Source organism: Oryx dammah, unplaced genomic scaffold (genome assembly GCF_014754425.2).
Source record: "Oryx dammah isolate SB20612 unplaced genomic scaffold, SCBI_Odam_1.1 HiC_scaffold_24, whole genome shotgun sequence".
In the NCBI taxonomy this organism is placed as follows: Eukaryota; Metazoa; Chordata; class Mammalia; order Artiodactyla; family Bovidae; genus Oryx; species Oryx dammah.
Window position 1 is genome coordinate 73,074,542 of NW_024070208.1, and position 72,089 is coordinate 73,146,630.

The window sequence follows — 72,089 nt, forward strand, 5'->3', positions numbered from 1 at the left end:
CCTGGGATGTGGTTGTTGAGTGCTGTTGACTGCTGAGTTCCCCTCATCGGCACATACAGGACACGCAGCTCTCTGTGCACAACAGACACCCCAGGAGGATGTGGTTACTGATGGATTCATTCCTTAGCTCAGCACACCAGACACATCCCCCTCAAAACTACCTTTTTTTTTTTTAACTGATTAGTTCACTTATTACTGGTTAAATATAAAAGCTTTTCAGAAGAGAAAATGTTCTTCTATTACCTGAGCCCCACTTTAATTTCTAACTATCAAAACATTGTGTCCCTTTCTTCAATCAAGCAAATATGTGTAACTTCTAGCTCTTGCCTGAATTCTAATTCCAATCAAAATCCCTGTATTTTCTCATATCTCCAAAAACATTCCTTTTCCTGAAGACAAAAAACTAGGTTGAAATGACATTATTTTTTACACTGAGCTAAGAAGAAATCAGGGTAAAGAAAGAAAGCACAGTTTTTCATCATCATCACCGTCATTACTGTTATTATCATTGCAGGTAGTTTGGGAGAAATTGCTTAGAGGAGAACAAAGGAAAGAGTAGAACTGGGAGTGGAAAATATTCTCTTTCTCACTCTATTTTATAACAAAGACCAGTGGAGGAAAAACTAGTCAATCATTAGTGTGGAAGAAGAGCTAATAAAATAAATGGAGTTTTTTATGAAAGAAATAAATTTAATAGCTGATATTATGTGCTAGGACTCAGGCACTGTGTTAAACAAAAACTCAGATGTATCAAGTAAGTTTTAAAATTTATTTTTACATTATCTATTTGTTCTTATAAAATGTCAGTAAATGGGTAGATACAGTAATCAATAAATACAATAAACAAAAGACAAATGACAGGAAAAGCAGATGAAATTTCTAGAACCTCTTCCATACCTAGTAATACTATTTATAATATTAATATGAAATATTAATAATGTTTTATTAATGAAACTTCAGAAATGAACCTAGAGGACTAGATGCAGGGAGGCAGAATATTCACCATAGTCCTATGTCCCTAACACTCTGTGTGTCTCCTTTTTAAAGTGACTCATGTAATTGGTGCTTTAGGGAATGAGCCCCCAAAGGAGCCCCAAAGAGTGAAAGAAAATGGGTGTCTTTTCCCTCTGAGGCCTTCCTCCAAAAGCAGACTTAGAAACAACCAGAGAACTGAGATGTTCTCCATTTTCTTCTGGGTTAAAGACAATGACATCCAGTCCCATCACTTCATGGCAAATAGATGGGGAAATAATGGAAACAGTGAAAGACTTTATTTGCTTGGGCTCCAAAATCACTGTGGACAGTGACTGCAGCCATGAAATTAAAAGACCCTTACTCCTTGGAAGAAAAGCAATGACAAACCTAGACGACAGCATATTAAAAAGCAGAGACTTTTTCCAGTAGTCATGTACAGATGTGAGAGCTGAACAAAGAAAAAGGTTGAGTACTGAAGAATTGATGCCTTTGAATTGAGGTGCTGGAGAAGACTCTCGAGAGTCCCTTGGACTGCAAGGAGATCCAACCAGTGCATCCTAAAGGAAATCCATCCTGAATATTCATTGGAAGGACTGATGCTGAAGCTGAAGCTCCAATACTTTGGCCCCCTGATGCGAAGAGCTGACTCCTGGAATTCTCAAGGAGGAAGAAAGGACAAACTTTTTTCCTTCTCTACATTCTTCAGGATAATTTAACAACAATGTATTATGTATTATGCCTGAGGACAGTCTCTGGATTAAACCTTCTGGCTAATTCTGTTATCTTAAAATGTAAATTATGGGAGTAGGTCTGGTGAGGTCTTTACAACCTCCAGACATTCTTTGGAGTCACTGGAGAGTATATAACTCCATTGCTAACATTTACAAGCGGGTACTCTTTCTACCCCCTTCTGATGCCTATGTCAGAAGCTTTCTCTATCTCCTTTATACTTTAATAAAACTTTATTACACACACACACAAAAAAAAAAAAGAAAGAAAGCAAGAGGAGAAGGGGACAACAGAGGATGAGATGGTTGGATATCATCACCAACTCCATGGACATGAGTTTGAGCAGGCTCCGGGAGTTGGTGATGGACAGGGAAGGCTGGCGTGCTGCAGTCCAGGGGGTCACAGAGTCAGACAGGACTTAGTGGCTGAAGGACAACAAAGACAATGACAGAACAGAAGACGCTGGGCAGGGAAGGCTCGGCGGAGAGTTTTCCCCTCCTGCTTTCTGAGAGCAGCAGGGCTTTCCCAAAGAAGATGCACACCGGGAGGTGAGCTCCGGGAAAGTGAAGAAGCTTTCCCCTCTCATGTCTGCGGAGAAGTTGCAGATGCCAGGTTTCCACTGGCCAGCAGCAGAGCAGGTGCCTGGGAAAGAGGGCACCTCGGTCAGGAGAGGCACTGGGTACTCCTGCCCACCCCTGGCATTGGCACAGCTCGTTAGCACATCCTGAGCACTGCAGATGTGGGGCTGGGACCTGCACTGAGGGGCAGTGCCCTGCGAAGTGTCTCTGCGGTATCTCAGACTTCACAGCTTCTGCACCTGCACACAGGAGGAACACAAGAGGGTCCATAAGGCGACTTTGATTTGCGGGAAAAAGAATGCTGATGGGTTGGCAGCAGCCAGAAAGAAGAGAGGAGACTAGGAGGGAGAAATGGAAGAAAAAGAAATGTGGTGTGAAACAGGGGAAAGCACAAGAGAGGGTTGTATATGGGGAGTAAAAGAAAAAGAGGAGAAAGGAAAAAAGAAGCTGATCTGCGGTTTAGAGGAGATGGGAGACTACAGAGGATGATGGAGAATTAGGCGTCTGTTCCTTTGCCCTGTACCTTCATGCTCTCAAAACACTTCTCTGCATCTTTATTCACCAAGGTAAACGGGAAACACTGAAATGTAGCAGAATGATAGCTCTAGAACAGGTTTTTTTCCTTAAAAGTCACTATCTTTTCCTCTGTAGACAATCAGAATCCTGGAAACGAAGGTAAATAAAAGCCAAGAGGCTGTCAAGACCTCCAAAATGGCCCATGAACATTCTCAGAGCTTTAATACTAGGGAGGGCTGACTGCTGTACTGTGTGTTGAGTGGATATGAAGGTAGAACAGACTGGTCCCAACTCACTGGAGACAACTGTCGCTCACCAGTGGAAGCCTACCAGCTCTTTCCCCCTGCAAATGACAACGCGCAACCATCCTGTGGTCCTACTAAACCAAGCCACAGGAATCTCAGCGCCTCCCAACCTGCTGAGTACTTTGTAACTACAGTGATGCAGATGCCGTTGCTATTTGCAGCACCCTGCTAATGAATTATATTTAACTACATTAAAAGATAATGATCTGGAAAGGCTACAATTATTACATTTAAAATATGAATTGCACCCAACAGATATTACATGCGGGCTTTGCACTCTCTCTTGCATTCAGTGCCTAACAAATATTCTTTTACCCTCTGAAAGACAATGGGCAAACAGACTGATCAAATAGCTCACTCCAAGCAATTAAAACTTTCCATTACCATGTGGAAGGATGTATGACTTGTTTCCAGAACACTTGACTCTAATAAGGATGTATTAACAACTGCCAACTAGAGTTCAGAAATTAAATAAGATGGCAGTAAAGGGATTAGGAAGTAATGAAAAAAATGTTTTTCCAATAAGGTAGAAAAAAGCTTGATTTATCCTGGAAAAGCAAGTTTTACATATATATATATATATATATATGTATATATATATATATATAAATAAATTTGTTGTTTAGTCACTAAGTGCTGTCCAACTCTTTTGTGACTCCATGGTCTGTAGCCCACCAGGCTTCTCTGTCCATGGGATTTCCCAGACAAGAACACTGGAGTGGGTTGCCATTTCCTTCTCCAGAGGATCTTCCCAACTCAAGGGTTGAACATGGCTCTCCTGAATCTCCTTCATGGGCAGGCAAATTCTTTACCACTGAGCCACCTGGGAAGCCCTGGGAAACCCCATATATATAAATATATATAAGCATGTGTGTATGCTCATATACATATGTGTGCTTGTGCAATATTCCCCATCTCATCTTAGCAAAGGTAGGTTTACCATTAGAGTAACTGTCTTAGCTCAGGCTGCCATACAATACCATAAACTAGGAGGCTCAAACAACAGAAGCTTATTTCTCACAGTCTTAGAGGCTGGCCAATTTGGTTCCTATGGAGAGCCCTCATCCTGGCTTGCAGCTGGGGACCTTCTTGCCGGGCCATGGGGTGGAGAGTGGGAAGGGGGAGAGAGAGAGAGAGAGACCTCCTCCTCTTCTTGTAAGGCCACCAGACCTGTTGGATCAGGGCTCTGCCCTTATGACTTCATTTAAGTTTGTTGTCGTTCAGTTGTTCAGTCACGTCCGACTCTTTTTGCGACACTGTGAACTGTAGCTCACCAGGCTTCTCTGTCCATGGGATGCTCCAGGCAAGAACACTGGAGTGGATTGTCATTTCCGCCTCCAGGGGATCTTTCCAGTCTGAGGATCGAAGCTGAGTCTCCTGCGTCTCCTGCACTGCCAGCACTGAGCCACCTGAGACTTAATCACCTCCTGAAGCTGCTAAGTCACTTCAGTCATGTCCGGCTTTGTGCAGCCCCACAGATGGCAGCCCACCAGGCTCCGCCATCCCCTGGGATTCTCCAGGCAAGAACACTGGAGTGGGTTGCCATGTCCTTCTCCAATGCAGGAAAGTGAAAAGTCAAAGTGAAGTCACTCAGTGGTGTCCGACTCTTCGCGACCCCATGGACTGCAGCCTACCAGGCTCCTCTGTCCATGGGATTTTCCAGGCAAGAGTACTGGAGTGAGGTGCCATTGCCTTCTCTCACCTCCTGAAGACCCCATCTAAAAATACAGTCACACTAGGGGCTAGGGCTTCAGCATATGAATTGGAGGGGTTACAGTTCAGCCCATAATAATAAGGAAGCTTAAATTCCAGGGCTTTTTTTCTCGCATACTTCCGTTTTAAGTCTCTGACTTACATTTGTGTTTGTAGCTTTATATTTTTTTTTCTTAAAAATCATTCCTCAAGTTGTATAAGCATCAGGCCCTACAAATCCCAGAGGTTTCCTGTATCTCAAGTCACAAAGTATTTAAGTGAGTTGCAGATACATATAAGAAATAAATAAACCATGTAGTGGGGCTATGTTGTCAAACACAATATTCAATATATACCAAGATACTGAGTGGGATTTTCCTGGTATCCTAGAGTTGTTATTAAGGCCCAAAGCTAAGAACAAACTGGACTAAATACGTTATGCGCTAAGCAAGATGGTAGCAAATATGCTCAGTGGGGTCCAGCTCCCAGGCGGGAAGTGAAGCACCAGTTTAGCCTCAGCTTCCTCTCCCAACACCCGCCCCCCTCCCTAGGCAACTAAGAGCACAGGCAGAAAGGGAAAGGAGTGAGTGACCTGTAAGCTCTTCCCTCCCATGAGGAGAAAGGGGAGTTTCCTCTCCCTGGAACCAAGAGGTACATATTTCATTTCCCAGCTGGATTTTGGGATGCTTAATTTTATGTGTCAACATGGCTAGACTGGGGTGGCCAGTTATTTGGTCAAACACCAGTTTAGATGCTGCTGTGAAGGTATTTTGAAGGTGTGATTAACACTTAAATCAGTAGACTCTACGTGGGGCCAGTTACCCTCTATCGCATGGATGTACCTCATCTAATCAGTTGAAGACCTTAAGAGAAAAGGCTGAAACCTCCTGAAGAGGAAGGAATTCTGCCTCCAGACTGCCTTTGGCCTCAAGACTTCAATATCAACTCTTCCCTGGCTCTCCAGCCTGTCCACATCCCCTATAGATTTTAGACCTCCCAGCCCCACAATCATATAAGCCAGTTCCTTAAAATCCACCTCCTTCCTGTGTGTGTCTCTCTCTGAAGATGTGCATATAAGCATCCTATCCGTCCATCCTCTGGATGAACCCTGACTAATAACAGAGTTTGTTCAGCCAAGTGCTGGTCTGACATCTGAGTGGGAAAAAGAATTAGAGGGAGATGGAGGGGCGGCTATGGTGAACACGTAGGAAATGGTTATTGGGGTGCCTTCTGCACTCCCACCTCCGTGCGGCAAGAATATGTTATGTGTGTCCCTTTGGTCAAGCAAGTATTCTGGAAAATACTGAGGCTTCCGCCATCTTACCAAGCCCACATGCGTGTGCTAAATCACTTCAGTCATGGCCTACTCTTTGAGACCCTACGGACTGTAGCCCCACCAGGCTCCTCTGTCGATGGAACTCTCCAGGCAAGAATACTGAAGTGGGTTGCCACGCCCTCCTCCAGAGGACTGAACCCATGGGACCGAACCTGTCTCTGATGTCTTCTGCATTAGCAGGCAGGTTCTTTACTACTAGCGCCCCCTGGGAAGCCCACAGAACCCTTTAAAGGACCCACAGTATGCCTCAGAACAGAGGCAGCACTCAGATCAGTTGGATGGGGAGTGAGGCTTAATGAATTGGGGAAGTAAGAGCACCCAGTCAAGGAGAGGACCACCATCACTTCCAGTTGATTAAAGGACCATCAACCCTTTCCCCATCCTCTTTCCTACCATACACCCTGGAGGAGCTAGGGAGAAGCTGTGTGGACCAGCATGACGTACCACTCACACACAAGCTGGTTTCCAGCAGCAGTTCTCAGCCTGGGCTGCACGGTTACATCACCTGCGAGGTTTGAAAAAAATACTGCTGCTTGAATCTGACCCCAGAATCACTCAGGGTGGGGGAGGTTTAACAGCTCCCAGTTGCAACCAGGGATGAGAACTATCTTGTTAGTGCCACTGACAGATTACCCCAGCTAAGATGAAGGGAGAAAAACAGCTCTAAGGTTGGACACCTGAGAGTGATTAAGACTGCATCTTAAATCCCAGAATTAGACTGTTCTAGTCACCTCTAGTGGGCAGAGGTCTACAGAATCGGGCTAAGATATTAGGACTCGTGACCCAGGGTGTCCTAACCACCTCTAGTGGGTGGAAGGTTATGGAACATAATAAATACATGATCCCCAGATTGATTACTCAATGCAATAGTAGCTTTGCGCTTAAATCATCGGTAAGTTAAACTGAGAAGGCAAGTTGCAGATGCTGACCCCAGTGAATTGAGACCCCTCCAAACAAGTTCCAAAGGCATCACTTAATAGAGCTGCCCAGGCCTCAGGCTATGTGGTTTATTCTGTGTGTGTGTGTGTGTGTGTGTGCATGCGTGCGTGCTGACACTCAGTCATGTCTGACTTGTTGCAATCCCATGGACTGTACCACACCTGGACCCCACCAGGCTCCTCTGTCCATGGCATTCTCCAGGCAAAAATCCTAGAGTGGGTTGCCATTTCTTCCTCTTAGTCTATGTGATCTTCTACAAATCAAATAGCCTGATAGTTTGGTTCCTACTATGGGAGCAGGATTTTAAATGCAAAGTTACCTAGGTGTTACTCAAGCCAGAAATGTATGTCTTCTCCAAAGCCAGTGCCTCCAGCTGTTCCCTGCTCTTCCTTAGATATCAGACAGCTGGCGGCCTAGGAAGCAAAGCCAAATTCTGGCTCCTGCCCCATCTCTCCTGTCTCTCTCTGCCTCTCGACTCTGTTCCTCTCATCTCCAGGCCAGGCAGTGAGACGATGGCCCCCACCTGCCTATTTTTCTTGTCTGCTGCTCACGCAAATACAAAGCATGGGATGGGGGTCCTTTGCTATTTTTCCTGCTGACCATCCCACCTGCAGATAGAGAGACTGAGAAGGGTATGAGGGAGGGAGTAGGGGGTGGCTGGCTTCATATCATCTTCTCTCATTCCTTCTCCCTTCTTCCTGCTTTCTAAACACTTCCCTCCAATTCTTTTGTGATTGTTTCTGGCCTTACTGTAGTGACAGTGAGGGTAGCGATGGCTGGAGGGGAGTCAGCAAGCCGCTCCTTAGCTACCAAAATCAATTCGGAATCTAATCACCTGCCACCAAAAGGCCTTCAAGCAAAAGTCTGCAAGTAGGTGTGTGCTTGTGTGTCCCCATACGCATATTTGAACTGTTGCACCTTTACGGAAAAGGAGTCCTTCAGGGCAAAAGCTGTGTAAGAGTCTATATTTCAAATGGGAAAATATTTAATACCTCATACATTATGATGTGATCACTTAAATGGAGCATCATGACTTTTTAAAATAATGTTTCTAATTATTATTATTGCAAAGCAAACTAATATTTGGCAACATTTTATTATTTACTCATCATCAAGTGCTGGGAACTATAAAGTAGTTCACGCACAGTAGCAGATTTCTTTTTCACACACACACACACACACACACACACACACACACACACACACACACAATCCCTTGAGGTAAGAGATAATCTTCCCATTTTCCAGGTAAGAAACTGAGACCCAGAAGAGATGAGGAAGTTGCTGTAATGATGAGACATAGCAGAAAAGAGAGAACACAAATGAAAACCTGTCTGATTCCAGGAACCATAGCTTTAACCAATGCCCTCATACAAAATAAATACTAAGCAAACATCTTCAGACGAATTTTGGAGAAAGCAGCTAGCTGCAGGAACATCAAAGTTACCCTAGCTAACGTATTCTCGGATTAGCATAGGTCCACAGGGACAGAGGAGCCTGGTGGGCTACAGACCATAGCATCTGAGAGTCAGATACGACTGAAGTGAGTCAGCACACCTGCACAGCTGCCTATGGTAATCTCACAGAAATATTCAGAACAAGACTCACAGAATTTGTGTCTACCTAAGAATTTAGAGGGGGGCTTCCCAGGCGGCTCAGTGGTAAAGAATCCACCTGCGAATGCAGGAGACTCGGGTTTGATCCCTGGGTCAGGAAGATCCCTTGGAGGAGGAAATGGCAACCCACTCCAGTACTGTTGCCTGGAAAATCCCATGGACAGAGGAGCCTGGCGAGCTTGTCCATGGGGTCGCAAAGAGTCGGACATGACTGAGCAACTGAGCAGACATTCACACAGGAATTTAGAGAATTTCATCAACCCTTCAATCCTTGGGTAGAGCCACACACGTGTGCATTGTAGACGTGCAATCTGCTCTTCTAAAAACCACCAGAGGACATTCTCTAACTTCTTTCAGGGACCAATTCCAGTACTTAACAGCACTCCTAACGGAGCAGTTTTACATCTAAACCTATTTCTTTACATATTCAACGTGCACTAAGAAAAGCTGATCCCGTTTTTTTCTTTTTTCTCATAATTACTTTTCGTTGGTTTGAAGGCAGCCACAAAATTTCTCTTCATTCACGAATAATCTTAGTTCTTTCAGTTTTGTTTTTTAAACCCTAACATTTGCAAGCTTGGATTAACGTGTGTGCCTCTGTTCCCTGAGTCTCCTCCAGGATTTTCACATCGCTTGCAAAGCCGTGGAAGCCAGAGCCAGATGGGGTGGTCTGGGCTCCAGGGTGGGCGTGGGGCGAGGCTCCCTACTCAGGTAGATCTTATTAGGTTCCCTCATTTACCCAGAGCCTTTCACGGCTGAGTCACAATGCCTGGGACACTCAAAATGCCACCTAGAACTACGGCAAGCTCCTTTCTCCCCAATGTCCTCATCAAATTACAGTCTCAAGGCTGTGCTGTGCGTAGTCACTCAGTCGTGTCTGACTCTTTTGCGACCCCATGGACTGTAGCCTGCCCAGCTCTCTCTCTGTCCATGGGATTCTCTGGGCAAGGATACTGGAGTGGGTTGCCATGCCTTCCTCCTCCAGGGGATCTTCCCAACCTAGGGATCGAACCCAGGTCTCCCACATTGCACACAGCTTCTTTACCCTATGAGCCACCAGGAAAGCCCCACAGCCTCAAGGGACCTGCTGTCATACACTGCAAGGGATACTGATGGTTAAGACTAGTGTCAAACCATTTAGCTTTAGGGCAAATAAATATAGCAGTTCCAACTCTCGTTAGAGGGATCACACAACGAATGTTCCAAGTATGTCTGATGAATGAAATAACAAATAAGCCCATTTAGCTTGATGAAGACTAACTTGCTTGCACCTCATTTTGGACTAACTCCGCCATGTGACTCTATCCTGCTGAGGTGGGCAGGAACCTGGAAGAATCTCATAGGAATGAGAGGATAGGGTGTGGTGAGTCTGCAATTCGAGGGTTTTATGTGAAATATATTTTGATTGGGAAAAGCCTTCCCCCCAGAGCAGTCTTAAAAACCAAAATAATTTCTCTGGTATTCCTGAAATAATTAAATAATAGGCATTAGAATTGGAGAGTATAGAAGACTTACTTAAGAAACAGCCTAAACCAGCCCCACAAACTGTAATAAGCTGTCATCTCCTCCTCCAGGATGCTCTTAGCAGCAGAGTGCATAAGAATAAGGGCTCTGGAGTCCAATTCTCCAGGTTTAAATTCCAGGTCCATCACTCACTGACAGTTCTTGCCTGGAGAATCCCATGGACAGAGGAACGGTGTGGGCTACAGTCCATGAGGTTGCAAAGAGTAGAACACAACTGAGCATGCACACGCAGGATTAGCCTCTATTTAAAAAATTATCCTATAACAACTTACTCCTAAATAAGCATTCAACTCTTTATTTACTGGTCACAGACACTAACTGAGCACCAATAATAAAAACTATGTTAAAATCTATGTGCAATACAGAGATGAATAGGCATTGCAGCCATGAAATTAAAAGACACTTACTCTTTGGAAGAAAAGTTATGACCAACCTAGACAGCATATTCAAAAGCAGAGACATTACTTTGCCAACAAAGGTCCGTCTAGTCAAGGCTATGGTTTTTCCAGTGGTCATGTATGGATGTGAGAGTTGGACTGTGAAGAAGGCTGAGCACCGAAGAATTTATGCTTTTGAACTGTGGTGTTGGAGAAGGCTCTTGAGAGTCCCTTGGACTGCAAGGAGGTCAAATCAGTCCCTTCTAAAGGAGATCAGCCCTGGGTGTTCTTTGGAAGGAATGATGCTAAAGCTGAAGCTCCAGTACTTTGGCCACCTCATGCGAAGAGTTGACTCATTGAAAAAGACTCTGATGCTGGGAGGGATTGGGGGCAGGAAGAGAAGGGGATGACAGAGGATGAGATGGCTGGATGGCATCACTGACTCGATGGACATGAGTTTGAGTGAACTCCGGGAGTTGGTGATGGACAGGGAGGCCTGGTGTGCTGCAGTTCATGGGGTTGCAAAGAATCGGACTGAACTGAGCGACTGAACTGAACCGAACTGAACTGCCCTTCAATAGATTCACAAAATCTTATAAAATAATTGTAATCCAGGGTTACTGACAAGCACCATGCAAAAGGGGCATTGGGAAAGGGAGATATTGTGTGCTCAGGGGAAGATGGAAGGATCCCTCTCCAAGATGGAGGAGATTTCCCGTGATTTCCAATGGGGAGGGTGTTGTGAGTAAGTGCTTGGTTCTGTCTGGCCAAACCTGAGTGTATGTGGTACAGAGTAGGCAGTACAGAGGCAGGAGACAAGGCTGGAAAGGAAAGTCAGATATCATCATGGAGCACCTGATATATTGTGCTGAGGGCAGAAGGGAGCCATTGAAGGTTCTTAGCAGGGGAGCATCCTGGTCAAGCCATAGGATGATAAGCTGCCCTGCAGCTGGAGGATAATTCAGAGAAGAGGACCACATGACTCCAGGGGAAAGAGTTAGGAGTCAACCTGCAGTATTTCAGGGAAAAAAACTGATAGTAATGGACTGGACCAGAGTGACCAGGTAGGGAACAGAAAGGAAAAGGCCCAGGTGGACACTGTCTGATCACGCCCTCACCACCCTGACATCTCACACTGCAGCCACCAACACTGAAATTTCTGCAAGTCATTTTCTCTCCTCACTGGTGACTTTCAAACACCAGCCAGCCTGTGCTCTTTCTGGTTCCTGGAATTTCCATGCCAGTCCTTCAGCCACTGCTGTCTGGCCTCCTTATCCACAGGGCAAGACCTTCACGCTCCCGCAGGAATCTGACACCCACTGCTTCTCAGTGAATGCTTTTAAGTGACATTGAACTATCTGTTCCAGTGCATCCATAAAGCATTTCTGTTTGACCTACAGAGACGTCACATTCCGGGTCAGCAGAATGCTCTCCTGGGCTGTTAATGCATGACTAACTACCTTAATCATGAAAAGAAGCTCCCCGTCAGTGGTATTTTGCAGGTACAGGTGCAGAGATCTCAGCAACGGCAGAGTGCACTCAGGCACCATGGCAACCAGTGCGTCAGCCCGGGTACCCTCTGCAGTGTGGAAACAGTCAGCTCTCCATTCATTTTAGCTGACAACAAAACCGAGAGGCATCCCGCCCTCCCCTGTCCTCTCATGAGACGTTTGGCAGGTCCCAGGTAGCGAGGATGCTGGTCTCTATCCCTGGGGAAATTTGGGGTTGGGGCTGCAGCCCAAATTGACCTGAATGCTTTCTGGTCCCTCTGCAGAGGCTGTCTTCTACTGGCGCTCTTGGCGGGGACTGGTGGCGCATGCCTGCCGGCTATGGTTGGCTCACATATGTTGCTTTAACTTGATATAAAATCAGTTGCCAGAGACTTTGCCCCACCTCTGCAGTCCCACAATCTGGGGGGCTTATGAAGTAATGTGCATTTTGGGGTTACCGTTGTAACTCCTGTGCAATTAATGTCTAAGGTACCCAATGTTATTTGTAAGTAATGTCTAAGGTACCCAATGTATTATTGCTTTCAGGGGTGTTCTTTAAGAAATGGAAACTCAGCTAAAACTATCTTAAGCAAAACTGAGAATGTAAAGGCTTATATAGAAAAAAAATTTTTTTTTAATAATAAAGGCTTATATAACTGGGCAATCCAAGACAGAGTTGACTTCAGGATTCAAATAATATGGTTCTGTTCTCTCTCTTCTCTGTCTCTCTTCAATACTCGACCTAAGTCCTTCCTGTTCCTTATGGTCTGTACAAAAGCAGGGCCTGCCCACAGGCAGTTCTAGGCTGACAGCCACCACATTGCAAAGTCATAACAAAAGCAGAGCATCTTTCTGCCAGGGTGGGCAGAGAACATCCCAGGGAAGTGTTCTGATTGGACTGTCCTGGGTCACATGCCCACATCCAATGGGACTATGAGTGTCCAAGCAAATCAGGTGCCTATCACTCTGACAGAGGAGTGGGTTCTATGATTACCAGACCCAGAAAGACAAGGAGAGCTGTTACAAGAAAGAAGGAAAAGAAGGTAGCCATGCTGAAATAGGCCAAGCTAAAAATTTGGGGGTGGGGGGAATCTCTCAACTGGCTTCACCAGATTTCCTGCTTTCGAGTACAATAGCTGTTAACAGTGCAGGGATGCCCAAGTCCAGAGGGCACCGTTAACTCCACATCCCATGGAAGGTCTGCCGGGGATGCCTGTCACGAGAATACTGTGGGAATTCTGCCCAGAGTTGTGCAACCTCAGGCTCTGTCACTCCTTGAGGAAGAAGAAGGGAAGTGTCAAAGGTCAGGGGCTGAAATCAGACAGCCAGAGACCAATGCCTCAGCACTCCTGGAGATCTGAGAAGAAGCCAAAGGTCTGGGAAATGGGAAGCCGTCGGGGCATATAGAGCCGATCCAAGCGGGAAAGTAGGAAGAGCCACGGAAGCCCCACCAGAAAGGTGGCCTGGAGGGGGATGGATGCTCTTGGCTCTCTGGCCTCCACTCCATGTGTCCACAGGCACGAGCATCTCTGAGTGCATGAGAGGTAACTCCAGCTGGAGGAACTGAGTCAATGAGAGCTTGAGTCAGGAGCAGGAGAAGAGGAGGGGTGGGTGCTCTCACCCTTGTAAGCCTGGCTCCCCAGCAAACGCACTGTCTGGCTTCCAGCTACCTGAGCTGCCAGGTGGAGCAGCCCAGTGGTGAGTGCAGTATTTGCTAGACAGGCTGATTTTCAGCTGGATAGAATACCTGGGCCCCACCAGTGACTGGCTCATTCCCTGGTGGCTTAGATGGTAAAGAATCTGCCTGCGATGCGGGAGACACAGGTGTGATCCCTGGGTTGGAAAGATCCCCTGGAGAAGGAAATGGCAACCCACTCTAGTATTCTTGCCTGGAGAATCCCATGGATAGAAGAGCCTGGTAGACTATAGCCTATGGGGTCACAAAGAGTTGGACATGACTGAGTGAGTTTCATTATCACCAGTAACTGACATCAACAGTGTCCACTCCAATTGGTTATCACCTGTCCCAGCTGGTCATCAACTATGCTTCACTACCTCCCTGGGTGTGGGTGTCTATGCCAGAGTCATGCCTTCCCCACCTCTTACTTTTCTGGACCCTGTGCTCCATCTCCCAAATACAATGACATCTCTGACAAAGGAATCGTGTTGCTCACAGCTTTCAAAGGAAAGCACTCTGAGCCCTTCTAAAGAGTTCAGTTCAGTTCACTCAGTCGTGCCTGACTCTTTGCGACCCCATGAACTGCAGCACGCCAGGCCTCCCTGTTCATCACCAGCTCCCAGAGTTTACCCAAACTCATGTCCATTGAGTCAGTGATGCCATCTGCACATCTCATCCTCTGTCGTCCCCTTCTTTTCCAATGAGTCAGTTCTTCCCATCAGGTGGCCAAAGTATTGGAGTTTCAGCTTCAACATCAGTCCTTCCAATGAACACCCAGGACTGATTCCTTTAGGATGGACTGGTTGGATCTCCTTGTAGTCCAAGGGACTCTCAAGAGTCTTCTCCAACACCACAGTTCAAAAGCATCAGTTCTTTAGTGCTTAGCCTTCTTTTTGGCCCAACTCTCACATCTATACATGACTGCTGGAAAAGCCATAGCTTTAACTATAAACGTCTCTGCTTTTTAATATGCTATCTAGGTTGGTCATAACTTTTATTCCAAGGAGCAAGTGTCTTTTAATTTCATGGCTGCAGTCACCATCTGCAGTGATTTTTGGAGCCCTAAAAAATTGTGTCTGTCACTGTTTCCACTATTTCCCCATCTATCTGCCATGAAGTGATGAGACCAGATGCCATGATCTTCGTTTTCTGAATGTTGAACTTTAAGCCAACTTTTTCACTCTCCTCTTTCACTTTCATCTATGTCCTTTATTATACCGTAAGACTCGTTGGTGACCCTGAGAGGGGAAGCATAGTTACCAACTGGGAAAAGCTTCCTCCTAAGACTGGGGCTTGTCTGTTAGTCACCATCTATGGGCCTCCCCTCACCACCAAACAGACAGATCTTCCTCTTCAGCCTTGGCCCTTGAGGGGAAGCAGGAGTGACCTGCAACCCTGGGAGGGAAGAAGGGTCCATAAAGGGAAGCCTTGGGGAAGTTATTCTATACATGGAGCTCAGGCAAGAAAAGTAAACAAAAACTGACACTTCCTTTTACGGCAGTAGCCGATTCTGTCTGGGAGGAAACCTTGGATGAAACTGGGATCAGAAACTGTCTGGGCTCTATTCCTTTTCCCGGTTTCTAAGCATTTGAAGGGCTTCTGTGTCTAACTATTCTTTGATTTCTTAACTCATCTGGAAAACCCACAATGTTCTTTTACTAACCTCGGGTGGTGTTAACAGGTGTTGCGTGGATGTGTGTTGGGAGCAGAGAGGTCGGAGGAGCGACCCACCTGCCATGAAGCCCCAGAGGCCATTCACCACCTCTCTTCTGGTTTGATGTCCCTGAGAAGCGAGTCTGGTGCCTCTAAGCATCCCTACCTTGAACCATGCCTTCGGTTGTTCCAAACCATTTGGAGGAAACCCCAATGGTATGTAATTTCAGCTCCTTCTGTGAGGGCAAGGCAAACTTCACAAGTCCCATATGGGCTGGCTCTTGGAAGACAGCATTTTCTCCAGCCTCCACAACCCGTTCGAGCTGGAGCTCCAATGTGCAGAGGATGCTCTGGAGAAGGGCCCCTGCCTTCCCTGTGTGCCCAGCTCAGCCTCCCACCTGGGAGCTCAGACTGAAAATGGCTTGGGTTTGAATAATGGCTCTGCCACTTGCCAGCTGTGTGAATTTAGGTAAATTTCCTAATGTATCTGTAACCCAGTTTCCACATCTATAAACTTGGGGAAATAATCATTTCATATATCTTGGGGTTCTTGTGAGGATTAAATGAATTATTGCACTAAAAAGTGGTTTTAGTCCATTTTATGTTATGTATACTTTGTTTGCTTGTGCATAGTCGCTCAGTTGTGTCTGACTCCTTAGATCTCAAAAAGTCGTTTATTTACTGCAGTGTAAATAAATAAGTAAATTTTTTTAAGTGGTATTGTTGTGGTTGTTTAGCTGATACTGCTGCTGCTGCTGCTAAGTCGCTTCAATCATGTCCAACTCTGTGCGACCCCACAGACGGCAGCCCACCAGGCTCCCCCATCCCTGGGATTCTCCAGGTAAGAACACTGGAGTGGGTTGCCACTTCCTTCTCCAATGCATGAAAGTGAAAAGTGGAAGTGAAGTCGCTCAGTTATGTCCGACTCTTTGCAACCCCATGGACTGCAGCCTACTAGGCTCCTCTACCCATGGGATTTTCCAGGCAAGAGTACCGGAGTTGGATGCCATGTCGTGTCCAATTCTTTGGAACGCGATGGACTGCAGCCCACCAGGCTCCTCTGTCCATGGGAGTCTCCAGGCAAGAATACCAGAGTGGGTTGCCATTTCCTTCTCTAGGGGATCTTCCTGATCCAGGGAGAGAACCCAAATCTCCTGCATTGACAAGCAAATTCTTTACCACTGAGCCACCAGGGAAGCCCAAATAGTGGTATACTACATGTTATCAAATGCTTTTTTCTGCATCTACCTAGGTGATGGCTTTTTTTTCCCTATTCTATTCTGAAATACATAGTGGCATGTGTGATTGGTTTGGAATATTAAATCAACTTTCTGTTCTTGAATAAAGTCAATTAGTCTGTGGGACAACATCCTTTTTTTAATTGTTGGATTCAGTTTGCCTTTTTTTTTTTCCCCAAGATTTTTACATCTATCTTCATGAGAAAATTCAGCCTATGATTTTCCTTTCTTGTAAAGTCCTTGTTATGTCTTTGGAATAAGGTTATGCTGGCCTCAAAAATAAGCTGAAAAGAGATTCCTTAATTTTTTTCTTTTCTGAAAGATTTTGTATGATATTGATGCTATTTCTTCCTTAAATCTATACAGAGTTTCCTCAGGACTAAATATGGACTAAAATTTTCTGTTGGAAAAGGTTTTTAATTACAGAGTAAATGGCTCTCATAAAAATGGTACTGTTCACATTTTCTGCTTTCGCTTGTGTCAATTCTGAGATGGTCTATCTTTCTACGAATGTGTTCATTTCATTTAAATGTTCAAATCAATTGAATAAAGGTTTGAAATGATATTTCCTGATTATGCTTTTAGTGTGTGTAGGATTGATAGTGCTGGTTTCTTTTTATTTCAGATATTGGTAATTGTGCCCTCTTTTTTTTCTTGCCAATCTGGCCAGAGGTTTATCAATTTTGTTAGCCTTTTTAAAGAATCAGTTTTTGACTATGTAGATTTTCTCTATTGTAAATTTTGTTTGTATATCACTCAGTTCTTCTTCTTAGCCTTTTTTTCTTTTTCCTTAGGTTTATCTAACTTTTTGAGGTAGACCAATTTTTTCAATCTTTTTTCTATTCTAACACATGCATTTAAGGTTTCAAATTTCCCCTTAAGCATAGCATTCATGAAGAATAACATTTCAAGAATTTTGATATGCTGTATTTTTATTATTTAGTTCAAAATGTTTTAATTTCTGCTGAAATTTCTTCTTTGAACCATGTGTTAAACTGTATTTCTTGTCTTCAAAAAATGGCTATTTTCTAATACATTGTTATTGATTTCTAGTTTAAATTGTGATGAGAGAGTATCTCTTTAATCCCTTTAAGTTGTGCGAAGTATGCTTGATGACCTGCTTGTGGTCAATATACGCAAACATTTTATGTGCAGTTGAACAATTGAAAAGTATATGTATTATATAGTTATTGGGAGTTCATTTGTGTGTGAGCGTGTATGCATGCGTGCGTGCTAAGTCACTTCAGTCGTGTCCAACTCTTTGTGACCCATGGGCCGTAGCCCACCAGGCTCCTCTGTCCATGGGATTCTCCAGGCAAGATGTTACAGTGGGTTGCCACACACTCCTCCAGAGTATCTTCCCAGCCCAGGGATCGAATTTGCGTCTCTTTGCATCTACTGCATTGGCAGGTGTGTTCTTTACCACTAGCAACACTGGGGAAGACCTGTGTGTGTGTGTGTGTGTGTGTGTGTGTGTGTGTGTGAGAGAGAGAGAGAGAGAGAGAGTCAGGTGATGAAACAGGTGCCCACATGATGAAATAGGTGCCCATGTGAAACAGGAAACTATAGTTCTCCCACATCTGCTCCCAAGTCCTGACAACACTTATCTGAAATGCTGCAAATTCATTCCTCCAGCAGAGCTGGATCATCTGATACTGTATTTCTGAGAGTGTACCCTCCCGAGGCCTCTGCTGCCCTTCAAAGAAGGAATATTCCAGAAGAGCCGATTGCTCACTGGCAAGTCTGCAATTCTAAATGTGAATCAAAGAGCAGCCTGCCAAAATAAAGAATAAACAAATGCTTTAATTTAATTGAATTTGTTAAAGGGCAAAAGTCAGGAATATGAAGAGGGTATTGTTATTCCACTGCCTACCAAGAGGAAGCAACCATGATGATATGACAGATTCTATTTCTTATTATGCATTTTCCACAGTTGAGATCATTCTGCATTTACAATTTTGTAATTGGCCCTTTTTTTGGATGGGGGAATGCTTAACATTATTTCTCTAGTATTTCCAAGACTATTTTTTAATATTTTTGTTTTTGTTTTTATTTTTATTTGGAGGATAATTGCATTACAATGTTGTGTTAATTTCTGCTGTACAACAACGTAAATCAGCTGCATGTATACATATATCTCCTCCCTCTTGAGCCCTGCTCCCACCCCTGCCCCATCCCGCCCCCTCTAGGTCATCACAGAGCCCTGGGCTGAGCTCCCTGCATTATACAGCAGGTTCCTACTAGCCATCTATTTTACACATGGTCATGTATATGTGTCAAGGCTACTTGCTCGGTTTGTCCCACCCTCTCCTCCCTGTCTATGTGCACAAGTCCATTCTCTACATCTATGTCTCTGTTCCTGCCTTGCAAATAGGTTCATCAGCACCATTTTTTAAGATTCCATATATATGTGCTAATATAGAATATTATTTTTCTCTTTCTGACTTACTTCCCTCTGCAGAACAGGCTCTAGGTTAATGTTATTTCTCCAGTATTTCCAAGGTTATTTAAAAATATTTATCAATTCCATTTGTAACTTGTACTGTGGAACACGGTGATTTTCTTCAGTTCGGTTCAGTTCAGTTCAGTCACTCAGTCATGTCTGACTCTTTGCAACACCATGAACCGCAGCACACCAGGCCTCCCTGTCCATCACCAGCTCCCGGAGTTTACCCAAACTCATGTCCATTGAGCTGGTGATGCCATCTAACCATCTCATCCTCTGTCGTCCCCTTCTCCTCCTGCCCTCAATCTTTCCCAGCATCAGGGTCTTTTTAAATGAGTCAGCTCTTCGCATGAGGTGGCCAAAGTATTGGAGTTTCAGCTTCAAAATCAGTCTTTCCAATGAACACCCAGGACTGATCTCCTTTAGGATGGACTGGTTGGATCTCCTTGCAGTCCAAGGGACTCTCAAGAGTCTTCTCCAACACCACAGTTCAAAAGCATCTTCAGCTCTCAGCTTTCTTTACAGTCCAACTTTCACATCCATACATGACTACTGAAAAAACCATAGCCTTGACAAGATGGATCTTTGTTGACAAAGTAATGCTTCTGCTTTTTAATATGCTGTCTAGGTTGGTCATAACTTTCTTTCCAAGGAAAAGTTATTTTCTTAAAGGGTCTTAATATTGGATATCTTCATTTTTAACCCAATAATAATCTTTATCATCGGCTTGGTACCTTGTTCATAAGCCTCAGAACTTCGGTAAGATTTTTTAAAACTTCAAAGTGCCAACTTCGTCCTTCCAACAGAGCTGAAGAATCTGATTACAGCTCTCTCCGAGTGATAGTCGCTCACACATTTTTTTTCTTATGGCACATTTTCCCTACTTTACATATTTTCCCTTCTTGCAATTTTTCAAAATCAGCCTTGAACTGCTTCTAAATAGGTTTCTCTGTGGCAAGGTATTCTTGTGCTATATTCTAATCATCTTTATGGCCATTTTGGAATTCTATCAGCTTTTCAAACAAGAGCTATTTAGATTTATGAAAGGCGGGTACTGCTGCATGGACAACTTTGCTTGGTGATCCTAGGAAGAAACTACAATATTTGAAAATGAAGTCAATGTTCGTTCCCACCCAGACATCCAGGTCGGTCTTATGGCTTCACTTCAAAGCTCAGTGAAAATATTCCTAGTGATGCAAGATCAACTCGAATGTGCTGGAGACGGTAAGTCAGGCCTCTGTCAGGTGAAAGATACAGACTTAGAATCTGCTTCCCCTTTTGCACCTGCTGTGTGGCTCTTATGCTGAATCCAGAGCTTAGAAATTTGCTGAGAGCTGCTTTCTGGGGATGGGGAAGTCAGCTGCAGGCATTCACAATGTCTTTCCATGGCCAGACACTCAGAGACCACCTCACGTGGCCACGTACCTGAAATGCACCTGAGCCGAGCCCCCACCCTTGCACATGGGCATCAGGCTGGGAAGGCATCAAGCCACTGTGGAACCCTAAACCTAATTCATTCAATAAAAATCACATGAGAGTTTACAGTGCACCAAGGTCTGTGTTTAATGAGGGCTATGGAGACATAGTCCTTGCCATCAATGAGCTTAGAGTCTTATGACAAAGACAAATATATAAGCTAATAACAGCTGGGGATATAACTGGTGATGGGAGTGGTGGGTATATCCTAAGGGATAGGAGGGGAATTGAAAAAGTGATAAATAACCAGCGGAGGAAGAGACACTTGATCTGCATCTTAAAGGGTAAGTCAGAGTCAGACAGATCAGAGAAGGTAAAAGAAGCCAGAATGAAGGAGTAACAATAATAGAAATCACTGAGCATTTTCCTATGTTCCAGGTCTACGCCAAGCCTTTTCTGCATATTACCTCATTTAATCCCCACAGTAATACCCTAAGGCAGATTCTATCCTAGTCCCAAAACACAGATAAGTCAAGGAAGTCACCCAAGGTCATACGTGCAGAACCTTAAACAGCAAGATGCATTCAAGTAACTCATCATTTTGATAGTTCTGGAGTGTAGAGTCTGGTGGGCACAGGGCCAGGAAAGAGGCTGCGAGCAAGAGGGGCCAGATCTCAAGTAGACTGAATGTCACGCTAAGAGATTTGGATTTTAATCCTGCCTGCTGTAAAGAACTAAACATTCTGACAGCTATGGTCAAACCAGAGTCAGGAAGCCAATTAAAAGATTATTAAAACAATACTGGGGGAAATGAATGAGCTTTTGAGATGAGGGTGAGAAAGTGAGGGTGAAACTGAGAGATGATATAATGGCCTTCCCTGTATCTCTGCTTCCTCTTCTTCAGAGTATGCAATATCAGTTCCTCAGTGGGGGCCAGATCCTGGGACGTGGGACAGAAAATGGGGAGAAGGAAGCAGGGGTCAGTGGTAACTCCACTTCCTGACCAAAGTGTCCGCTATACTGTTAGGACCTCCAGCGGGCACGTTCCCCTCCCAAGGGTGGTGCTCCCCTTCTCCACACAAACCAGGCAAAGATAATGCAGCTGACAGGCCTAGGGCTCACACACCCAGGGTCACTTCAACCCAGCAACACAGAAGTTGGCCTAAGAGTGGGATGTGGTTCTGAAAATTTTCCTCCATTTTTTGTGTTCTTCCTTTCTAGATCTGCCAAAGTACAGAAGCCGAAAATTGCACAGGGTGAGAAAAACAATACAAATTACAGGCATACCTGGAAGATATTATGGGTTTGGTTCTAGATCATTGCAATACAGTAAATACTGTAGTAAAGAATGCTGTGTATTGTCACCCTGCTTCTTTAACTTCTATGCAGAGTACATCATGAGAAACGCTGGGCTGGAAGAAACACAAGCTGGAATCAAGATTGCTGGGAGAAATATCAATCACCTCAGATATGCAGATGACACCACCCTTATGGCAGAAAGTGAAGAGGAGCTAAAAAGCCTCTTGATGAAAGTGAAAGAGGAGAGTGAAAAAATTGGCTTAAAGCTCAACATTCAGAAAACGAAGATCATGGCATCCGGTCCCATCACTTCCTGGGAAATAGATGGGGAAACAGTGAAAACAGTGTCAGACTTTATTTTGGGGGGCTCCAAAATCACTGCAGATGGTGACTGCAGCCATGAAATTAAAAGACGCTTACTCTTTGGAAGAAAAGTTATGACCAACCTAGATAGTATATTTAAAAGCAGAGACATTACTTTGCCGACTAAGGTCCGTCTAGTCAAGGCTATGGTTTTTCCTGTGGTCATGTATGGATGTGAGAGTTGGACTATGAAGAAGGCTGAGTGCCGAAGAATTGATGCTTCTGAACTGTGGTGTTGGAGAAGACTCTTGAGGGTCCCTTGGACTGCAAGGAAATCCAACCTGTCCATTGTGAAGATCAACCCTGGGATTTCTTTGGAAGGAATGATGCTAAAGCTGAAGCTCCAGTACTTTGGCCACCTCATGAGAAGAGTTGACTCATTGGAAAAGACTCTGATGCTGGGAGGGATTGGGGGCAGGAGGAGAAGGGGACGACCGAGGATGAGATGGCTGGATGGCATCACGGACTCGATGGACGTGAGTCTGAGTGAACTCCGGGAGATGGTGATGAACAGGGAGGCCTGGCGTGCTGTGATTCATGGGGTCTCAAAGAGTCGGACACGACTGAGCGACTGAACTGAACTGAAAGAATCACATAAATTTTTAGGTTTGGCATATAAATGGTATGTTTGTACTGTATTGTAGTGCAATAGCATTATGTCTAAAACAATGGACATGCCTTAATTTCAAAATGCCTTATTGCTAGAACATATTAACCAAAACATCTGAGCCTTCACCAAGTCATAATTTTTTGCTGGTGAAGGGTCTTACCTCCATGCTGATGGCTACTGGTTGATCTAGGTGGTGGTTGCTAAAGGTTGGGGTGGCTGTGGCAATATCTCAAAGTAAGACAATAACGAAGTTTGCCACATTGATTGACTTTTCCTTTCACAAACAAATTCTCTGTAGCATGGAATGCTGATGATAGCATTTTATCCACAACTGCATTTCTTTCAGAGTTAGAAATCTTCTCAAATCCTGCCATTGCTTTATCAACTACATTCATGTTGTATTCTAAATCCTTTGTTTTCCATTCAATGATTTTCATAGCATTTTTACCAAGAGTAGTTTCCATCTACTTTCTTTGTTCATCCATGAGAATCAACTGCTTGTCCATGAAAGTTTTATCATGAGATTATAGCAATTTGGTCACATTTTCAGGATCCTAGGTCTAGTCCTCTTGCTATTTCCACCATATCTTCAGTTACTTTCTCCACTGAAGTCCTGAACCCCTAAAAGTCATCCATGAGGGTTGGAATCGACTTCTTCCAAACTCCTGTGAATGTTGATATCTTGACCTCTTTGCAGGATTACTAATGTTCTCAATGCCATCTAGTTGAATGGTGAATCCTTTCCAGAAGGTTTTCAACTTACTTTGCCCAGATGCATCAGACAAACCACTATCCACAGCAGCTATAGTCTTCTGATATGTAATTCTTTTATAATAAGACTTGAAAATAAAAATTACTCTTTGATCCATGGGATGTATAATAGATGTTGTGTAGTAGGCATGAAAAGCACATTATTCTCATTGTATATCTCCATCAAGGCTCTTGGATGACCAGGTGCAGTTAGAACACATACATTTATTGATTAAATTCACCAATTTAAATGGACAAGGTTGGTTGGGGGCCCAGACAGTTACAATAGTAACAGCAGAGATCATTCATCACAGATCATCGTAGAAATACAGCATAATGAAAAAGCTTGAAATATTGTAAGAATTACCAAAATCTGACAGAGAGACACCAAATGAGCAAATGCTCTTGGGAAAATGGTGCCAACATACTGACTTGACCGCAGGGTTGGCACAAACCTTCAATTTGTTGGGAAACCGCACCGCCCCCCCGCCCACACACACACACAATATCTGTGAAGCACATTAAAGCAGACAGCACTAAAATGAGGTCTCCCTGTGAAACTCTGAAGAGTTTTATACAGAGCAGCAACATGTACAACAAAATGGTATTTGGGTTGGCTATGTTTTCTTTCAGTTTATTATAGCCACCACATGTGAACTCTGATCTACTTTCTGCGGTTGCTCTTCAGTAATAACTAAGACTCTACTGTGATGGAAAATTCTAGGGTGTGTATCATTTGTCTTTTGCTGATGTATAAATATGAGAACTTTATGATTAACTGATTAAAAAGAGAGGAAAGTTTCATAATTGGGTTTTATAGAGCTATGGATTTTGCATTAAGTGGTTTACTACAAAAAGTTGGAAACACTGATCTGAGACATTAGACCACTCTGATTAAATTTATGGTACATTGAGAATACTTGGGCCAGTTATGGGATTAAGCATTCAGAGTGCTGATATAATTTCACCTAAACTATGGCCTGTCTGGTGATTATTTTAAAACCCTTGACCCAGGCTCTTCTATATTCTCGTTTCCTTAAAAATTTTGCCTACAGAGAGGAACTGGCACACTTAGCTTTCTGTAACTGAAATGAAATTCAAGACCTCATTTAAGTTTCAAATCCACTTGGACAAATTTATGGGACAGTTATAGTTTTAGATCTTGTCATTTGTAAGAGTTAACCCTAAAATAAAATAAAAAGTTATTAATGCCCTACAACACATAGTTTTAAAAGATGATTTGAAAATTTATATGATAGAATATTAAACAAATGCTCTTAATCATGTTATCACAACTACTGAACTCCTTGTGAAATGTTCATAACATGATGCTAAGCGGAAATAAGATTGTTGCTGCTGTTCAGTTGCTAAGTCGTGTCTGACTCTTTGCAGCCACATGGACTGCAGCATGCCAGTCTATGTCCCTCGCTGTCTCCTAGAATTTGCCCAAGTTTATATCCATTGAATCGGTGAGGCTATAACAATGTATTTACTGTGATCCCAAATATGTAAGCTTGCACACATGTGTGTGCAGTTATTTGAGTGCTGGAGATTCTAGAATAAAGTCTACAAAAGTTTCACAATGGATATATCTCTAGGGATGGCGTAACAGCAAATTCCTTTTTTTTAACTTATTTATGATTTTCCAATATTTTGGAATTGTCTACATTAAATATTAATATGTCCTTCTTTTACAATAATTTTGTAAATGATTATTGTCCTTCAAAGTAGCTTTCTGGGAACTGCACAATTATTGCAATGATGCTGCCTTTGCCCACTTTTATAATTACCCCTAAACCCATTCTATGGTCACAAATCAAAAGCGATGTTTTTACCTTATAACTACACTTTGTTTTTTTGTCTTATTTTAGAAAATGTTCTTATTTTGTTCACTCATCCATGTTTATTCAATAGCCTTGGCTTCAAACAACATTTGGCTGCTTCTAAAAGTCAAATGTGCCTTCTTATGACAAAGATTTGCTATCCAGCGGGTATTTAAAAGACTGTTTTAAGGCTTCTATATTAGTCAGCTCAGATGGCCATAATAAAATAGCATAGACTCAGTGGCTTAAACAGTAGAAATGTATCTTCTTATCGTTTCTGGAGGCTGGAAGTCCAAAATCAGGGTGTAATCTTGGGAGATTCTGATGAGGACTCTCTTCCTAGCCTGAGGACAATCACTTTCTCTCTGTATCCTACATGGTGGAGAAAAAGAAAGCTCTCTCTCTTCAAAAAGGCCACTAATCTTAATGGATCAGGGCTCCATCCCACCCCCATGGCCTCACTTAACCTTAACTCCTAAAGGCCCTGCCTCTAAACACAGTCAGATAAGAGGTTAGGGTTTCCACATACAAATTTTGCAGAGACACAATTCAGTCTATAGCAGTCTCTGAAAGCATTTTGAAATGAAGAATTTTCAAGTTTTGAGCACTGTGTGCCATAAAGCATATTGTTTGCCAGTTTCCTACTGAGAGGGTAACAGGCAGGAAGACCAGAGGTCTCCAAATGGAGGAAACAGTCTGCAAGTGTCAGACATTTTTCTTATCTCTCCCTTAAGCAGCAGGAGGAAACATACTCTCTATGGAAATGTTTTTCTTAAGCTATGTTAATGAAACTATGTATTTGCTTTGGAATTTGCCTTTCTTCACGATGGTTCCACCTAAGACTAACTGCAAATAGCTGTGAAAAGAAGAGAAGAGAAAAGCAAAGGAGAAAAGCAAAGATATAAGCATCTGAATGCAGAGTTCCAAAGAATAGCAAGGAGAGATAAGAAAGCCTTCCTCAGTGATCAATGCAAAGAAATAGAGGAAAAGAACAGAATGGGAAAGACTAGAGATCTCTTCAAGAAAATTAGAGATATCAAGGGAACATTTCATGCAAAGATGGGCTCAATAAAGGAGAGAAATGGTATGGACCTAACAGAAGCAGACGATATTAAGAAGAGGTGGCAAGAATACACAGAAGAACTGTACAAAAAAGATCTTCCCAACCCAGATAATCATGATGGTGTGATCACTCACCTAGAGCCAGACATCCTGGAATGTGAAGTCAAGTGGGCCTTAGAAAGCATCACTATGAACAAAGCTAGTGGAGGTGATGGAATTCCAGTTGAGCTATTTCAAATCCTGAAAGATGATGCTGTGAAAGTGCTGCACTCAATATGCCAGCAAATTTGGAAAACTCAGCAGTGGCCACAGGACTGGAAAAGGTCAGTTTTCATTCCTATCCCAAAGAAAGGCAATGCCAAAGAATGCTCAAACTACCACACAATTGCACTCATCTCACATGCTAGTAAAGTAATGCTCAGAATTCTCCAAGTCAGGCTTCAGCAATACGTGAACTATGAACTCCCAGATGTTCAAGCTGGTTTTAGAAAAGGCAGAGGAACCAGAGATCAAATTGCCAACATCCGCTGGATCATGGAAAAAGCAAGAGAGTTCCAGAAAAACATCTATTTCTGCTTTATTGACAATGCCAAAGCCTTTGACTATGTGGATCACCATAAACTGTGGAAAATTCTGAAAGAGATGGGAGTACCAGACCACCTGACCTGCCTCTTGAGAAACCTATATGTAGGTCAGGAAGCAACAGTTAAAACTGGACATGGACCAGCAGCCTGGTTCCAAATAGGAAAAGGAGTACATCAAGGCTGTATATTGTCACCCTGCTTCTTTAACTTATATGCAGAGTACATCATGAGAAACGCTGGGCTGGAAGAAACACAAGCTGGAATCAAGATTGCTGGGAGAAATATCAATAGCCTCAGATATGCAGATGACACCACTGTTATGGTAGAAAGTGAAGAGGAACTAAAAAGCCTCTTGATGAAAGTGAAAGTGGAGAGTGAAAAAATTGGCTTAAAGCTCAACATTCAGAAAACGAAGATCATGGCATCTGGTCCCATCACTTCATGGAAAATAGATGGGGAAACAGTGGAAACAGTGTCAGACTTTATTTTTGGGGGCTCCAAAGTCACTGCAGATGGTGACTGCAGCCATGAAATTAAAAGACGCTTACTCCTTGGAAGAAAAGTTATGACCAACCTAGATAGTATATTCAAAAGCAGAGACATTACTTTGCCAACCAAGGTCTGTCTAGTCAAGGCTATGGTTTTTCCAGTGGTCATGTATGGATGTGAGAGTTGGACTGTGAAGAAAGCTGAGCGCCGAAGAATTGATGCTCTTGAACTGTGGTGTTGGAGAAGACTCTTGAGAGTCCCTTGGACTGCAAGGAGATCCAACCAGTCCATTCTGAAGGAGATCAGCCCTGGGATTTCTTTGGAAGGAATGATGCTAAAACTGAAACTCCAGTACTTTGGCTACCTCATGAGAAGAGTTGACTCATTGGAAAAAACTCTGATGGTGGGAGGGATTGGGGGCAGGAGGAGAAGGGGACAACCGAGGATGGGATGGCTGGATGGCATCACTGACTCGATGGACGTGAGTCTGAGTGAGCTCCGGGATTTGGTGATAGACAGGAAGGCCTGGCGTGCTGATTCATGGGGTCGCAAAGAGTCAGACACGACTGAGCAATTGAACTGAACTGAACTGAAGACTATCTATTTTTCTTTTCTCAAACCTTGGGCTGATAATAGCTCAACAAACCAGTATTCATATCAATTGTTTTATGGCTGGGGGATGACACACCTTGTGCCATCTTATCTCAAAAAAGCATATTGTGGGAGAGGGGCCCGGTGAAATCCCGTCAGCCTTGAGGTGTCTCTCTTATCTGATTAATAGCTTTCTGACAGACATAAAACATCTGGCTAAAGACTAGCAAAGGGGGCACTCTCATCCCCCTTCTGATGTCTGTCAGAAGCTTTCCCTGTCTCTTTTCATACTTTAATAAAACTCTGCTACACAAAAGCTCTTGAATGATCAAATCTGGCCCTTGGTCCTGAAGCTAAATCTTCTTTGGAGATAAAAAACCCGACACAGTTCACCATAAGCTATCATTTTGGGAGCTCTCCAGTATCTTCAGGACAAGGTAAGAACACTCAGAGCTCTAGAAAATTCTGCTATACAAAAGCTCTTGAGTGATCAAGCCTGGTCCCTGGTCCTGAAGTTAAATCTTCTTCGGAGATCACGAATCCAACACCATCCACCAGAAGCTATCACTACTATGAAGACTACATCCCTTTTTGTGTGAATGGTTTCATTTTATAAAATGACTTATCTATTCTGCTAGAAGGCCTATTTCTTAAACACAAATTATCTCACATCTGATCAAGAAATAGGAGAATGATATTTGCGTTGCTCTTTCTGTCATTTTTCTGATCACAACTTTTTTCTACTGAAACAAGAATAAGCTTTCTCAGCATTAAGGACAAAGTCTTAGAAATATATGAAGATCTTTAAAGGTTTAAAATCCCATAGAAGTAACTTTAGTGCAATCAGTGGCTGGTTTAATGACCTCATAAACCACATTGTTTATTTTAAGCCTATTTGGGGAGGCTACAATTATAGATGAAGAAGCTACATTTACCCCTGGGAAAAAAAAATAAAAACAACACTGAAGAAAACTTTATGCTGGATTACGTGTTTAATGTTGATGAAACTGGTCACAATTAGAAATGAACTGTGCATCAATTCCAGTGTCTTAAACTGCAAAGGGTCAATACTGGGTCCTATGACCAACAAGCAGGGTTCACCAGGCCAGGGTTTCATTGGATTATTATCACTTTTCTCTGTCTGTCTCTTGTTACAAAATGTTGTAGATTTTGAGGAATCTGTCTAATCCCACCTTTCCCTATAAATTCTATTTTGTTTTCAACACAGCACAATCTTTATTTAGTGGCCAAAGAACTGAGAAGCAGGTACTCAGTTCACAGATCAACTTTCTCTGTTACTTTCAATCCACAGATTTAAAGACAAGGCTTTCAGCAACCCATGCATGGAGTTACTGACAATGTGCCTGTACATAAACGATCTTCTACAAATAAAAACATATAAATTATGTCATTTTAGAATCACTCCCTGTCTCCTCCTTTCAAAACTCAGCTCTTCTGAATAAGCTTTCTAATCATCACCCTCCATTTGCATCCCTACTAGTTTAATTGCCTCCTCCACCCTCTCTCTTTTCTCCTACTTGTTGGACCCTGGCCACACTTTATTAAATTTGTACTGGTTTCTACAGAATTTCTTGCTTCTGGGCCTCTAATCGGGTGATTCAGTTGTAACTCTCTATTTGTCTTTTCAATTTTGGGGACAGTGGTTTGCCCTGTGATCTCATTTCTCTGATGGTTGTAAGAGGAGCTATTGATTTTGGGTTTGTTCAGCTTCTTTCTTGTTCAAAAGTTCCTTTCATGCTGGATCAGAATCCAGAAGTCCAGATTTGCCCAAACTCCATCCAACCTGGGAAATGGCCTTCTGCTCAGTCCTGGCTGACTTTTCCTTCCTACAGCTTTGCTGATGTGTAGTATGACATGGGCTCTGTGGAGGATGAATTCCACATGGTTCAGGACAGGAGATTTTGAAGTTGGTGTATTTCAGAATGGGTGATCTGATTTTTCTACATGCAGTCACTCAAAATTCACAGTTTTGAATTTTGGATTTTTTAATCAGATGCCATTCAAATCATTTGAGATAACTATTTATATAGAAATAGTTTCATATGATAATTGGGGCTTCATATGATAGCAAGAATATTTATAAGAGGTCTTTTTATTGAGATCAAAGAAGAAAATTGACAGAATAGTATACATGGCTGTACTTCTGTGACTAAGTCAAGTCCACATTTGTTTGTTTGTTTGTTTGTTTGTTTGCAATATTCACTGTCTGAGAACACAGATAGGCTCAAGAGGAAATTACTAATGAGTTTACTATCTAATGAGAAAGGCAAAACTGGCAGGAACAATTGCATAAAAGGCATTAATCACACACAGATTCAGAATACTCACACACACAAAAAAAAAACCCAAAGGCTAAAGATTAAGAGGATGAAGGACATGGCCAGGGTCTTACTTGAATGGATGGGGAGAAAAAACCCGAATGAACCTGCGATGGGCTGGTGGTTCTGAAATATTAGCCCATGTTTTCCTTTGCACCTGTGGTTTTCCTCCAACCCTCCTGCCGACATCCCAATTAAGCCATTTTGTGTTCATTGCCTCAGAGGAGAGGTATGACTTTGTGGAAAGGAGAAGATAACAAAGAATCCTTTATCTTTTCTGGTCCACAGGCAGATGTGCTTAGAGAAATAGAAAAGCTTGGACAAAATGCCTGCTGGAAGTAACAGAGGACATTTTCTCCTTCTCAGACTTGAAAGATTTCCAGAACTCATGGAACATAAAAGAGAGGGACAGCTGGCAAGTGCACAGGTCAGCATCTCTGTGTTGAGTGAGTCCGTCAATAACAGGAAGGGAATATCTATGGGTCCCAGAAGAAAGGGACCTGTCTTGTGCATTAGGGTGCCAGGGAGGCAGGAAAACCCATCAGAGGGTTGATGAGACCCAAAGGTAAAAGAAACTTACACTCTTGGACTAAATAGATCCCCCCCGCAAAGGAAGCAAGACCCTTGAGAAGGAGTATATCTACACATGCACCACCACCACAACAACAAAACCCCGATGAATGGAGGATACCTCTGTGGACAGACGCCATGAAGGACCAGATGTTCCCCATCCCCCTCCCAAGTTGATGGCAAACCCAAGCTCCTCAAGTTCTCAGTGTCACATGGACTGAGGCAGATAACCTGCCTCTGAATCAGAGTTCACTTGCATTGTCTGGAACCTTGTGAAGTCACTTCAGCTGAGTTTTTCCATGCTGGAGCATGGAAAGTCTGGCCTTGGCACTACCTAAGCCTTACCTGAGTATACCCAATGAAACTCAAATTGAGGATTTCTATTCATCCCAGAAGAATGGAACCCACATTAAAGGAGGCTGAATTTTAGAGAAGTATAACATGTGTTTATGGACTCACATTAAAGTCACACCTGCAACTGGCTAATTGGCAAAGTTTGGTTCATCTCAACTTTAATGAATATCTCTTATATGTCAGGGACTAAACTAAGAGCTTTCTTCTACTTAATGTTCTCCACAACCTGTAACATAAAGAAACCAGGCTCAGGGAGTTTAGGTAACTTGCCAAGATCACCAAGCTAGTAAGAAATCAAGAACTCCAGCCATGGCCAGATAACCGTCTGTGCTCTTAACTTCTCCTCTATTCTGATTCCTGCTGGAGAGCAAAATACATTGATGAGATGCTCTGTCCCTGCCCTCATTAAGCCGATGGTCTGGAATGAATCAGAGGATGGAGATGGCTTCCAAGGAGACTCTCCCAGCCCTGCTGAGTGGGGAAAGTGTAGGAGCAAACAGTCTGGATCATCTTTTATCTTCACAAAAAGGAAGGAAATCTCAGCTGGGGATTGGAAGGCAACGGAGTGTACATTATGTACTTTATAAGTATTATTGGTTTTGAAGTCAGAGTTTGGTGCAAACCTGGGCTATGAGGAGCATCAGCTGTGTAGTCTCAGGTAAATAAATTAATCCAGCTGAATTTCACTTTCCTGACCATTAAAACAGGAGTAATAGTACCTAAGTCATATGGCATCATATGGATAAAACATGCAGCCTAATAGCTGATTGGGAGTCAACATACATTAGCTCCTCTGCCCTCCCTCCAACACAAAGGATCCTTGAGACCTGCCAGCCCATCCTGAGTTCTTCCTAAAGAATTCTCAATTTGAGATGCCAGGTGAACCTTCCACAGTGATGGCAAACCCAAGCTCCTCAAGTTCTCAGTGTCAGACAGGCATAATCTGCCTCTGAACCAGAGTTGACTTGCGTTGTCTGGAACCTTTTGAAGTCACTTCAGCTGAGTGATGCCATGCTGGAGCCACCAAGTCTGGTTATAATTAAAATGGCCTCTGGTTCCAAAGTCCTGGCCATAATCTACGTCTTGCAGACACTATTCTCAGCCTGGCCCTCAGAGGTCATATTTCCAATTTCAGTGAATGTGTATTGAGTTCCCCTAAGTGAAAACACATGGTCTTTGGCCCTCCAGGAGTTTACAGACTGGAGAAGGGAAAGGATATATACAAAAATAACTAACACAAAGCAGATGGATAAATTCCACAAGAGAGAGTGAAAGCGCTCTAAGACGTGGATTTATGCTGACTGAAGAGAGAGTCAGGAAGGCTTCTTAGAAGAACTGACACTTAAAGTAGGCCTTGAAGGATGGCTGTGACTGAACCTGAATAGTACGAGGAGTCTGACAGGGGAGAGTTCATAGACGGAGATTTCAAAGTGGAGGGAATATCTTCAGCAAAGGCAGATGGCTTAGAAAGCCCATAGTGTATCCAGGGATGAGATGTGACCAAAATGAATGTGTGGTGGGGAGCAGCCCTGGATGGCCAAAATGGAGGGTTTCTAATGCCTGTTGAGAGTCTATCTTATACAGAATGGAGAGTCATCACAGACAGCTTTGTAAAATGGCTGAAACAATGCTGGATGAAGGGGGACGGACGTTACTGCGATTATTACATGTTCTAACTAGATTAATTGCATGCACCTTTCTGAGTAATTACATGCTAAGGAAGTAGCATGACTGAGCTAAAAACCTTTGACTTCTGCTTCTGAATTTAATACTTTTCCCCATTAGTCCTAACCCAGGGGCTGTCAATTCTGGGCACAAAATAAGATCATCTGGAGAATTTTTTTTTAATACCTACGTCTGGATCCTGCTCTCATAAATTTTGAGTTGCTTCATCTGGGATGGAGTGTGGGCATTGTTTTTGTTTGTTTTGTTTTTATTCCCCTAGCTGATTTCAATGTTTAGGCACATTAAAATCCACAAAGTACGGACTCTGGACCACCACCAGCAGCGTCACCTGGGAGCTTTCCATAACTAGGAAAACAGGAAAAATTAGGTCCTAACCCAGACCTACTGGATCAGATTTGCTTTTTTTAAAAAATAATATCCCCAGGTAGTTTGTGAACATCAAAATGTAAGAAGCACCTGTATATACAATATTGCCTACACGATCACCACTTCTGGCAAGCCCATGTTAGCCTGAAAAGGGGAGACATAAAAGCCCCAAAGCACTAAATATAATTATTACTGGATCATGTAACAGAAATGTGAATAAATGAATCTCAAATTGGCCAGGTCAGGGCTTCATTGCATGGCACCAGATGACTTGAAGAGGAAGGAAAAGGGGTGGCGGGGGGAAGTGTTTGTTTAAGTAGAAGGAATTCCTGACAGAAGGATTAAGTCCTAAAATAGTCAGAGGCAGATGGTGGTCAGCAGAAGCCTTCAGTGACTGGGATGTGACTTAGCACGTGTTCCTTACACAGCAGTCCGGGCTTATAGGACAGTGAGTCAACACCTGGGATCTGCTCCTGCTTCAGCCCCGTGCTCCTCTGAGGACATAGGGCTTTCTCTTCCACCTCCATCCGTTCAAAGGGCCACATGTCTATTGTCCTTTCTACCTGCAGCTGTTGAGCTTCAGGCCCCCGGTGTGTTGAAGTTAAAAGGAAAAGCTCAAAGCCAGCCATCACTTTGCTGCAACTGGAAGCAAAGACCATCATGGAGACAAAGAAACCAACTTTTAACTGCCCAAAGCTGCCATGGTCTGAATGTCTGTGTTCCCCCACCCCAAATTCATATGCTGAAACCTAACCCAAATGTGATAATTCTGGTAGGTGTGGCCTTTGGGAGGCAATTTGGTCACGGCATGGGGTGGGGGGGTCCTCATGAATAAGATTAGTACCCTTATAAAAGAGGCCCCCACAGAACTCCCAGGTCCCTCCTGCCACGTAAGGACAGGACATGATGTCTACCACCTGGGAGAGGGCCCTCACCAGACCATGCTGACACCCTGATCTCTGACTTTCAGCCTGCAGCACCGTGAGCAATAAATGCCTGTTGTCTATAAGCCACCCAGTCTGTGGGATTTTGTTATAGCAGCCCGAATGCACCAGGATAGAAGGCTTTACTAAGCACCCCCTTGGCTTCAGAAAATCATTATGAAATTGCAAATTTTTGCTTTGTTCTTAAAGCAGGAGCCTAGTAAGGAGACAAAAGTGCTCAAGGGCACAGAGAGCTGGTGAGAGCTAGAAGAGAATTTTCCAGCAAGAAAAAATTCGTCTCAGAGTGAAATCAAATCTGGCAGAAATATCTACCACCCTCTCCTTCTATGCCTTCCAACTCATATCTGAAGACCAGAAGAACTTCAGGATTCACATGGAAAAATACCTCACTTAGATCTTCAATGTGTGCCTGTAACCAAGTTTCAGTGAGTTATGAAGGCATAACTCACTGAAATTTGAAGCTACCCTCAGTAACCAATGTCCTTCTCTGTCTAATGATGGTGGGAAACCCCAGGACGCTTCAGCCCTTGTCTTCTATCTAGAAAAGGCCCAAAGGGTTAACCTCTCTTACTTTGATTAAATTCTAAAATGATTCACTTTCAGCTTCCTAAAAATGTTATCTTGAAAACATAAATTCTAAATAAATAGCCAACTTGGCATGTATCCTGACCACACCTAGAGATGCTTAGACCCAAATCAGGTCCCTGCAGAGATACACCAAGCACACGAAAAGCAGCCTCCCTTCACCACTTACTGGAGACACACCGCTCCTCACCCACATCCTGCAGGACCATAAGTGTTCAGTAGATGTTTACTGGTATCTTCATCTTTATTGTTAATATTTTAGGTTGAACTCTATGAAATTGCTATTTTTGTGGAGCAAAAACAGTCAGATATTGGCAAGTTCAGAAGTTCAAACTAGTACCAAGTTGACTAAAAGATGTTCTGACTTAAATGTACAATGTGGGAGTTGCAAGTTTTATTTGGGGCAAAATGAAGACTACAGCCTTGGACACAGTATTTCAGATAGCGCTGAGAAACTGCTCCAAAAAGATAGGGGGAAGGTCAATATAAATATGCTTTTGGTGAAAGGGAAGCACATGCAATCAAGCATATATTTTTGCAGAAGGTTTCTGCTAGCCACAAGGAGCAGATGTCACCTTGAAGGAATTTAGTGCTTTTCTAGATATGAGGAGATGCAAGAATAAAATCAGATCCTGCAAATATCTAACTATCTGAAGACCAGTTCTGACAGTTTTTCCAGAGCACAGAGTGCCTCATTTCTGCTCTCCACCCTGAACTTCCTTCAAGGGTTGCTTAAGGTCAGCAGCTACAGTGGCTTATGATATAATCCTTGTAGAGGTAGATGGCAAGTGTCCTCGGCAAGGGCCAATTTGCAGTTGACACCAGCATATGACAGAGTGATACTTATAATAATATCCTATCAGGTGTTTTCTTTTTCTTCAATTTATTTATTTTTAATTGAAGCATAATTGCTTTATAATATTGTGTTGGTTTCTGCCATACATCACCACGAATCAGCCATAGGTATACAAATGTCTCCTCTCTCTTAAACCTCCCTCCCCTCCCACCCCCTCCTGCCCCACCCCAGGCCTCTAGGTTGTCATAGACCGCTAGTTTTAACCCCCTGAGTCATATAGCAGATTCCCACTGGCTATCTATTTTACATATGGTAGTATGTTTCCATGCTACTCTCTCCATTCGTCCCGCCCTCTCCTTCCCCAGTTGGGGCCACAAGTCTGTTCCCTATGTCTGTATCTTCATTGCTGCCCTGCAAATAAGCTCATCAGTACCATCTTTCTAGATTCCATATATATGCAGTAATATACGATATTTGTTTTTCTCTTTCTGACTTACTTCACTCTGTGTAATAGGTTCTAGGTTCATCTGCCTCATTAGAACTGACTGAAATGCATTCCTCTTGATAGCAAAGTGATATTCCATTGTGTATATGTACCACAGCTTCTTTACCCATTCATCTGTTGATGGACATCTAGGTTGCTTCCATGTCCTAGCTATTGTAAACAGTGCTACAATGATCATTGGGGTACACGTATCTTTTTCAATTACTTTCAGGTATTTTCTACAAGCCAGGTGCTGTACAATCCAAGTAGTAGAAGATTTGTTAGCATAAAAAACAAATAAGACCATCAGTAATACACAGAGGGATGGGGAGAAGTAGGCTTAGTACCAGACTTCTCCAGGCTCACCGACATTCAGACTGGGAGATGAGAAGGCATATCACAGTGCCTTTGCTGAATGTGCTAGGTAGAATCCTGGGATGACCCCTGTGACATTTATCTTTGTGGTTCAGATCATGAACTCCTTATTACCAAATTCAGACTTAAATTGAAGAAAGTAGGGAAAACCACTAGACCATTCAGGTATGACCTAAATCAAATCCCTTATGAGTATACAGTGGAAGTGAGAAATAGATTTAAGGGCCTAGATCTGATAGACAGAGTGCCTGATGAACTATGGAATGAGGTTCATGACATTGTACAGGAGACAGGGATCAAGACCATCCCCATGGAAAAGAAATGCAAAAAAGCAAAATGGCTGTCTGGGGAGGCCTTACAAATAGCTGTGAAAAGAAGAGAGGCGAAAAGCAAAGGAGAAAAGCAAAGATATAAGCATCTGAATGCAGAGTTCCAATGAATAGCAAGAAGAGATAAGAAAGCCTTCTTCAGCGATCAATGCAAAGAAATAGAGGAAAACAACAGAATGGGAAAGACTAGAGATCTCTTCAAGAAAATTAGAGATACCAAGGGAACATTTCATGCAAAGATGGGCTCAATAAAGGACAGAAATGGTATGGACCTAACAGAAGCAGAAGATATTAAGAAGAGGTGGCAAGAATACTCAGAAGAACTGTACAAAAAAGATCTTCACGACCCAGATAATCACGATGGTGTGATCACTCATCTAGAGCCAGACATCCTGGAATGTGAAGTCAAGTGGGCCTTAGAAAGCATCACTATGAACAAAGCTAGTGGAGGTGATGGAATTCCAGTAGAGCTATTTCAAATCCTGAAACATGATGCTGTGAAAGTGAATTTGGAAAACTCAGCAGCGGCCACAGGACTGGAAAAGGTCAGTTTTCATTCCAGTCCCAAAGAAAGGCAATGCCAAAGAATGCTCAAAGTGAAGTGAAGTGAATTGGCTCAGTCGTGTCTGACTCTTAGCGACCCCATGGACTGCAGACTAGCAGGTTCCTCCATCCATGGGATTTTCCAGGCAAGAGTACTGGAGTGGGTTGCCATTTCCTTCTCCAGAGGATCTTCCCAACCCAGGGATCGAACCTGGGTCTCCCACATCGTAGGCAGATGCTTTACCATCTGAGCCACAAGGGAAGCCCAAGAATGCTCAAACCACCGCACAATTGCACTCATCTCACATGCTAGTAAAGTAATGCTCAAAATTCTCCAACCCAGACTTCAGCAATACGTGAACCGTGAACTTCCTGATGTTTAAGCTGGTTTTAGAAAAGGCAGAGGAACCAGAGATCAAATTGCCAACATCTGCTAGATCATGGAAAAAGTAAGAGAGTTCCAGAAAAACATCTATTTCTGCTTTATTGACTATGCCAAAGCCTTTGACTGTGTGGATCACAATAAACTGTGGAAAATTCTGAAAGAGATGGGAATATCAGACCACCTGACCTGCCTCTTGAGAAATCTGTATGCAGGTCAGGAAGCAACAGTTAGAACTGGACATGGAACAACAGACTGGTTTCAAGTAGGAAAAGGAGTACATCAAGGCTGTATATTGTCACCCTGATGGGGAAACAGTGGAAACAGTGTCAGACTTTATTTTGGAGGGCTCCAAAATCACTGCAGATGGTGACTGCAGCCATGAAATTAAAAGACGCTTACTCCTTGGAAGAAAAGTTATGACCAACCTAGATAGTATATTCAAAAGCAGAGACATTACTTTGCCGACTAAGGTCCGTCTAGTCAAGGCTATGGTTTTTCCAGTAGTCATGTATGGATGTGAGAGTTGGACTGTGAAGAAGGCTGAGCACCGAAGAATTGATGCTTTTGAACTGTGGTATTGGAGAAGACTCTTGAGAGTCCTTTGGACTGCAAGGAGACCCAACCAGTCCATTCTGAAGGAGATCAGCCCTGAGATTTCTTTGGAGGGAATGATGCTGAAGCTGAAACTCCAGTACTTTGGCCACCTCATGAGAAGAGTTGACTCATTGGAAAAGACTCTGATGCTGGGAGGGTTTGGGGGCAGGAGGAGAAGGGGACGACAGAGAATGAGATGGCTGGATGGCATCACGCACCTGATGGACGTGAGTTTGAGTGAACTCCAGGAGTTGGTGATGGACAGGGAGGCCTGGCGTGCTGTAATTCATGGGGCTGCAAAGAGTCGGACACAACTGAGTGACTGAACTGAACTTATTTAACTTATATGCAGAGTACATCATGAGAAACGCTGGACTGGAAGAAACACAAGCTGGAATCAAGATTGCCGGGAGAAATATCAATCACCTCAGATATGCAGATGACACCACCCTTATGGCAGAAAGTGAAGAGGAACTAAAAACCCTCTCGATAAAAGTGAAAGTGGAGAGTGAAAAAGTTGGCTTAAAGCTCAACATTCAGAAAACGAAGATCAGGGCATCTGGTCCCATCACTTCCTGGGAAATAGATGGGGAAACGGTGGAAACAGTGGCAGACTTTATTTTTGGGGGCTCCAAAATCACTGCAGATGGTGACTGCAGCCATGAAATTAAAAGACGCTTACTCCTTGGAAGAAAAGTTATGACCAACCTAGATAGCATATTCAAAAGCAGAGACATTACTTTGCCAACAAAGGTCTGTCTAGTCAAGGCTATGGTTTTTCCTGTGGTCATGTATGGATGTGAGAGTTGGACTGTGAGGAAGGCTAAGTGCCGAAGAATTGATGCTTTTGAACTGTGGTGTTGGAGAAGACTCTTGAGAGTCCCTTGGACTGCAAGGAGATCCAACCAGTCCATTCTGAAGGAGATCAGCCCTTGGAAGGAATGACGCTAAGTTTGGCCACCTCCTGTGAAGGGTTGACTCATTGGAAAAGACTCTGATGCTGGGAGGGATTGGGGGCAGGAGGAGAAGGGGACGACAGAGGATGAGATGGCTGGATGGCATCACGGACTTGATGGATGTGAGTCTGAGTGAACTCCGGGAGATGGTGATGGACAGGGAGGCCTGGCGTGCTGCAGTTCATGGGGTCGCAAAGATTCAGACATGACTGATCGACTGAACTGAACTGAATCCCTTGTGGGTGGAATTTGTGATATGATGATATACTTCCATTGTGATTATAATCAGGGTTGTACTTAAAGGATTTTTCAACTAGCTTCGAGTTCATCAGAGAAGAGATTACTTGGGTAGATCTAATCTAATCACAGGTGCCTTTAAAAGCAGGAGTTTTCTCTGATTAATAGCAGAAGTCAGAAAGCTTCTAAACACAGAAGATAAAGGAGTCCCTTTGAAGACGGAGGAGGTCAAATAGAAAGGAATGTAGGTGGCCTCTAAAAGCTAAGGGTCATCCCTACTGACAGCCAGCAAGGACCTGAATTCTACCATTAGCCCAAATGAACCTGGAAACAGATTCTTTCTTAGAGACTCCAGATAGAAGCTCAGCCCAGCCAACATCTTGCTTTTGGCCTGGTGAGACCCTAAGCAGAGAACTCAGCTAAGCCCACCCCAACTTCTGACATCCAGAACTATGAGCTCGTCAGTGGGGGTTAAGTCTCTAAATTGGCAGGAATTTGTGAAGCAGCAATAGAAAATGAACACACCAAGGGAAAGACAACAGTGCAAGATAAGTCAAACAGTCACCACGAAGCTCTCAAGGCTCCAGTCGAACCCCAGCACAGCAGATATTCCTAAAGGACTTACCTTTACTTGGGACTTACCTGGGAGCTCTGATCTAATCAGAAGCGCAGTCACTAAAGCCAAGATGTTTCAGAAGTACCAGGCCATAGAGGATGGGATGGGATGCCAGGCCACTGGAAACTAAGAGATGAAAAAGTAATATTAGAATTTCTAGTAGGTGCCTAAGTTTCACCTTTGTCTCCCCACCTGGGGTGGGGTTTAGTTGGAGCTAATATTGAAAACTGCAAAAGAGATGAGAGGCAGAATTCCATTAGCATGTCCAGGATTCCACTCTGGAGCTGAGTTAGACAGTGGGGGTTCAAGTGAGGCTGGAGTCAAGGGTGCAGTTACAAAAGGAAACGAGGCCAAGAAGGGGTTGGTAGGGGCACAGATTAGCTAGACAGCTCTCCTCATTCTCCCTCGGGTACAATTCACCTTGCACAGGCCTGCTTTGTACCTGTGAAATCTCTTTCAAATGTCCACCTCTATTCTTCTCCATCATCTTCTCTTTTTTTTTTTTTTTAATTATTCATTTATTTTGGCTGTACCAGGTCTTCGTTGCAGCAAGTGGGATCTTTCATTGCAGTGCACAGACTCTCTAGGTGTAGCCTGCAAATTCCAGAGTACACAGGTTTAGTTGCTCTGCAGCATGTGGGATCTTAGTTCCCTGACCAGGGTTCAAACCTGGGTCCCCTGGATTGCAAGGTGGATTCTTAACCACTGGATCACCAGGGGAGTCCCCTCCATCATCTTCCCACTGTCCCTTGAAGGACCAGGAGAAATCCTTCTCTTCCAGGAAATCTACCCTTGGAACAACTGCCTGACATCACCTTCCTACATCAGAACTTCAATTTTCAGAGAAGACCTCTGATCAACAGGAGGCATTTCAGACCTGATTAGTTCCAAGGGCAATGACCTCATTTCTTTGAGCAATAACCCACCCCATTTTGAGGCAATTTTCATGGCTAAAGAGCTCCTCCTTGCCCTTAATAACTGTGATACCAGGAGAGTGACTCCCTCTCTGAGGCCCATTTTCCTTATTTGCAAATGGGAAAAAAATCAGTACCTTCCTCTAAAGATAGTTGGGAGGATTAAATAAAATAGTTCAAGTAAAAAAGGCTTTGAACTGTGTCTGACACTTTGTCAGGGCTTGACAAATGGGGTTGTTACATCATAGAAAGAGATGTTATAATGTGTCTATTACAATGGCTGGTGCCCTGTAGGCGCTCAATGAATGGCAGCTCTTATCAGCCACGGCAGCTGTCTGAAGCCATGCAGAGACCCAACTCCTCTCTTTTCAGCTGATACCTCCAAATACATAAAGACAGTTGTATAAGCTGCCTGAAATAAAATATATGATCAATAAATGCTATTTCCTTTATTTCCTAAATGTTCTCTTGTCCAAGCAAAAGGCCCACTTTTCAGGTCCTCTTCTTCCAGACAGCCTCTACCAGGTTTATGACTGCCTCTCTCCAAATGAACCCCCACCAACCAAAGAGAGTTCTAGCCATGTGGCTACATATTCAGTGAATATAGAGACACCGTTATCTACCTTCATCTGGAAAGAGCAGTTCTCCTAATTTGATGGTATTACTTTTTCAAATATAAAATCTGGACTTTTGATCACTTACATTTCCATCCACGGCTCTCTAATTTAATTTAATCCTTCAAGATAATTTGAAATTTTTATTCTCTTATCCATCATATTTGCTATTCTTTTCAGCTTTGTCATCTGAAAATTTGAGAGCCCGATTCCCAAACCTCCATCATCATTTGGCACTAACTTTGTTTTTATATCTCATCTCCTAATGGATTTAAAGAAGTTTGTGAGTAAAAAAAAAAACTTTCATGCTTTATGGTATCCTCTACAGCAGTAGCTTTTAAACTTTTGTAAGAGAGAAATACATGGTGAGAAATACGTTTAACACAGCAATTCAATTCATTTACACATATACATCCTGATAAAAAATATTTAATAAGATAACATTTATATTTATGATGGTCTCTGATATGCATTCTATTATATTTTAAATTTTTATTAGTTATTGGTCACCTGATTGATTTCACAATGTGTTAACAGATCCTGGTCTGTTGTTTGCAATATGCTGTTCTATAAAATGGCTTTAAAAATTTTCCACTAAGGTGGCTAAGTAAAGGTCATCTGTGCTCTGGGGTAAGGTAGCATAGCTGCCCAAAGAAATCTTTGCTTTAGGAAAATCATTCAATAATTATATTAATTCCTTACTTCTACACGAAGCTCAAAAATAGGGTAGAACTTCCCTGGTGGTACAGTGGTTAAGAATCTGCCTGGCAACGCAGGGGACACAGGTTCGATCCCTGTTGGGGATGATCCTACATGCCGCGGAGCACCTAAGCCCGTGGGTCACAACTGCTGAGCCTGCGTGCTGCAGGTACTGATGACCACACGCCACAACAAGAAGAGCCACCGCAGTAAGATGCCCAGCTACCGCGACAAAGCAGAGTAGCCTCTGCTTGTCACAGCTGGAGAAAGCCTGCGCGCAGCAACGAAGACCCCACGCAACCAAAAACAAATAAACACTTAAAAAAAAAAAATAGGGTAAAACTCATTTAGTCAGACTACACAAATGTTAGATCTCCAAATGGAGGAAAACGAATTTAGTTAATCTGCTAATTTAAAGAAATTGAGATACTTCAAGTTAAAACTCTATAATATCATATAAACATTAAAAAAAACAAGCTACATTATTCTTTTTAGCAAGTAGAACAACTTGAGATGACCAGTACCTTGGACTTTTCAAAGGATCGAACCTGTGTCCCCTGCATTGCCAGGCAAATTCTTATCCACTCTACCACCAGGGAAGTTCTATCCTACTTTTGAGCTTCTTGTAGAAGTAAGGAATTAGTATAATTCTTGAATGACTTTCCTGAAGCAAAGATTTCTTTGGGCAGCTATGCTACCTTGCCCCACAGCACAGAGGACCTTTACTTTGCCGCTTTAGTGGAAAATTTTAATTTTTTAATTCTAGAACAGCATACTAAAAACAACAATGCATTGTGAAATCAATCAGGTGGGTCTTAACCAATAACTGATAAAATTTTTAAATATAATAGAATGGATGTCAGGGACCATCATAAATATAAATATTGCCTTATTAAATATTTTTATCAGGATGTGTGTGTGTAAATGAATCGAACTGCAGTGTTAAGCGCATTTCTCACCATGTATGCAGAACCTAACGCACTTAATCTGATGTTTCCTGTGTGCTCAGTCGCTCAGTCATGTCCGACCCTTTGCGACCCCAAGGACTGCAGCCCACCTAGCTCCCCTGTCTGTGGGGTTCTCCAGCCAAGAGTACTGGAGTGGGTTGCCACGTCCTTGTCCAGGGGATCTTCCTGACCCAGGGATCGAATCTGCGTCTCCTGTGTCTCCTGTATTGCAGGATTCCTTACCACTGAGCCTCGGGGGAAGCCCTACAAAAACCAGACAGATATAAGATCTCAGATCCCAGAAGTGAAAGTCTCTCAGCCATGTCTGACTCTTTGCGACCCCATGGACTGTAGCCTGCCAGGCTCCTCTGTCCATGGGATTCTCCAGGCAAGAATACTGGAGTGGGTTGCCATTTCCTTCTCTGAGGGATCTTCCCGACCCAGGGATGGAACTCAGGTCTCCCACACTGCAGGCAGATTCTTTACCACATGAGCCACCAGGGAAGCCCAATGTTCTGTGATACCGATTGAGTCAGACAATGGTGCAATCCAGGCAGTCTAAAATTGTATATATGATTTTTAGTTCCTTAAACCCAACAGTATTCCCATAATTTCATCTTTAGGGGTAGTAATCCTAGGTAAGAAATTTTTCGTAGATAATTCACAGGTAAACTTACCAGTCATATTTATCACAAACACTGTACTACTGCCATCCCCATGGAGGCAGTTGTATCAGAGACCTATGATCATTTAATCACAGCTGCTGGGCTGGAAGAAGCACAAGCTGGAATCAAGATTGCCGGGAGAAATATCAATAACCTCAGATATGCAGATGACACCACCCTTATGGCAGAAAGTGAAGAGGAACTAAAAAGCCTCTTGATGAAAGTGAAAGTGGAGAGTGAAAAAGTTGGCTAAAGCTCGACATTCAGAAAACGAAGATCATGGCATCTGGTCCCATCAGTTCATTTCAGTTCAGTTGCTCAGTCGTGTCCCATCACTTCATGGGAAATAGATGGAGAAACAGTGGAAACAGTGTCAGACTTTATTTTTTGGGGCTCCAAAGTCACTGCAGATGGTGACTGCAGCCATGAAACTAAAAGAGGCTTACTCCTTGGAAGGAATGTTATGACCAAACTAGATAGCATATTCAAAAGCAGAGACATTACTTTGCCAACAAAGGTCCGTCTAGTCAAGGCCATGGTTTTTCCAGCGGTCCTGTATGGATGAGAGAGTTGGATTGTGAAGAAGGCTGAGTGCCGAAGAATTGATGCTTTTGAACTGTGATGTTGGAGAAGACTCTTGAGAGTCCCTTGGACTGCAAGGAGATCCAACCAGTCCATTCTGAAGGAGATCAGCCCTGGGATTTCTTTGGAAGGAATGATGCTAAAGCTGAAACTCCAGTACTTTGGCCACCTCATGCAAAGAGTTGACTCATTGGAAAAAACTCTGATGCTGGGAGGGATTGGGGGCAGGAGGAGAAGGGGATGACAGAAGATGAGATGGCTGGATGGCATCACCGACTTGATGGATGTGAGTCTGAGTGAACTTCAGGAGTTGGTGATGGACAAGGAGGCCTGGTGTGCTGCGATTCATGGGGTCGCAAAGAGTCGGACACGACTGAGCGACTGAACTGAACTGAGCTGAGCTCATGCTGTCTTAGGGAGACTGAAAACTACTCCAGCAGGACAGAGCCATCTGAATTCTCTGATATGAACACAAGTAGGAAAACACTGCCGTTCAGGTAAGGACCAGAGGCCTCTTTCAGAGACCTGGTCCAGACAGGGTGGACCTGAGAGTGTCTCCAACAAGCACTGTATCTGCAGACTAGGTGGAGATGGTGGTTGTTACTGTTCAGTCACCAATTACGTCAAACTCTTTTGTGACCCCATGGCCTGTAGCCCACCAGGCTCCTCTGTCCATGGGGCTTTCCAGGCAAGAATACTGGAGCAGGTTGCCATTTCCTTCTCCAGGGGATCAAACCCACATCTCCTGCACTGGCAGGCAGATTCTTTACCACTGAGCCACCTGGGAAGGCCAGGTGGGAGTTGGACCACACATCAAATGGCTACAGATCTAAGTCCCAATAAAATCTTTCCGAAGTCCAGTTAATACAAACTAAGAGTTTCTCAAAATGGCTGTCATCACGTTTATGTTTTCAGGTTTGGAGAGCTCATTGCTTTTAGGTTCAGAAAGATCGGAAAAAGCTGGTGATGGGCATTTCCACAGCACATGAATCTCTGAATCCCACTTGATCCCAGGCACACAGTGAGTGCAAATCCAGACTGCCACCTACTGACAGGCAGAAGGGGTGGCCTGGCATTGTTCTGTTCTCAGGTACAAGGATGCTGTTGATTACAAATGGTCTGCTGAACCCAGCTGCTGTTTCTTAAAAACCCAATAGAAATGAAGCAGCCATTGATTTGAGACCTGAAGTATATATTTCTTAAATGTTTGGGGGAAAAAAATTTTGCCCAAACATATGTAACATCTGCTGATGGGGTAAAAAGAGAAGGCATATGGAGACTAAGGGTGTAAATATAGTTTTAACTCAAATAACCCCTCCTATTTCTTCAGTATAAGAAATGAGAGGCAGCAGGCTTGTACCACTTAACTGAAGACTCCTCGAAGGCAGGAATTATGTCTTACTTATGTTTCTTTTTTCCTAGCGTTGACCTCTTTCTTAGTGCATTTTGAACACAAACAACCTTTGTTAAATGAGTGTTTATAATCTTAATAATAATAGTAAAATTAAAAAGCAAATCAGAAGCTCATATAAATGAACCAAGACCACCCTCAGCTCAAATCCTGCCCCGATAACTGTCTACTTGGGGCAGATTACTTAACCTCTCCAAGTTCGGGTTATAATTTTTAAAATGCAGATGAAAATGCAAAGAAAGAAGGGATATATGTGTACAGAGAGCTGCCTGACACAAACTAACACAACACTGTAAAAGCAACTATATCCAATAAAGACTAATTTTTAAAAATGCAGATGACGTGACCATTGGGTTGATGTACCAGGATTAAGTAACAGAATTCACGTGATGTGCTTAGCACAGTGCTTAGGACACAGGAAGTCTTGAATAAATGGAAGGTTTTTTAAAAAGTAAAACAGGGGACTTCCCTGGAGGTCCAGTGATTAACACTCCGAGCTTTTAATACAAGGGGCACAGGTTCAATCCCCCAGTCAGGGAACTAAGATCCCAGCATGCCACTGCCAAAAAACAAACAAATAAATAAAGATAAGAAGCCTAGAGTTCTGTCTGCTGACCCTGGGCAATGAAATCATCTCCAACGGAGGATCCTGTAGCCTCAGCTCCCTTGGCAGTTTCAAGAGGTTCTTCAGCTGGCTGGTCGCTTGCACACACCTGACATGTGAGCACCAGCCCGAGAACCTCAGCAGAGCAGGCTGGGGAGGCGCGGAGATTAATTCAAGACTTTGATTATTGTTATTTTTAGTTACAAAACTGCAGGAAAACAGTTCCTGTCGGCGGGTGCATCTCTCGCTGCAAGGCAACAACGCGGGTGGGAGGAGGGCTGACCGTTAATTGCAGGGAAGCAGGGAAGGAAATTGAGACAGGAAATGTCGGCAGCAAGATGTCCTTCCTCTGGGCCACTCAGGCGCAGCCGCAGGCCAGCGCGCTCAGAGCCGGGGATCGGCCCCAAACAAAGCCAGGCCAGAGGAAAGGGCCAGCCACCGGATGTCAAACCCAAAATAAATCGGGCAGGCTTCCTTCTGACACTGAGGGATCAGCTCTGCTTCTGCTTGGCTCCCAAACGCTCACGAAAAGTCTAGGAATATGTCTCGAAAGAAAGTGCTTTCGTTATGATTGAGAGTTAGATGCCCAAGTAGGGGAGGATAGGAGCGTAGCTTCATATAACTTTTCTGAGCCTCTGCTTTCTAGTCTGTGAAATGGGGATTTCCAGGGCTGCTATGGAGACCAGAAACGTAAGGTGATGACATTGGGCTTGTTGTGACTCTAGGAATTCTGTTGACTCCTCTCAGGATAGAAAATGAAAATCCAAACCTTGACAGTCCCTATGCCCCCAAATGAGGCAGGGCAAACCCAGTCTGCCTGGGGACCTTTAAACTCCACTGAGGATGAGAGATGCTGCTTTCAGAGGCACCACATTTATGCCTTTGATCAAAGCTTCTAAAGAACATTTGCTTCCCTTTTGATTTTTTTTAAACGTTGGCTTTTCCAGACAAGTATTTTTTAAGGAATATATTTTGTCAATATTACAAATTAAGCCCTAAGGGATAAATGAATGAAATAAATGCTTATGTTGTGATAGCTTTTATCCCTAACAAATCATTTACTCCCAATACTATTTTTATCGTCAGATATTTCAGCGTTAGGGAGAGTGATTCAGAACACAGGCTAGTAGTCGAACAGATCTGAGTTCAATATCCATATCCCAAGCCTTCTAGATGAATGACTGGACATTTAAACTTATCTATGCCTCAGTCTGCTCATCTGTAAAGTGGTAGAAATAAACACATGATACAAAACCCCGCACTTAATGGTAACTAGTGAGTTTATGATGCATTGAGACCATAAAGTTTTGCAGTCTTATTTTTCAATAAATTGGCAGTTCATATTCATTCACTCAGCATTTATTCCAGACCTATTGCCCTGGGCATCATATGAAACAATTAATTTGCTACTGAATAGAGCTGGATCCCTCAGTCTAGTTGATGACAGAAATAGGTAAACTATTGCAATTCCATGCAGCGAATGCTGTCCCAGAGGAAAGATCTAAATTCATTTGGTTCCAAAGAAGGATGTGGTTAAGAATCGCCTTGCAATGTTAGGGGGTCCCTGGTCCGGGAAGATTCCACATGCCAAAGAGCAACTAAGCTTGAGCACTGAAACTGCTGCGCCCCAGCGCTGCCACTACTGAAGCCCGTGTTCTGGGATCCCTGATCACAGGAGAAACCACTGCAGTGAGAAGTCCATGCACCAAAAGGGGAAGGAGCCCCTGCCTGCTGCAACCAGAGAAAGCCAGTGTGCAGCAACGAAGACCAACCACAGCCAGTAAATACATGAATCTTAAAAGCAAAAGAAGGTATAATTGCTAAAACATAGAAGTTCTTCGAAATTTTTTGAGGAGAGGGAGAGAGGTGTGATGGAAGAAAGGGATGGGGTAAAAATGTGGAAAAGAAAGTGTTAGTCACTCAGCTGAGTCTAACTCTTTGCAACCCCATGGACTGCAGCCAGCCAGGCTCCTCTGTCCATGGGATTCTCCAGGCAAGAATACTGGAGTGGGTAGCCTATCCCTTCTCCAGCGGATCTTCCCGACCCAGGAATCGAACCGGAGTCTCCTGCATTGCAGGTGGATTCTTTACCATCTCAGCCACCAGGGAAGCTCAAAAGATGGAAAATTCTCACTAAATTAACCTTTTTTAAACAAAAATATGGGTTTGGGGAATCCAGAAGTAAAGACCACAGCTCAACTTTCAAGACGCATGTATCATCTCAGAACATGAATGGAAACCAACAATTATGGAACAGGGTTTACTGTCTCACTTTGACCGCAGACATCTAACCTCCAGAACTGTGAGACTATAGATTTTTGTTGCTTATATCACCCAGTTTGGAGTACTTTGTGAGGGCTGCCCTACCAGACAACTGTAAGAATATCCTTACAAGAAATAAAGATCTCAACAGATTTTCAATCATTCACACTGCAAAGACAACACTTTGATTCTGTCTGGTTGTCTTGGTGAAATAAAAGTCTTTCTGCCTGATCTCTGGGCAGAGGAAACTCAGGGAAACAGCTGAAAAGGTGTGATCTGGAGACCAGAACAAGAAGCGGGTGTCTCTGTGACTATCTCTATTCCTCCATCCAGTCAGAGGGTACCAACTTGATTAGCACCACCCTCCCTGGTGGCTCAGATGGTAAAGAATCTGCCTGCAATGCAGGAGACTGGGGTTCAATCCCTGGGTCGGGAATATCCCCTGAAGAAAGAAATGGCAACACACTTGACTCTTCTTGCCTGGAAAATTCCATGGACAGAGGAGCCTGGCAGGCTACAGTCCATGGGGTTGCAAAGAGTCGGATAAGACTGAATGACTAACAGCTTTGCACTCACCTCCAGTGATAGTTTAGGCTTTATAGTCAAGGGTGTTTTAACAAATGTACAATAAATACATGTATAGCAGACTAGCTCTTCAAAAAGAAAAATGTGTATGTATATGTTTACTATAGATTTTAACAATGTATACATGGCATCCAGTTTACAAATATTAATACACTTGGTTGTACATTTCTAGCCAATGCAGTCTTATGGAATGCTTTCATTGATTTTTGCCAAACTCTTGCATCCAGTGCCAACTGATAATTACAATTAAACCATGACTGATAAATGGAGTTGCTTCCCAACTCACTAACTCTCTTCCCCATGAATGTGATGTCCTTAAATCTGCTACATGGTTTTCTGTTAAACTAATTTCTCACCCTTGTATGAATTATATTCATTAAACTGAACATTTTCCAGCTTTGGCCATAAGTCAAACTCTAATTTACACTATCTACTGATCTCAGTGGTATAAATACCACACAAAGACCAACTTCAAGCTACTGTAGTGTCATCACTGAATGCAGATTTGGGAGGAAATGCATAATAATACTCCTTCATATAATGTTTCCACCATACAGAGGCTATAGCTATAGAACCCAAGAACATAGACTAAATGTACTAAAACATTTAGACAATGATGGATTTTATGTATTACTGTCTTTGGTTTTGGTATAATGCTTTTCATTTTGAATTTGTATCACTTAATTTCTCATTAATAGCTGTGTTTAACAATCAGCTTTCAAAATACATAAAAAATTAACAATTGGCTCTCGTAGTCTGGTGCAAGTCAGTCCAGCACACCACTGCATGTGGCTTTTACCAACTTGTAGATTTCCCCAACATGTGAACACAGCAGAGTTTCAAGCTATAGCCTGAAGAAGAAATAACTACACCTAATACAATATCCAAAATCACTGTGGACAGTTATGGCAGCCACAAAACTCAAAGACACTTCCTCCTTGGAAGGAAAGCTATGACAAACATAGACAGTGTATTAAAGAGCAGAGACACACTTTGCTGACAAAGGTCTGTATGGTCAAAGCTATGGTTTTTCCAGTAGTCATGTACAGATGTGAGAGCTGGACCGTAAAGAGAGTTGAGTACTGAAAAAATGATGTTTTCGAACTGTGGTACTGGAGAAGACTCTTGAAAGTCCCTTGGACAGTAAGGAGATCAAATCAGTCAATCCTAAAGGAAATCAACCCTGAAATTTATTGGAAGGACTGATGCTGAAGCTGAAGTTCTAATACTTTGGCCACCTGATGCAAAGTGCCTACTCATTGGAAAAGACCCTGATGCTGGGAAAGACTGAGGGCAGGAGGAGAAGGGGGTGACAGAGGATGAGATGGTTAGATGGCATCACTGACTCAATGGACAAGAGTTTGAGCAAACTCCAAGAGACAGTGAAGGACAGAGAAGCCTGGCGTGCTGCAGTCCATGGGGTGACAAAGAGTCAGACATGACTTACCGACTAAACAACACAATATTACTCTTTTTCCTTCTACCATGCCTCGCCCAAGAGGCAATCCACAGAGTTCAGCATCATCAGTCACAACTATTGATTATATTTTCATGATGTACACCAGCCTGTGAGTCCTTGAGATCAGGGACCATGTGGCCATAGCATGGAGCACAGAGCTGGACATACTGTAGCTTCTCAGTGAATGTCTGCAGAACCAGGGACCTAAAATTGTTACCTAGTACTCCAAGCAATCACAAGTCTACTTAGGGTACATGATAATTTTTTTTCCTTCATCATCCCTTTTCCAATCAATTTATGGACAAAAATGGCGTAAAAATTAACAGACAGAAGGAACTGGGCCTACAGTCATTGTTGTCCCCCTCTTCTACTCTTATTTGTTAAAGCATGGCTGTTTGGCTTGATGAGGGAAAAGTAAAATTGTCTGAATGTAACCTTAGGAGCCCTCTCTGGAGTCTTGGACTACAAATTCAGCTAGAGTCCAGCAGAAGGGGCCACATCCAGTGGGACCAGTAATTTCCACCCTTTAGAAAAAGGATATAGCAAACAAGTATAAGTGGCTCAGTCATGTCTGACTCTTTGCGACTCCATGGACTGTAGCCCACCAGGTCCCTCTGTCCATGGGATTTCCCCGGCAAGAATACTGGAGGGGGTTGCCATTTCTTCCTTGAAGGTATCTTCCTGACCCGGGGACTGACCCTGCATCTCCTGCACTGCAGGCAGATTCTTTACCATTTGAGCCGCCAGGGAAACCCAGAAGAAAAATATGTAACCTCTTATAGGCCCTGAGGTTTCTAGCTGATGAACAGATAAAGTACCCAGACAGACAACTTCTACCTATAGTCAGCAGCCCAACCAGGGCCTACCTGCTACCAAGCAAGCTGTGTATTCCCCACCGACCTGGGTACTCTCTCTGAACTGTGCTGTAAAAAAGTCCCGCAGAGGTGCAGTCCAACCATGAGGATGGAAATCCACACTGAGGGTCTATCCATGCCGTGGCCCAGCACATCTTTCTGGGATGATGAGAAAATCAGGGGTCCACCCCTTCTCTTCTGTCAATGCCCCCCCTCCGGCCTCTGTTAATTTTTTACCTTCCCAGTAAAGCCTGTATTATAACCCAAGCTGTGTAACACTGTTGAATTGGCATCAAACCCAAATGAGACTCATCTGGTGGAATAGGAAGGGTCCCAGAAGGAGCCCACGATGTTCTGCATTAACTGGGAATCTATGCATGTTGGGGGAAGTCTGAGCCAAGGAATCAGGCGGCCAGGAGCCCAGCAATCCCCCAAATAGATGTTTTTGAGATCTCTAGTCCTCAAGTAGCTTATCTCTGAATTTCCAATAACACACAAGCTAAAAAACAAGACAGTCAAACAAAACTCTAAATGCCCCCTTAATGCCACAAAGCCCATTGAGCTACCGCATTTGATGCCATGCGATCTTTACTGGTGATTTCTTATTGATGCCCAGGGGGAACTGGGGGCTCACTGTGCATAGTCCAGAACCTAAAGGGCATCTTTGTTCTAGGATTGTTTGGGATACAATGAAAGAGGTATAACAGATGCGATTCTGCCAGATGTGGTGACAAATCAATATGTGTTTAATAACAAACAAACGGTAAAAGGTGAGTCTTAGCTCACTGAAGGCTCTACAGATGATCTGATGAAAAGAAAAAAGGTTCCCAAAAGATGCCAAATTATACACCAGCATATTTTGTCCCTTTAAGTCTTTTTCAATCATTATTGTGAAGGGAACACCCAGGGTCATCAGTGAGATGCGGCTGCTGGTCACCTTAACAAATCCAAGACACACAGCAACTCTAGACCAGACACTTCTGTGTGGCATCTTGAAAAATATTTCGAGATAACTTTTGGAGCACCTCATGGTCAGACCACTAAAAAGAACAGCAAGTTCTTCATGCTTCTTCAAGAGTTCAAGGGCTGTGCAGAAGTGAGTTGATTCAAGTCCAAAAGAAAGTGGAATCCATTTTATGTTATTCTCTGATTCCTCTGCAAAGATAGAATAATTCTTTGCAGGACAGGAAAATGAAACTGAACTTTGCTTCTCATGAAGTACAGCTCAGCAGTAGTGAGCACAATGGGGCTGTGGTCTTCACATCACCCCAGCCCCCACCCGACAACTGCTCCTACTATCACATGCTGCTACTGGGCTGAGCTGTGATGGTGTTTACAGGGGACATCAGAGAGCAATAGCCACTCCTTAGCCAAACCTCCAGGTGGCTCAGTGGTAAAGAATTCACCTGCCAATGCAGGAGATGCACGTTTGATCCCTGGGTTGGGAAGATCCCCTGGAGAAGGAAATGGCAACCCACTCCAGTATTCAGTTCAGTCACTCAGTCGTGTCCAAATCTTTGCAACCCCATGAATCGTAGCACGCCAGGCCTCCCTGTCCATCACCAACTCCCGGAGTTCACTCAGACTCACGTCCATTGAGTCAGTGATGCTATCCAGCCATCTCATCCTCTGTCCAGTATACTTGCCTGGCAAATCCCATGGACAGAGGAGCCTGGTGGGCTATAGTCCATAGGGTCGCAAAGAGTCGGACACAACCGAGTATACATGCAGCCAAACTCAGCAGCAGGACCATGTTCATTTAAGACACTGAGGTCAAAGCGTTTCAATTCTTAAAAGTCACAATGGTGCCACAAAGCACAAAAAATAAAATCCTTTCATGTTGAGATCCGGTTCTGTCTGCAAAGGACCACATGGGCTATGAAAGCTCCTTCACACCCACCAACAAACAAATAAAATCCCAAGTCACTTAGGCTATCCTAAAAGTCACTTGGAAAACACTGAATTATTTGGGGCAGTGAACTTGTTTCATGAAAATCTACAGGGATCACTGTATGTACGAGTGCGAAGGGCTTTTGAGTTTCAAATGGAGGAATCATAATCCCTACTCGGCACCATTATTTTTATAACTAGCACAGTGGTCCCTTTTGAAATTGCTTAGGAGGTCATTAGCAGTGAAAGGATAGGAATCTAAGACTTGTATATCATTATTACTTCTTTCTACAAATGATATGTATATTTTATGTTGGGAATTAAATTATTGGTTGAGACAGTTAAGTCATTGTTGTTCGACTGCTAAGTAATATCTGACTCTTTGCGACCCCATGGACTGCAGCACTCCAGGTTTCCCTGTCCTTTACCATCTCCTGGAGTTTGCTCAAGCTCATGTCATTGAATCGATAATGCCATCCAACCATCTCATCCTCTGTTAAGTAATTACCAACAGGAAAAAAAAAACCAGCACTAACACAATAGCATGCAACCCTAGGCTGCTGACACATACCTCTAACTCTGGCCCTATAGAGAAGATGCTTTTTGAATAGAGGAAAAAGGCAGGGGTAATGGCAGCCATAGCCACAGAATCTGGTTACAATAAATGCTGTCAAGAAATTGTATGCAACACGACATTAATTGTGATTGAAGAGCTGTACTTACAGTTTCTGTCTGCAGACTCCCAGATGTTTCCTGTGTGCTACCTGAACCCAAAGCCCTGTGTGGAAGATTGAAGGTCACTGCAAAGCTCAAATGTTAATAGCTTGGTTTTGATGGAATCAAAACATCAATATATCTTCCATAATCTATTTATTTATTACAGGGCTTCCCAGGAGGCTCAGTGGTAGAGAATCTGCCTGCCAATGCAGGAGACATGGGTTCCAGTGCTGGATTAGGAAGATTCCCCTGGAGGAGGAAATGGCAACCACTCTAGTCTTCTTGCCTGGAGAATCCCATGGACAGAAAGGAGCCTGGAGGGCTACAGTCCACAGGGTTGCAAAGAGTTGGACACGACTGAGCGCACACACATGCACACACATTTATTTATTCATTATACACCTGCCTTCTACCTGGCACTGTTGTTTTCACATACAACTGTGTAACATAAAGACAATCTTGGATATAATATTAAGTGAACAAAGAAGGCACCCTACATACACACAGGCTCACCTTTATATAGTTCACATCTACTCAACAAATACCTACAGCATTTGTATTCAACAATCTCTAGCTGTATTTGGAGCACTAGAACTAGGTCATTTTCTCCCTTAAAAAAAAAAAACAGCATATTTTTTTCAGGGTTAGTATAGTTGTTGGGCTTTTTTCTTTAAGATTTTTTTAATGTGGACTATTTTTTAAGTCTTTATCAAATTTGTTACAATATTACTTCTGTTGTAGGTTTTAGGTTTTTTGGCCACAGGCAGGTGGGGATCTTAGTTCCCCAATCAGGGGTCAAATCTGCACCCCCTACATTGGAAGGCAAAGTCTTAATCACTGGACCATCAGGGAAGTCCCAGGACAGCTGTTTTGACTCTTCAATCCAGCATGTGACAAGGGTGAAAACTATACTTACCCTAAAGATACAGGATAATTCTAAGAGGGCTCTGAAACCCACCAAGTGAGGAGCATCTGAGATTTTTAAAGATATTCATGTTGTAAGCTCTTAGCATTCAAACCTAAAATAAATGGTTTCAAGATGGACAATATAACACTGATTACCCAACTCCAAATTAACATTCATGTTCCACTTCTAAGATGATACACCTGGTTTTGATTACCAGTGTGTTTAATTTTTCTAATAACTACAAATTGGCAGATTACACCCCACATAGTCATTGAATTTCAGTGTTTTGAAGACAGTCCTATCTGTGTTTCAACAACCTTGTCAGTATTTTCAGATCTAGTCATCAAATCATAGTGGCAGATACACAAAAGCGCAAAGTCCCATGATTTAGGAATTTATAGATTCCAATAACATAGATGTATGTTTAAAAGTTAAATTATAATAAATTATTTATAACTTTAACATTTTAAGACAACACTAGGAGAGATGTCAATTTTGGTGCATGAAGGAGTATATAGATTCAAACTCAGATCTGACTAGCTCCAAACCCTATGCTCTTGTTTTAGACACAGCTATTTCTAGAAAGGTCTGCCTAGCTTGCTCTCTCCACTAACCTTGGAATTTGTCTTTTAGCAAAATATCTCTGAAAGGCTTGGCTGTCTTTCACAAAAAGGAGGCATCAGGCAATTGTGAGATGTGAAGACCTTGACACAAGTCCTGGAGGCTGGTCTGCACAAGGGACTCTGGAAAGTTCTTCCCCAGCAGGGGCTCTCATGTCATTTGCTGTGCTGGAACATTGAGGACCTCCCCTTAATGCCCTTGCTGCATCAGCAGGCTCCCTTGCCCTCTGACTTCCAGTTGGGCTCAGTTAATAAGGGTTATGAAGAGAGAGTTAAGGTGGAATACAGTACATCTGGGAGATTTGTCTGCCAGGCTTCTGCCCTACAGAGTCACTGTGTCCTGTGTAGGAAGGCCTCAGCTCCTTTTTGTGGTCAGCCCCCCAGAGCTACAGTCACCAGGTCCTACTGACAGCTCTCTCCCCTACTCTTTTATGCCCTGATGTTACAAATGTCCACCCCTTGCCATCTTCCCCTCGTAGCTTCCATATACTTTGTCCCTTCCTCCATAAACAATCCCTTTACGAATTCTCCTCAAATTACCCAATTTGATTATGCACCTGTCTCCTTCCTGCCAAAACCATAGCTAACACAAACACTGAGACTCAGTAAGTCTCAAAAAGGTGATATTTGATTTGAGTCTTGAAGGATGAGTGTAATCCTATCAAATAAAAAAGGAAGTATCAACAGCCACAGGCAAGCAGAATATCTCCTTCCAAGAGCACTACAGCTCTGGTGGCTCACTTCCATGGGACATCACTTACACTGTGTTCTCCATGGGTGGCATCTGGAATTAGGCAATAGCATCATAACTGCAGGACTGAAGTTTAGTCCATATCCAAAGGTGCATGCGAAATACTATTTTCCAAATTTTCCACAGTTCAGCTTTGGTTTCTATTTCAAACAATCCATCCCCATAGAAAACAAAGTTTCTAAATCAATTTGAGATTTCTACTCAAACTGAAATGGAGCTATATGGAGATTTTAAATTTTTTTCAAAAAAAAATGTCAGCAAATATTTCAAAATGACACAACTCTGTTGAATGACATTTTATTTCTTTGGAAAACACTAACTCATCAATTGTTAAGAGTTCAGTGTGGAATTAGTGTTACATGTTGTAACAGTGTGGGTAGTGTTATCTGGTTCAGTGCTAGAATTCACCGTGGCCCATGCAAAGAGGTTCTGCCAAGCAGCTGACTAGGCTGAATGTGATTCAGGAGCACACTTAGTCTCCATATGAGAACAAATTATTTTTAGGACTTTGGTCCATCAACTGTTTGTATGCAAATAGGGATGCTAATTATACATAAGTTTTATCTACTCGGTACAGCAGCTCGGCACCACATCAACTCGGAAGTCTTCTTGCAGAACTTTGTGAGAACTGAGTCACTTTTAAAATACATTTCTTAAAAAAAAAAAAGTCAGTCTAGTAACTAATTTACATTCACCTTCCATCTAATTAGTGCCTACCAGCAAAGTTTAACCACAGCTTGACAGGAATGATAGCAAAAAAAAAAAAATAGCCAAAAGCATTAGAATATAATCCGTAGGATCCCAGATGGCTAACCAACACATGAATAGATGCTCAACATCAGTCATAATTAGAGAAATGCAAATCAAAACTACAATGAGATATCACCTCGCACCGGTCGGAATGGCCCTCATCAAAAAGTCTACAAACGATAAATGAGTGTGGAGAAAAAGGGAACACTCTTGCACTGTTGGTGGGAATGTAAACTGATACAGCCACTATGGAAGACAGTATGGAGATTCCTTACAAAACTAAGACGAAAATTACCATATGACCCAGCAATTCCACTCCTAGGCATATACCCTGAAGAAACCAAAAGTGAAAGAGACACACATATCTCATTGTTCACTGCAGAGCTATTTACAATAGCTAGAACATGGAAGCAACCTAGATATCTATCAACAGATGAATGGATAAAGAAGTTGTGGTGCATATACACAATGGAATATTACTCAGCCATAAAAAGGAATGCATCTGAGTCAGTTCAAATGAGGTGGATGAACCTAGACCCTATTATACAGAGTGAAGTGAGTCAGAAACAGAAAGATAAATACTGTATTCTAACACATATATACGGAATCTAGAAAAATGGTGCTGAAGAACTTATTTACAGGGCAACAGTGGAGAAACAGACATAGAGAACAGACTTATGGATGTGGGGAGAAGGGAGGAGAGGGTGAGATGTATGGAAGGAGTAACATGGAAACTTACATTACCGTATGTAAAATAGATAGCCAAAGGGAATTTGCTGTATGTCTTAGGAAACTCAAACAGGGGCTCTGTGTCAACCTAGAGAGGTGGGATGGGGAGCAAGATGGGAGGGGGTTTCAAAAGGGAGGGGATATATGTATACCTATGGCTGATTCATGTTGAGGTTTGACAGAAAACAACGAAATTCTGTAAAGCAAGTATCCTTCAATAAAAAATAAATTAATTTTTAAAAAAGAATACAATCTATAGGATCCATGAGGCACACTGAACTCTTTTCAAATCCAGATTATGAAAAAAAAAAAAACTTGAAATAAATAATTAGAAGAAGAAACAGCCACCCATTCAATCAGCTGAGCTAAAGCATTTACTTAATAAGGTTAATGGTAATAAAATTGGAGCAGAGGAGAAGAGTGGAAAAAACCTCCATACACAAAGGCCCAATTGAAGCCAAAATTAAGTATGCTGATCCTTGCTTTCAACCTGAGATAAGATGTAGAAACGCTAGTGCTTACCACTGATTAAGCATATGTTTGGAATTCCTCTGTTTCTTTTTGTGCGTTCACACAATACCTGCTGGGGAAGCCCACAAACCTGCGAGATCATTGGAAACCAGGACACAGACTGATCTTTCCATCTTGGTGTAGTAACCCCAAGTGCCTCTCACAAACACCAAACCGAGAGTTGGACGACAGGAAACAAGGCTATGGTTTTCTTCCTAGCCAGCTGCACTAAGAAAAGCCTCTGTGGTGTTCTGTACCTAAGGCACAAGGACAGCTCTGGTGCAAAATACTTGTTTCTGTTGTCCTGTCATTATACAGCTGGGAGCTCTCTGCAGTTCCACCGACTGGATGAGGGAGGAGGAACTCATCCTCCATTTTCCTTGATCACTCACCCCATCCAGCTTCTTTCAGTTCAGTTCTGTTGCTCAGTTGTGTCTGTCTCTTTGTGACCCCATGGACTGCAGCACGCCAGGCTTCCCTGTCCATCACCAACTTCCTGAGCTTGTTCAAGCTCATGTCCATCGAGTCGGTGATGCCATCCAACCATCTCATCCTCTGTTGTCCCCTTCTCCTCTTGCCTTCAATCTTTCCCAACATCAGGGTCTTTTCTAATGAGTCAGTTCTTCATATCAGGTGGCCAAAGTATTGGAGTTTCAGCTTCAGCATCAGTCCTTCAGATGAATATTCAGGACTAATTTCCTTTAGGATTGAGTGGTTTGATCTCCTTGCAGTCCAAGGGACTCTCAAGGGTCTTTTCCAACACCACAGTTCAAAAGCATCAATTCTTCGGTGCTCAGCTTTCTTTATCCAGCTTCTTGAAAGAAAGAAAGTGAAGTCACTCAGTTGTGTCCGACTCTTTGAGACCCCATGGACTATATAGCCCACCAGGCTCCTCCATCCATGGGATTCTCCAGGCAAGAGTACTGGAGTGGGCTGCCATTTCCTTCTCCTTATCCAGCTTCTTGGGAGACCATAAAGATGACGTGTTTCAGGTATAGACACACCCACCTGATTCACAAACCACATATCCCATTCTTTTGCTGAAAATAGTCTTTATACAATATATCAATCAGAGAAGGCTAGTTTGTACTGTGGGAACATGCTGCAAATCCCAGCAGCTTCAAAGACTAATATCTCACGGGTAGGACACATTCTTCATTACTGGCTGAGGGCTCTAAGTCATCCTCACACTGGGACCCAAGCTGGTGGAGCAGCCAACCCCCTGGAATATTTCCTGCACGTGTGTGCTCAGTAGCTTCTGTCATTTCCAATTCTGTGCGACCCCATGGACTGTCGCCCGCCAGGCTCCTCTGTCCATGGGATTCTTCAGGCAAGAATACTGGAGTGGGTTGCCATGCCCTCCTCCAGGGGATCTTCCCCACCCAGGCATTGAACTGGCATTTTCCTACATCTCCTGCATTGCAGGCAGATTCTTTACCCACTGAGCCACCTGGGAAGCCCCGGAATACTGCCTGACTCTATGCCAAATAACACATGCATTCTTTAAACTTCTATTGGTCTATTCCATAGACCAAAGCATGCCATCAGTACATGCTGGAGCCAGCCCCGCCATGTGCATAGAGTAATAAAAATCAGAATATTTGTGAATAGTCCCATGACACTTCAAAATACTCTACATATTGCTGCTGGGAGGGGATAGTCAGAAAGGCAGAAAAGTGGAAGGAAACAGAAGCAAACTGAAGTAAAGCAAAGAGCAGATTAGAGATGCAGATAGGAAAAAACGTGAGAGGAAAGGGTGGAATTTGTGGTGATGATTTTTAGTCACTCATATGACCTATATTTAGATTTTTGACAGTTGCATATGTACAAGCAATTTCTCTTCTCACCTTCTCGTTACTTTGGCTCTTCAACTGATAAAGAATGACAAGCAGAGGGGGTGATAAGCTGACAAGACAGCACCATGCTGTGTGTGTGTGTGTGTGTGTGTGTGTGTGTGTGTGTGTGCTGGTGTGGAAGAGCTGTCATATGAGGCAGGTTGTTTTATTAATCCTCCAAGAAAATGGCCGGGGTGGAGGAGGCTGTGAATGAGTGTTCGCAGCAGATAGCTCCACTGTGACACTCGAAGGTATCCACCCCGTGTCCCCTCCAGGAGCTCCTTGGCTAAGGAAGCAGGACATGCTGGAGACTCTATAGATCTCCAATCACAACTTTCAGGACTTGGAAATGTGTGAATCCAAAAATATCTCAGGCCCAAGAATGGATGCTCAGATCTGGCAAACAAAACAGATGCCCCAAACAGAGATGCCCAACCCAGGGACCGAACCCACATCTCTTACGTCTCCTGCACTGGCAGGCAGGTTCTTTACGACTAGCACCACCTGGGAAGCCCACTGAATATATAAGATATGTTAAATACATTTTTAAACAAAAACAGTATGGGGGAGACTTCCCTGGTGCTCCAGCGGCTAAGACTCTGTGCTCCCAGTGCCAGGGGCCTGGGTTCACTCCCTGGTCAAGGAACTAGAACCCACGTGAGGCAACTAAGGGCTTGCATGCCACAACCAAAGATTCCCTGTGCCACAATTAAAACCCAGCACAGCCAAATAAACAAATTTCTTTAAAAAAATAATAGAACCTTATTTTAAAAAACAATCCAGTGAGTGAAGGATGAGTTATTTCATAAAAAGGACCAGGAAATCAGAAAGTTCTTTGGAAATAAATCCATTTAGATACCTGCTACAGCACATCACCGACTGACATAAATTCTCACTGCAAAAAGCCACAGGGATTTAATTATAAGAGAAAATAGCAATAGATCTCACAACATAAAATTTTTAACTTATTGTCAAAAAAATCAAAGAACAGACCTCTCCGGTGGTCCCATGGTTAAGAATCCACCTTGCAATGCATGGCAAGCAGCTTTGATCCCAGGTCAGGGAACTAAGATCCCACATACCACAGAACAACTAAACCCATGAACCACAACTTGAGAAGCCACACCCTGCAATGAAAGATCCCACATGCAGCAGCTAAGACCTGATGCAGCCAAATAAAGTAATACATATTGTAAAAAATCAAAATAAAAGGTGTGTCAGACTGCGCAAGGGGGTTGGTATGTAATGTGAAAGGCAAAGATGAACACATCGTCACTTCATTACGAGCTCTTATAATTTGATAAGACAATAAAGAATATGGCTAAACATACAAAGTCAGCTTCAACAGTGAATACAGGAATTAAGGTAGGTATACCACGCAGAGAGGCCATGGCCTGGGGAGGCCAAGAAGAAGGACAGCATCATTTCTGCTCTATGGTTGGATACATCCCACAGGAAGACAAGTCAGTGTACCCACCGCAGACCCACCTGGTGTTCAGGTGCATCCAATCTCTCCCAGTCTACCCCTCCATGCCCTGTACCACCAGCATAATCGCTCAGTCCACTACCTCTAAAATTAGTCACAAATATTCTAAGCATGCTAGCACCACTGTATCAGACACTTATTTATCTCACATCATTTCCTTACGTATAGTTTCTGGCTACCCCAATAATGGCAAGACTCTTTGAGAGTGTGAGCATCCTGTCTTCACAAGAGGCAGCTTGTTGAAGTGAAAAGAACAATAAATTGATTGAAAGTTGCACCTCAACACCTGTGACCCTGCCCACTTGGTGTCCGACCTTAGGTCAACTTCCAATTGTCTGTAAAACTGGAAATGATTATACCTTCTTTGCCAAGTTATCATGGGATAACCAATGTCTTGATAAATTTAAAGTGTTATAAATCATAAAGTCCATAAATTCTCAAGAAGCTTGCCATCAGTTTTCAGTTCAGTTCAGTTCAGTTCAGCTGCTCAGTCGTGACTGACTCTTTGTGACCCCATGGACTGCAGCATGCCAGGCTTCCCTGTCCATCACCAGTTTTCATATGCAATAAAAAAAACAATAATAATTAACATATTTGTATGTTATTTTAAATATTTTCATGTTAATTATTTTAATTTAAAAATAATTATTTAAATTATTTTAACATCTATCAGATGCTTTACATAGTAACCCTATAAGGTCAGTAGTATTATCTTCATTTTTAAGATGAGAAAATTGAGATGCTTAAGGAAGTTAAAGGGCTTCATGGTGGCTCAGGTGGTAAAGAATCTGCCTGCAGTGCAGGAGACCTGGGTTCAATCCCTGGGATGGGACAATGCCCTAGAGAAGAGAATGGCTACTCACTGCAGTATGCTTGCCTGGAGAATCCCATGGACAGAGGAGCCTGGCAGGCTACAGTCCGTGGGGTTGCAAAGAGTCGGATATGACTGAGCGACGAGGCACAAGCACAACGAAAGTTAAATAATTTGCCCAAGATCATGAGTAAATGGCAAAGAAAAGACTCTTTTTCTTTATTACTTTGTATTTTCCTTTGGGCCTAGAAGACTGTATCCCACATAATGCATTCAGTAAATATGGATGACATGTTGAAGCCTATTTTCACTGTTTATGTAGCAAATCAGAGCTATCTTTTCCTTTCTGGGCTCCTCTGCTGTAATAGACTTTTATGACATGTTTAGGTCTAAAGAACACAACGTGCCTTGAGGTTTACCAGAAGTCCGGCAATACGCTGCTCTGTAAGCCAGTATGACCATACTTAGATAGACATGGCATTAACTTCTTCCCTTCTAGATTTTCACTTTATCTCTAGCTATAAACAGTCGCTTCCCTGGTAGGTAGTACTTGAAAATTTTCATCTGACTTTCTATCTCCCTGAGCATCTCCACCAGGAAATCCTTAGGGGCAACTAGACTGGCAGAGCGATGCCTGCGTCGATCTCTTGCATCTGAGTGTCAGCCAGACCCTAGGAGCCCTCAAGTGCTTGATTCACTATGGTGACAACGCTGCTTCTTCCGGGTTTTATTATATCTTCCCTTCGCCCTTGGATCTGAGGTTTCTAAGTAACAGTATTTACCACAATCCTAAAAGATATTTACTGCTTTTATCTGCAGGTGAAGGCTCTGGTTCAAGGCAGCCAAATATAAAAATGTACTTCTTTGCAGGCTCAACTGCAAATGAACACAAATCCACTGTGTTTGTCTTTGCCTTCCTGTGACAGCTCATATCGTTTTCAAGCAACCTTACTGCATCCTCTGAGATAATCGCTCCAGAAATCAGAATTTCAAAGTTCACATTTTACAGATGAGGATCGGAGATCCAGGGAGGGGACATGCTTCGTTCCCCCTAAAGATCTGATTTGGTCTTAACGCAGTAACCAAGGTCCCTGACTCAAGTCTTTAGGGATCAATTTAAAGGCTGTTGGAAAGAAGTTTATTTCACTCCACCCTTCACTCATCAAGGATTTCAAGTGACCCTGAGGGAAGAAAAAAGGGGCTCCTCAGAATTCTGGTTCCTGATCCCTGGACATTTTCAATCACCTCTGCCTAATGAAGGACTTCCTAGGTGGCGCCGGCGGCAAAGAACCCGCCTGAGACGCGGTTTTGATCCCTGGGTTGGGAAGATCCTCTAAAGTCGGAAGTGGCAACCCATTGCATTATTCCTATCTAGAAAATTCCATGGACAGAGGAGCCTGGTGGGCTACAGTCCATGGGGTCGCAAAGAATCGGACACAACTAAGCAACTAAGCACTATATGATGAACATTTGAAAATTACACAGAACTCAAGAACTTGAGGTTTCTTTACCAGCTTATCAGCATTATGAGCAGTGAGGCTCCTGGAGCAGAAGGACACAGCATTATTCCACTTGTCAAGCTGTTGATGTTTTCTCATTCATCATTGGTCAGGGAGCTTTGTCCCCTCTTGCCTTTCTGGTTCCCCTTTGGAAAACATCATATGAGACTGCATTAACAGCATCACCAGCCTCCTGCTTCACATGGTACTTAAAGCTATCTGGAAGCACCTCCAGGCATCCCACTGGATAGTTGGACCATGACCTTTGCCTGGCATGACCCCCTCTGCTCTTGATTCTTGAGGGAAATGATTTGCTTGCATCAAGCCTCACAGACAGCATCAGTCCTGGAGTGCTGGCAAGTGCGGCCACACAGAGCCATGCATCTCACCAGTTCTCATATTCACACCAGAAAGTTCTCAGTTACGCCTGAAATTCCCAAGAAGCTTCAGTGTTCTTGGAGCATCTGAAGAGGAGGGAGCAAAGAGAAAATAAGAAACACTGGCAGCCAGTGAACCAAGTGAAGAGCTGTGGTTGGGGATGCTGATAAAACCCCTCTCTCTCTCTCTGTCTCTCTCTCTCTCTCTGACACCCTTGGCTACCACCCTCATCAACTCCTGCAGATACCTGCAGACTGCTGATGCCTTTGATTGCATTTGTGGAGCAGGCAGACCGCACCAGCTCTGTCAAAAAAGGGACAGTAATATCATTGTGAGAAGTGGCACGCTTTACTTCAGAAGCAATGATGAATCTAAACCAATGAATGCCTTGCAATTATGAAATCAAATGCTAAGAAACCTGGGCATTGGCAGGAGGAAGAGGGTGAGTCAGCAAGGGAAGGAGGAATGTTATCTGCTTTGCCAGGCTTTTACCTCCTGGCTTCAGAGCCACCCCCCTCTGTTCTGCTCCACAGGCTTCTGTTTTAAATTAGCACTAAATGAAACAGAATTAAAATATGATAGAATAGCCTTTAGGTGACTCTGTTCTGCATTTAAATCCTTGAAAAATATTACATTTCCAAATTCTGAACACTTTCATGTCGAAGGAATAATTTGAGTTTGAGGATAAGAGTGATTTTTTTTAATGGCTTCTTTGTGGTAAAGAAGAAACTATTGCTAAATTTAACAAGGAAGAATGTGATGGGGTTGAAGAAGAACGTCAACTGCAGCTAAGAGAAGAGTCCTTGGTCCCCTGCCTCTGACTCCATATATGAAAAGGGAGGAAACTGGAGTATGGATTTTATTTTTCCTAGGGTTTGAAGGAGTTTAGCAATATAGTTGTAGCTTTTAGACCGGGCCAATTTGGTACCTTCCAACACTGTGATATTAGCCCACGAGGCTACTCTGTCCACAGAATTGTCCAGGCAAGAATACTGGAGTGAGTCACCAGTCCCTTCTCCAGGGATCGAACCGGGGTCTTTACCATCTGAGCCACGAGGGAAGCCCCATGTGACAAGACCAATTCAAACTGATTGTGGAGCCAGTGTCCTTAGGGATTAAAGAACCACCTCGCCACTCCCTTCATCCACCCCTCCAACCATATATACTGAAGATCAGTAGAGTTAGGTAACTTATCCAAGAACCTCCAGCTGGACAACAGTAGACTGACTGCCACCACTAGCCAGCCGCTGGGTGTCTCTCCAATCTCTCACAGTCTAGTATTAACACAGTGTTCAAGGCTCCAGGTTGGAAAACCAAAGCCACTAAAATGGACATGTACAAACTGCTATATTTAAAATACATTCCAACAAGAACTTACTGTATAGCACAGGGAACCCTGCTCAATATTCTACAATAACCTACATGGGAAAAGAATTTGAAAAAGAATAGATACATGTATGTGTATAACTGAATCACTTTGCTGTACACCTGAAACTAACACAATATTGCTAATCAACTATGCTCCAATATAAAATAAAAATAAAAAAATAATAATAAAATGAATTCTTTGGAAAGATTAAAAAAAAAAGAAGCCCAAGGATTGGAGACTCTGTGATCTGACAAAGAAAAAGAAGTCTCTTAACTCAGTCCAAGACAGGATTTTTTGATAGATTTGTTATCTCATCCATACTGATAGAAATAAATGATTAAATATAAATAAATGTGGGACAAGAAACAAATGTCCCATGCAGAAGCATTCCAAATAATTTATGTAGATACTCAGCTTTCAAGGAGATGGAATATAACCCCCACTCATGAAGTGTGAGTTGCACAAAGTGACTTCCTTCCGAAAAGTGCAATGTGCAAAAGAGAAGGGAAAAGGAGCAACTTTATATTAATAGTAGAGAAACCTGATAAACGTTACCTCAGCCAGTTGACCAATGTCAAAAGCAAAGTTAAATCATGTTGATGGTATGTACCCTTGATACCATGTGAAGAGAATGGCACTTTATTTCTGTGATTTTCCTCCCCAAACCCATAATTACAGTCTTATCATGAGAAAAATATGAAATGAATCTGAACTGAGGGGCATTCCACAATATGCTTGACCAGCATTTTATTCCTTGAAGCTGTCAAGGTCATCCATAACAAGGAGAATCGAAGAAATGGTTGCAACCAAGAGCAGCCTAAGAAAACATGGTGACTAAATGTAACGTGGTATCCTGGATAGGATCCTGGAACAGAAAAAGAGCTTTAGGGGGCAACTGAGGAACTCCGAATACAGTATGGATTTTAGTTAACAATAACATACTCATATTGGTTCAGTTGTAACAAAGGTACATACTATTCATAACAGAAAAGTGGGTGTAGGGTACATAAGTATTCTCAGTATTATTTAACCAGTAATTCTGTAAATCTAAAACTGTTTTAAGTAAAAAGCATATTAACAACAACAATAACAAACTAATCATCACCACTAAGTGAGGTCCAAGAAAGCTGGTTAATAAGCATTTAATCTGCTCTCTAGTTTCACATTTGGCTGAAATACTTTATAGGCATCATCTCCAGGTTGGAACAAGTATGATTCATTAAAGCAGCAATAATATTATCTGCCCTGAATGTTACAGTTTCACAAGGATTCCTGGAGGGTGGGAAAGTTCCTTCTGCCCCCAGCCCTTCTTTATTTCTTCCTCATGATCACATTATGAGGTTCAAAATAGAGCAGACATTTCAACAGGCCATGTCCCTGCCCCGCCTCCCCCATACTGCTGGAATTTGATTTAGTAATATACCTGAACCACCTCATTATTGCAGTGTGGCCAAGAGGAAATTAGGACTGAAACCACATTAATTCTTAATTGGGTATCATTTTATTAAACAGAAAATGGGGATTACCAGGTACTCATCTGCCATCTGAGGCACTAACAGCTATGCAAAACAGCCTCTGGATCTCAAAACTGCCTCTCCTGTGATTGGTTTTTCATCACAGGATCAGAGCATGAAAGATTCAGGTATGGTAATAATAATAGTAAAGATGATAATGACAATACTTAACGTTTATTGAGTCCTTCCTGTGTGTCAGGTTCTGGTCTATACGTTTTTGTGTGTTTTTTTATGCTTGTCTTTCAAAAGGGTTCCACCTGCCAATGCAGGAGACTCAGGTTCGATCCCTGGGAGAGGAAGGTTCGATCTCTGGAGGAGGAAATGGCAAGCGACTCCAGTGTTCTCTCCTGGGAAATCTCATGGACAAAAGAGCCTGGCGGGCTACAGTCCATGAGGTTATAAAAGAGCCAGACACGACAAAAAGAATAAGCTGGATTCAGAAGAGTGCAAGAGGGTAAAACAACTTTGTTATCCTTATACCCATGACTTTCAGCTATGCTATCTCATCACAGTCCTAGACGATGCATCAGACAGCATTTTCCAAGTCACTCTAGGGAATGAACAAGCATCCCTACTCTGATATATAAAAGGTCCAGCCCCGTCTTACATCAAAGCATCAATCTCTCAACCAATTGGAAGCTTCACCTACAAAAGCTCAGGCTTGACTCAGACTGAAGCCACCTGAAAGGGCCAGAGGGCAGTGAGGCAGGACCCTCTCTATTGCTGTTTCTCCACCTTTTTCTTCTTCAGTCACCTCACACCTCTAACTGTGCTTGGAGAAGGGAAAGGAGAGAGGATAAGGAAGGAGCAGGGACAGTCTCACCTGACTAGCTCTGCTATAATCTGGTGCTGATGTCCTTTAAGGGGGTGGACATCGAGTGAGTCCTTGGAGTTTTGACATTTAAACTGATTATGCTCAGTATTTTAATATGTTTTAAATTAAGCTGAACCACAAAGAGACAGTATCTCACAGCCATTTGGATGGCTACAATTTAAAAAAAACACAAATAATAATAATAATAAATGTAGGCAAGGGCATGGAGAAACTGCAACCCTTGTATACTATTGGTGAGAATGTAAAATGTTGCTCCCACTGATGAAAACAGGGTCGTAGTTCCTCGAAAAAACTAAAATACAATTACATATGATTGAGCAGTTTCACTTCTGGGAATATACCCCCGAAATTGAAAGCATGGTCTTGAAGAGATATTTGTGCACCCATGTTCAGAGCAACATTATTCACAAAAGCTGGAAGCAATCCAAGTGTTCATCAACAGATGAATGGATAAACAATATGTGGTACCTACAGACAATGGTATATTATTCAGCCTTAAAGAGGAAGGGAATTCTGACACATGTTCCAACATGGAGGAAGCTTGAGGATATTATGTGAAGTGAAATAAGTCAGTCACAAGAAGGCAAGTACTGCACCATTCCACTTACAGGAGATGCCTAAAGTAGTCAAAAACAGAGACAGAAAAAAGACTGGTGGGCACCAGGGCCTTGAGGGAGGGGGATGGGAGCTATTACTTAATGAGTAGAGAGCTTCAGTTTTGCAAGATGAAGAGAGTTCTGGAGATGGATGGTGGTGACGGCTGTACAATAATATGAATGTACTTAATACCACTGAACTGTACATTTTAAAACGGTCAAGATGGGGAAGTCCCCCTAGTGGCCTAGTGGTTAGGATTCTGGGCTTTCCCTGCTGTAACCTGTTTGATCCCTGGTTGGGGAACTGAGATTCTACAAGCAGCCAAAGAAAAAAGTCAAAATGGTAAATTTTATGTGCATATGTGTTGTGCTATGCTTAGTCACTCAGTCGTGTCCAACACTTTGCGACCCCATGGACTGTAGCAAACCAGGCTCCTCTGTCCATGGGATTCTCCAGGCAAGAATACTGGAGTGGATTGCCATGCCCTCCTCCAGGGGATCTTCCCGACCCAGGAACTGAACCCAGGTCTCCCACATTGCAGGCAGATTCTTTACTATCTGAGCCTCCCGGATATTTTACCATAATTAAAACATGTTTAAACTGAAATGTAAACCTCTCTAAAGTAATAAAATTGTGGTTAACAGGAAAAAAAAAGAAATAATGATATATGAAAACAAAGCCTGTAAGTGATGAGGAAAGCAATGAGCTCAGCTCAAATTGTGGCTAAAAGATAGGAGAGAGAGATTCAACACAGCATTGTTGAAAGATGGTAGCAAAAGAGAAAGAAATTAAAAAGCTTCTTCATGATTTACTCCCTCTAAGGACAGTTTGTTCCATGAACTAATTACACGGACTAATTTTTTACCTCACAACAGTTTTACGAGGTGAAGTGGAAAGATATATTTTCTGAAGAAATAAACTGTTCTTAAATGATACATTCTGATCATCCATCAGAATACACCAATTCCACTGATAGTATCTGTGTAGATCTTTTGGGGCCAGGCCTCCCTTCTAGTGACTGTTGAAGTAAAATTCAAAGTTGCAAGTTTCCAGGAGAGGACATACTTTGAGGAGAAGGACTTTTCTAGCTCCTAATAAGGTTGTTGTTGTTCAGTCGCTGAGTCTTGTCCAACTCTTTGCACCTCCATGGACTGCAGCACACCAGGCTTCCCTGTCCTTCACCATCTCCAAAAGTTTGTTCAAACTCATGTCGATTGAGTTGGTGATGCCATCCAGCCATCTCATCCTCTGTCACCCCCTTCTGCTCTTGCCTTCAATCTTTCCCAGCATCAGAGTCTTTTCCAATGAGTTGGCTCTGAGCATTGGGTAGCTAAAGTATTGGAGCTTCAGCATCAGTCCTTCCAGTGAATATTCAGGGTTGATTTCCTTTAGGATTGACTAGTTTGATCTCTTTGCTGTCCAAAGAACACTCAAGAGTCTTCTCCAGCACCACAGTTCAAAACCATCTGTTCTTCATCAGTCAGCCTCAGGTGGATATAATGTGCAAGAAATTGTTTGATCATCAAACGTTCATCAACCAAAACCTCCCTCCTTCTGGCAGGAAGTGGGTTTAGATTTCAGTTGGTCTAGAAATCCAATGAAGCTCCAGGTATGATGACTTGCATTCGTGCACAGAGCTGGATAGGGTAACCATTAATCCACTGTGCCTTTATATCATGATTTATTTTTCATTATCTTTGCCCACTGTCTCAAATCCTGAGACTTCCCTTGGTCTGCTATACCAGTTTACAACTATTACCTCACTTACTCTCCAGGTCTATATGAAGTACTTTATGAGATAAGTTGGCAGAATTCCTTGTTATTACTGTTGTTGGTTTCTACTTGACAGCACTTTTAGGAACTGAGATGTTTCCATCTCAATCACTTGTTTTCTAGAAAGTCTTGAGGCTTCTAACAGTATTTGGACAAGAGGTACAATTCAATTGGCAAAAACATGTTAGTCTTTTTCTTCCATTAAGCCCAGAAAATACTGAAGTTTGCATATTTTTCCTTCATCTTTCTCCAACTGTTAAGGAGTTGTGGGGATATCAAGGTTATTGAAAACAGAACCAGGAAATTGAAATAAAAGCAAACAAGTGATAGGCATTAAGCTGGTTGATTTGAATTCGAAGGAATATAGGCACAGAGGTGGTGTCAGCGTGTCCTTACAGAGAGAGTGAAACTGATCACGTCGAAGTGTCCTAGCTTTCTATTGCTGCGTAGCAAATCATCCAAAAACTTATCGGTTTGAAAGAATGAATATCTATTATCTCACAGTTTCTGTGGCTCAGGAATTCAGGTGTGGTTTAGCCAGATGAGATCCCATAGAAGATTATCTCATGAGACTACAGTCAAGATACAGGCTGGGCCTGCAGTAACCCCAAGACTCAGGGGCTGAAGAATCTGCTTCCAAGCTGGCTCACTCTCCAGTCTGTTGGAAGAAGCCTTCATTCCTTGCTGTTGTTAGGGGACCACAGGGCCTTGCCACATGAACAATCCACGGGACTGAATGTCTTTACAACATGCCAGCTGGCTTCCCCTGAGAGTGACTGAGCCAAAACAGAGATCAAGGAAAAAACCATAATGACTCTTTTTTCCTAGTCTATTCATTACAAGAATACGATACACAGTGTCTTACATTATGCAAGACATATAGTGCAGCCCACGTGCAGGAGAGAAATTACGCTCCATTTCTTGAAGGGAGAAATATCAAAGAATCTGTGTACATATTTAAAACCAACACATTAAGATTTGGAGATGGTGGTTGTTGTTTTCTTTGTTCGTTTTGCACTTAAACTCGCAGTGAGCAGAAGTATCCTCGAATGAAACAAATACGAATGCCAATTTCAGAGATTCCTTTTAATAAGATATAATATGACACCCTTTATTTTCAGCCACAAGAAGCGAAAGATTTTTCCCCTTTGAATAGTGAGAGAAAGAAAAACTCCTAAAAATCTTACTCCAAGTAAGAAGAAAATAAAAATTCTTTCAAGATTGTTCTTTTCTTCCAGTACAAAAAGTGATATTTTAATAAAACAGCATAATTAAAGAAACTGC